Source organism: Balaenoptera physalus, assembly GCF_965194825.1.
Source record: "Balaenoptera physalus genome assembly, chromosome: 9".
In the NCBI taxonomy this organism is placed as follows: Eukaryota; Metazoa; Chordata; class Mammalia; order Artiodactyla; family Balaenopteridae; genus Balaenoptera; species Balaenoptera physalus.
The window spans coordinates 55,998,687-56,070,775 of record NC_138888.1 but is presented as its reverse complement, the minus strand read 5'-3'; positions in this window follow the sequence as shown (position 1 = coordinate 56,070,775).

The window sequence follows — 72,089 nt, the reverse complement described above, 5'->3', positions numbered from 1 at the left end:
CACAGATAGACAAAGCAGTCTCTTCGTCCACACAAACACCCCCGACCCACCCTTAAAACCCACAAACATCCAACTCTCCACTCACACACCATCACAAACACCGTCTCTCCCTCCACACCTATACTTCCATCTCTCCCTAAACACACAATGACCCCATCTGTACACACACACCCCACACAACCATGTCTCTACCTCCACACACACACATATTTGACCCTCCCAACACACCCCAATCTCTGCACACACACCACCCCACACACATGCCAGTCTCCCCACAAGTGCAAACACTGAGCCCAGTCTCTCCACACACATGCACACACACATCTTTCTCTACACATACACCCATACCTCCATCTCTCCATACACCTCAGTGTTCTCACACACACACACACTCTTGTCTCCCACCACACACAAACCCATCCATGTACACACACGCACACACACACACACACACACACATCAGTCTACCCCTCGGCATGCACATCTCTTTGTGTTCCTCAACACACAGATACACACACAAACAGACACACACACTCACACATCCGTTTCCCCTTCCATACACGCACAGAGAAATGTCTCTCCCTCCTCACACGTCCCATGTCTCCACAAGCAGGCACAACCTAGTGTCTACACACACACACACATCCCCTAATGTCCCTATAAACCCTCTTCTCTCCCTCAGCTCCCACATTCTCCAGTCTCTCCACACACACACACACACAGTCTCACATACACACACACACACACACACACAGACACACAGTGATTTCTTTCCGGACACACCCACATTCTCATTGCCTGAAACATACAGATACACCAGTCTCTCAACACACACACAAATCAATGTCTCCACGTGCACACACCCGCACACACATCCCTGTCTATCCCTCCACACCACTCTGAGCTCTACACACACACACACACACACACACAGACACACACACACACACTTTCGACGGTCTCTCCCTCCACTTACATCCCCCCTATACACACATACTCCCTTCTCTACCTTCACACCCTCATAAGCACCCAACTCTACACAAACATAAACCCCAGTCCCTACCTCAGCACACGCACACACACCCAAACACTGCAGTCTCTTTCTCTCCACCATCACTCACACACCCCCCAAAAACACACCCATGTCACCCTCCACATCTCCCTGCCACTACCTTCAATACAACACCCCAATCTCTCCAAACACAGATATTTCCCTCTCTCTACACACGCACCCACAGACACCCCTCCCTCTCTCCTTACACCTCCTGTGTCTCTGTTTACACACATACACACACACACACACCCCTATCTCTTACTCCACACAAGCATCCCCAGGCTTCCCTCCAGAAACACACCCCAGCTCTCCCTCCACACACACACTGTCACTCCAGACACACACAAACCTGTCTCCCCATCCATACACACACGCAAACGCACACACATCTCTCCCTACACACACACCCCATATCTGCACACTTACATAAAAACACAGACACAGCCTAATTTCCACACACAAGTGCACAAACTATTCTCTCCACACACACACACTCAGACCCACACAGCATCTCTCGATACACACACACACACACAAACACACACACACACACACACTTCCCATATCTTGCACCACACACTCAATCTCTCCCTCCACACCTATATGTCAGGCTGTACACACACACACATGTCTGTCCTTGCACAATCCCTGTTTCTCCCTCCATTCTGCCCAGTCTCTCTATATGCTCCCCCTGTTACTCCTTCCACACACACTCCCATCTCTACATACACACACACAAACCCATATCTCCCTACTCACAGACACACACACACACACACACACACCTATCTCTCCCTCCAGACCCCCATCTCTCCCTCCACAAATCAACCACATTTCTACAGATTCTTCCACACACCCTGATCTGCCCCCCTAACACTTTCATCTCTCCACACACACACACACACACACACACACATCTATCTCTCGCTCTCCCTTTCTCTCCCTCCACACCCACAACCCAGTCTCTACACACCCATTCACACACACACACCCATTTGCCCACAATCACAAACACCCACACCCGTGTCTCCCTCCAAAACCCCAATCTCTCCCTACACACACACCCGTTTCACCCTCCATAGACACACAAACGTCTCTCCCTCCACATACCTCCTGTCTCTCCACAAACATGCCCAACCTAGTCTCTCCACACACACTTACAAACCCTTCTCTACTTCCACACACACATCCCCTACTCTCCCTCCAAACCCTCTTCTCTTCCTCAAGTCCCACATACACCCATCTCTACACACACACACACACACACACACACACAGACACATTGCCTGAAACATACACCCCAGTCTCTTAACACACACACACACATCAATGTCTCTACGTACACACACATGCACACACAGCCCTGTATCCCTCCACACCCCTCTGGTCTCTACACACACACACACCTTCCACAGTCTCTCTCTGTACTCACACACCTTCTCTACACACATACACCCGTCTCTCCCTCCACACCCACACAAGCACCACAGCCTCCACAAACACAGTCCCCAGTCTCTCCAACACACATACCCACACCGTGTCTCTCCCTCCACACACACACACCTAAACACCCCAGTCTCTTTCGCCTACTCTCAACTGTTTCCACCTGCCCCCAACACACACACTTTTTTGTTCCCCATCCTCACTCCTCTCCCTCCACAACCAACCCCCAATCTCTCCGCACACAAACACCCCCGTCTCCACACACACACACACACACACACACGTCTATCTCTCCACACACCTCCTGTCTCTACACACACAATATCATCTCTTCCTCCACACACACACGCTACTCTCTCCATACACACAACCGCTGTCTCCCTCCATGCATACCGCAGTCCTTCTTTCCACAGCAGCCCTCCCAGACTCTACACCATACACACATTCAGGCACAAACCCGTGCCTACACACATACACCTGTTTCCACCTGCACCCACACACCACTGTGGCCACACACACCCACACGCTCACTGCAGTCTCTGCAGACACACACACACAGCCATCTCTGCCTCCACACAAACACACCCTAGTCTCCCTCCAGAAACACACCCCTGGCTCTCCCTCCACACACACACTGTCACTCCAGAAACACACAGCCCTATCTCCCCATGCACATTCACACCTCTGTATCTCAACACACACACACACACACACACACCTCTCCCTCCACACACACTGCATCTCTCCATATGTGCACAAAAATAGACACACTCCCTCGTCTCCACACACACTTATACACACACAGCCCGGTCTCTACACACACATGCACATGAACGTCTCTTCTTTCACAACCCCCGTGTCTCCCCCATTCCTGCCCATTCAACATGCTCCCCCGTTTCTCCCTCCACACATCCCCTGTTGCTCCCTCCACACACACTCCCATCTCTATACACACACTCACACACGCAAACCTATCTCTCTCCCCCCACACACCCATTTCTCCATACACACACACAAAGCAGTCTCTCCACCCACACAAGCACCCTGTCTCACCCTTAAAACACACCCACATCCAACTCTCCACACACACACACACACACACACACACTGACACATTACACTGTCTGTCCCTCCACAACCTCCAACTCTCCCTCCACACACACATACACACATCTCTCCGTCCAAACACATGCAATCTCTCCACACACACACACCCTACACACACCCCAGTGTCACCACAAGTGGAAACAAACACACATACAAACCAGTCTCTCCATACATACACTCACTCTCCCCATCTCTAACTCCACACTCACACCCCAGTCTTCTCACACATACATAAACAATTCTCTCCCACCACAGACACCCCCATCCCTACACACACATGCACATCACCTGTCTCTGCATCCGCACACTCCCCAGTCCCTCTACACACACACAGACACACACACACGTCTAACTTATCACTCCACACACAAAAACACACACACCCCTGACTCCCTCCATACCCCTTCTGAATCTCGCTCCAGATCTTCCTGTCTCTCCTACAACTCCCCCGATTCTCCCTCCAAATCCCCAAGCTCTCTCTCCACACACACACCCTAGTCTCTCCACAAAAACACACACAAATCCATCTCTTCCTACACACACACACCTCAGTTTCCCTGCACATACTAACACATAGACAGGCACACCTGTCTTCCACACAACCACACCCACGTCTGTAAGTCCACAGCCAACCCCAGTCATTGCACACCCACACAAACTCGCACACCCCAGTCTCTCCAAACACACCAACCCCAACTCTGCACACACAGACATACAAACTTGTCCTTTCTCCACAGCCACACACCCGTCTCTCTCTCCACAACCCTGTATCTCCACACACACACACACACACACACACACACACACACAGAGTTTACCACCACACCTCCCCTGTCTCTCCCTCCACACTCCCATCATTCCCTCCACACAACCCCATCTCTACACAACAACCCCATCTCTACACACATACCCCCACTATCCCCTTCTCTCCTCCGAACACATACACACACAGTCTCGCTACACACACACCACACACCCATCTCTCCCGCCCAAGCAAACCCAGGCTCGACACACCCATACACACACACAAAGACACATACCCATATCCTCACAATCACACACACCAACACCCGTCTCTCCCTCCACACCCCATTGTCTCCCTACACACACACAAACACACAGAAACGTCTCTCCCTCCACACAGCTCCCTTCTCTCCACACACATGCACACACTATTCTGTATGCACACACACACACACACACACACACACCACAGTCTCAACAAACAGACAACCAATCTCTCCATATACACACACACCCACACACCCACAGACACAAACAGCATCTCTCCCTCTACACATATACACACCCACACACACCCATCATTCTCTTTACCCACCTGACGTCTAGAGACACACACACACACACACACACACACACATCTCTGCCTCCACAGTTACATGCCAGTCTTGCCCCATGCACTCACAAAGCTGTCTCCCTCCACATACATACCCCAGTCTCTACACACACACACATACACACTCACACACCCATCACTCCACACATAAAAACACCATATCTCTCTCTCCCTTCACACCCCCCCAAATCTCCCTCCTCATTCTCCCAACTCTGCATTTTCACTCAAACCCCATTCTCTCAACACATACACATACACACACACCCCACTGGTCTCTCCTCACAGCAACCCACACTGTAGCTCTCCCTCCACACACATCACCACACATCCCCCCATCGCTTGATACACACACACCCGTGTCTTCCTCCAGTCCCTCCATCTCTCGATACACACCCTACTCTCTCCACACATTCACACACACACCCGTACCTCCCTACAAACAACCTATCTCTCCCTACAAACACACACACTCATTACTTCTTCCACATTTAAACTCCAGTCTCTCCCCAGACTTACACCCCTGTCTCCATCCACACTAAAACCCTTGTCTCTCCATATACACCTGCTAACTCTCCTTTCACAACCCCCGGTCTCTCCTTCCACACTCACACACACTCACGCTCTCTAATTCCACACTCACACCCTTTTGTGCTCGTATACACACACACAGAAACACACTTCTCTTCCTCCACAGACACCCCATCCCTACACACACACATACACACAAACACATGTCTCTGAATCCCCATACTCCCCAGTCTCTCTACACATACACACACACAAACCCCAGTCTCTCTAACACACATACTCACAAAGACCCACAGCATGTCTCTCCCTCCACACTCACACATACACACAAACAAGAATCACACACACACCCAAACACCTCAGTCTCTTTCTCTACCTCCCCATCTCTCCACCCCTGCTCCCCAACACACACCCATCGCTTGCTCCACATACCTCAGCTCTCCACAACCACACCCCATTCTCTCCACATACACTCAGAGACACCCCTGTCTCTCCCTCCACTCACTTTCTGTTTCTCCACAAACAAACACACCTACAACCCCCCCTCTCTCCACACATCTCCCATCTCTCCACATACACACAAACACCCATCTCTCCCTCCACATGCAGACCCTTGTCTCTCTGAACACACACACACACACACCCCATCCTTCCCTCCACAACCAATCCCCCAGTCTCTCCGCCAACACCCATACATACACAGTCATCTGTCTCTCCGTCCACACACACACTCCCATCTCTACACAAATACACCTGTTTTTACCTGCACCCACACACCCCTTTCTATACACACACCCATATGCACCCCAGTCTCTCCATGGGTGAACACAAAGAGACACTAACAACCAGTTCTCCGCACAAAAAGGCACACACACTCACACACACACACAAACACACACACACACACCCATACCCATGTGTCAGTCCACACAGACACCCTTAGCACTCCTTCCAGAAACACACCCCTGGCTCTCCCTGCATACACACACCACCATCACTCCACAAACACACACACCCCATCTCTCCACATGCACACGAAATCACACACACAACGTAGTCTCCACAAACACACAGCCCAATGTCTACACACACACGCACACACGCACAACCCGGACTTTCCCTCCCCAGAAACACACACACACGTGTCTCTCCTTTACACTTCCCTGTCTCTTGCTCCACCCCGACACAACACTTTGCACACACACACAAGTCGGATTCTCCCTCCACACCCTCCTCATTCTCTCCCTACACATTCCTCCCCTCTCCCCCTGCACATTGACCCCCCAATCTCTCCTCACACAGACACATAAACTCACACCCGTCACGCCTTCCACACCACTGTTGCTCCCACCACAGTCATACCCCAGTCTCTCTACACACACCCCCGTCTCTCCATGTGTGTACACCTACACCCTCATGTCTCCAGCACACATTCGGACGCACAGTCCCACACCGTATCTTTTCTTCCAACACACACCACCGGACTCCTTCCATCTCTCTCTCCACACCCACACACCAGTCTTACACAAACACACACACACAAACCCATCTCTCCCTCCATGCAAACACACAACTGTGTCTCACCCATACTTTCCTTGTATGTCCGTTCAAACACAAATAGCCCATCTCTACACAGACCACCCCCACAACACCATCTCACTTTCCACAACCTCATCTCTCCAGTACACACACACAAATACACACACATGCCTATCTCTCCCTCCACACACACCCCCGTCTCTACACAAATACACCTGTCTCTCCCTCCACACCCCCTTATCTCTACATACACACACACACAAACACACACACACACATCTCTCCTTCCACAACCCCCCTTTGTCCCTCCAGCACTCTCTGTACATGTTCTCCTTTTCTCGTACCACACACACTCCCATCTCTACACACACACTCACACACACAAACTCATCTGTCCCTCCACACACACATAGCTGTCTCTCCCCCAACACTCACCCTGTCTCTCCCCCCCCACACACCCATGTCTCCCTGTACACACAGATAGACAAAGCGGTCTCTGCCTCCACACAAACACCCCGACCCACCCTTAAAACCCCCACACATCCAAGCCTCCACACACACACCGTCTCTCCGTCTCTCCCTAAACACACAATAACCCCATCTGTACACACACACCCCACACAACCATGTCTCTACCTCCACACACACAGACCCACATTTGACCCTCCCAACCCACTGCAGTCTCTCCACACACACACACCCACACACATGACAGTCTCTCCACAAGTGCAAACACAGAGCCCAGTCTCTCCCCACACACACACACACACTCACCTGTCTCTACACATACACCCATACCTCCATCTCTAACTCCACACTCAAACCTCAGTGTGCTCACACACACACACTCTTGTCTCCCACCACACACAAACCCATCCATGTACACACACGCACACACACACACACACACACACACACCAGTCTAACCCTCGGCATGCACATCTCTTTGTGTTCCTCAACACTCATACAGACACACACACAAACAGACACACACACTCACACATCTGTTTCACCTTCCATACACGCACAGAGAAATGTCTCTCCCTCCACACACGTCCCATCTCTCCAAAAGCAGGCACAACCTAGTGTCTACACACACACACACACATCCCCTACTGTCCCCACAAGCCCTCTTCTCTCCCTCAGCTCCCACATTCTCCAATCTCTACACACACACACACACACACACACACTCACATACACACACACACACATACACACACACATACACACAGACACACAGTGATTCCTTTCTAGCCACATCCACTTTCTCATTGCCTGAAACATACAGGTACCCCATTCTCTGAACACACACACAAATCAATGTCTCCACATGCACACACCCGCACACACACCCCTGTCTATCCCTCCACACCACTCTGGGCTCTACACACACACACACACACATACACACACAGACATTTTCGGCGGTCTCTCCATCCACTAACATCCCCCCTGTACACACATACTCCCTTCTCTACCTCCACACCCACATAAGCACCCCAGTCTACACAAACATAAACCCCAGTCCCTCCCTCAGCACACACACACACCTACCCAAACACTGCAGTCTCTTTTCTCCACCGTCTCTCACACACCCCCCAAAAACACACCCATGTCTCCCTCCCCATCTCCCTGCCCCTACCTTCACTACAACACCCCAGTTTCTCCAAACACAGATATTTCCCTGTCTCTACACACGCACCCACAGGCACCCCTCCTTCTCTCCATACACCTCCTGTGTTTCTGTCTACACACAAACACACTCACACACGTGTCTCTCCCTTTACATTTCCCTGTCTCTTGCTCCACCCCGACACAACACTTTGCACACACACACGTCGGATTCTCCACATACACACAAACACCCATCTCTCCCTCCACATGCAAACCGTTGTCTCTCTGAACACACACACACACACCGCATCCTTCCCTCCACAACCAATCCTCCAGTCTCTCCGCCAACACCCATACATGCACAGTCATCTGTCTCTCCATCCACACACACACTCCCAACTCTACACAAATACACCTGTTTCTACCTGCACCCACACACCCCTTTCTCCACACACACCCATATGCACCCCAGTCTCTCCATGGGTGCACACATAAAGAGACACTAACAACCAGTTTTCCGCACAAAGAGATGCACACACTCACACACACACACAAACACACACACACACCCATCCCCATATGTCAGTCCACACAGACACCCTCAGCACTCCTTCCAGAAACACACCCCTGGCTCTCCCTGCATACACACACCACCATCACTCCACAAACACACACACCCCATCTCTCCACATGCACATGAAAACACACACACAATGTAGTCTCCAGAAACACACAGCCCATTCTCTACACACACACGCACACACGCACAACCCCGACTTCCCCTCCACAGAAACACACACACGTGTCTCTCCCTTTACACTTCGCTGTCTCGCCCTCCACACTGACACAACACTTTGCACACACACACAAGTCGGATTCTCCCGCCACACCTTCCACATTCTCTCTGTGCACATTCCGCCCCTCTCCGCCTGCACACTGACCCCCCAGTCTCTCCTCACACAAACACATAAACTCACACCCATCTCGCCTTCCACACCACTGTTTCTCCAACCACAGTCATACCCCTGTCTCTCTACACACACCACCGTCTCTCCATGTGTGTACAACTACACCCCCAGGTCTCCAGCACACATATAGATGCACAGACCCACACCGTATCTTTTCTTCCAACACACACCGCCGGACTCCTTCCATCTCTCCCTCCACACCCACACACCAGTCTTACACAAACACACACACACAAACCCAGCTCTCCCTCCCTGCAAACACACACCTGTGTCTCACCCATACTCTCCTTGTATGTCCGTTCTAACACAACAAACCCATCTCTACACAGACCCTCCCCACAACAACACCTCACTTTCCACAACCTCATGTCTCCAGTACACACACACAAATACACACACATGCCTATCTCTCCCTCCACACACACCCCCATCTCTACACACATACACCTGTCTCTCCCTCCACACCCCCTTATCTCTACATACACACACACACACACACACACACACACATCTCTCCTTCCGCAACCCCCATTTGTCCCTCCAGCACTCTCTGTACATGTTCCCCTTTTCTCCTACCACACACACTCCCATGTCTACACACACACTCACACACACAAACTCATCTCTCCCTCCACACACACATAGCTGTCTCTACCCCACCACTCACACTGTCACTGCCCCCTCACACACCCATATCTCCCTGTACACACAGATAGACAAAGCAGTCTCTTCGTCCACACAAACACCCCCGACCCACCCTTAAAACCCACAAACATCCAACTCTCCACTCACACACCATCACAAACACCGTCTCTCCCTCCACACCTATACTTCCATCTCTCCCTAAACACACAATGACCCCATCTGTACACACACACCCCACACAACCATGTCTCTACCTCCACACACACACATATTTGACCCTCCCAACACACCCCAATCTCTGCACACACACCACCCCACACACATGCCAGTCTCCCCACAAGTGCAAACACTGAGCCCAGTCTCTCCACACACATGCACACACACATCTTTCTCTACACATACACCCATACCTCCATCTCTCCATACACCTCAGTGTTCTCACACACACACACACTCTTGTCTCCCACCACACACAAACCCATCCATGTACACACACGCACACACACACACACACACACACATCAGTCTACCCCTCGGCATGCACATCTCTTTGTGTTCCTCAACACACAGATACACACACAAACAGACACACACACTCACACATCCGTTTCCCCTTCCATACACGCACAGAGAAATGTCTCTCCCTCCTCACACGTCCCATGTCTCCACAAGCAGGCACAACCTAGTGTCTACACACACACACACATCCCCTAATGTCCCTATAAACCCTCTTCTCTCCCTCAGCTCCCACATTCTCCAGTCTCTCCACACACACACACACACAGTCTCACATACACACACACACACACACACACAGACACACAGTGATTTCTTTCCGGACACACCCACATTCTCATTGCCTGAAACATACAGATACACCAGTCTCTCAACACACACACAAATCAATGTCTCCACGTGCACACACCCGCACACACATCCCTGTCTATCCCTCCACACCACTCTGAGCTCTACACACACACACACACACACACACAGACACACACACACACACTTTCGACGGTCTCTCCCTCCACTTACATCCCCCCTATACACACATACTCCCTTCTCTACCTTCACACCCTCATAAGCACCCAACTCTACACAAACATAAACCCCAGTCCCTACCTCAGCACACGCACACACACCCAAACACTGCAGTCTCTTTCTCTCCACCATCACTCACACACCCCCCAAAAACACACCCATGTCACCCTCCACATCTCCCTGCCACTACCTTCAATACAACACCCCAATCTCTCCAAACACAGATATTTCCCTCTCTCTACACACGCACCCACAGACACCCCTCCCTCTCTCCTTACACCTCCTGTGTCTCTGTTTACACACATACACACACACACACACCCCTATCTCTTACTCCACACAAGCATCCCCAGGCTTCCCTCCAGAAACACACCCCAGCTCTCCCTCCACACACACACTGTCACTCCAGACACACACAAACCTGTCTCCCCATCCATACACACACGCAAACGCACACACACCTCTCCCTACACACACACCCCATATCTGCACACTTACATAAAAACACAGACACAGCCTAATTTCCACACACAAGTGCACAAACTATTCTCTCCACACACACACACTCAGACCCACACAGCATCTCTCGATACACACACACACACACACACACACACACTTCCCATATCTTGCACCACACACTCAATCGATCTCTCCCTCCACACCTATATGTCAGGCTGTACACACACACACATGTCTGTCCTTGCACAATCCCTGTTTCTCCCTCCATTCTGCCCAGTCTCTCTATATGCTCCCCCTGTTACTCCTTCCACACACACTCCCATCTCTACATACACACACACAAACCCATATCTCCCTACTCACAGACACACACACACACACACACACCTATCTCTCCCTCCAGACCCCCATCTCTCCCTCCACAAATCAACCACATTTCTACAGATTCTTCCACACACCCTGATCTGACCCCCTAACACTTTCATCTCTCCACACACACACACACACACACACACACACACACATCTATCTCTCGCTATCCCTTTCTCTCCCTCCACACCCACAACCCAGTCTCTACACACCCATTCACACACCCACACCCATTTGCCCACAATCACAAACACCCACACCCGTGTCTCCCTCCACAACCCCAATCTCTCCCTACACACACACCCGTTTCACCCTCCATAGACACACAAACGTCTCTCCCTCCACATACCTCCTGTCTCTCCACAAACATGCCCAACCTAGTCTCTCCACACACACTTACAAACCCTTCTCTACTTCCACACACACATCCCCTACTCTCCCTCCAAACCCTCTTCTCTCCCTCAAGTCCCACATACACCCATCTCTACACACACACACACACACACACACACACACAGACACATTGCCTGAAACATACACCCCAGTCTCTTAACACACACACACACATCAATGTCTCTACGTGCACACACATGCACACACACCCCTGTATCCCTCCACACCCCTCTGGTCTCTACACACACACACACCTTCCACAGTCTCTCTCTGTACTCACACACCTTCTCTACACACATACACCCGTCTCTCCCTCCACACCCACACAAGCACCACAGCCTCCACAAACACAGTCCCCAGTCTCTCCAACACACATACCCACACCGTGTCTCTCCCTCCACACACACACACCTAAACACCCCAGTCTCTTTCGCCTACTCTCAACTGTTTCCACCTGCCCCCAACACACACACTTTTTTGTTCCCCATCCTCACTCCTCTCCCTCCACAACCAACCCCCAATCTCTCCGCACACAAACACCCCCGTCTCCACACACACACACACACACACACACACGTCTATCTCTCCACACACCTTCTGTCTCTACACACACAATATCATCTCTTCCTCCACACACACACGCTACTCTCTCCATACACACAACCGCTGTCTCCCTCCATGCATACCGCAGTCCTTCTTTCCACAGCAGCCCTCCCAGACTCTACACCATACACACATTCAGGCACAAACCCGTGCCTACACACATACACCTGTTTCCACCTGCACCCACACACCACTGTGGCCACACACACCCACACGCTCACTGCAGTCTCTGCAGACACACACACACAGCCATCTCTGCCTCCACACAAACACACCCTAGTCTCCCTCCAGAAACACACCCCTGGCTCTCCCTCCACACACACACTGTCACTCCAGAAACACACAGCCCTATCTCCCCATGCACATTCACACCTCTGTATCTCAACACACACACACACACACACACACCTCTCCCTCCACACACACTGCATCTCTCCATATGTGCACAAAAATAGACACACTCCCTCGTCTCCACACACACTTATACACACACAGCCCGGTCTCTACACACACATGCACATGAACGTCTCTTCTTTCACAACCCCCGTGTCTCCCCCATTCCTGCCCATTCAACATGCTCTCCCGTTTCTCCCTCCACACATCCCCTGTTGCTCCCTCCACACACACTCCCATCTCTATACACACACTCACACACGCAAACCTATCTCTCTCCCCCCACACACCCATTTCTCCATACACACACACAAAGCAGTCTCTCCACCCACACAAGCACCCTGTCTCACCCTTAAAACACACCCACATCCAACTCTCCACACACACACACGCACACACACACTGACACATTACACTGTCTGTCCCTCCACAACCTCCAACTCTCCCTCCACACACACATACACACATCTCTCCGTCCAAACACATGCAATCTCTCCACACACACACACCCTACACACACCCCAGTGTCACCACAAGTGGAAACAAACACACATACAAACCAGTCTCTCCATACATACACTCACTCTCCCCATCTCTAACTCCACACTCACACCCCAGTCTTCTCACACATACATAAACAATTCTCTCCCACCACAGACACCCCCATCCCTACACACACATGCACATCACCTGTCTCTGCATCCACACACTCCCCAGTCCCTCTACACACACACAGACACACACACACGTCTAACTTATCACTCCACACACAAAAACACACACACCCCTGACTCCCTCCATACCCCTTCTGAATCTCGCTCCAGATCTTCCTGTCTCTCCTACAACTCCCCCGATTCTCCCTCCAAATCCCCAAGCTCTCTCTCCACACACAAACCCTAGTCTCTCCACAAAAACACACACAAATCCATCTCTTCCTACACACACACACCTCAGTTTCCCTGCACATACTAACACATAGACAGGCACACCTGTCTTCCACACAACCACACCCACGTCTGTAAGTCCACAGCCAACCCCAGTCATTGCACACCCACACAAACTCGCACACCCCAGTCTCTCCAAACACACCAACCCCAACTCTGCACACACAGACATACAAACTTGTCCTTTCTCCACAGCCACACACCCATCTCTCTCTCCACAACCCTGTATCTCCACACACACACACACACACACACACACACACACACAGAGTTTTCCACCACACCTCCCCTGCCTCTCCCTCCACACTCCCATCATTCCCTCCACACAACCGCATCTCTACACAACAACCCCATCTCTACACACATACCCCCACTCACCCCTTCTCTCCTCCGAACACATACACACACAGTCTCGCTACACACACACCACACACCCATCTCTCCCGCCCAAGCAAACCCAGGCTCGACACACCCATACACACACACAAAGACACATACCCATATCCTCACAATCACACACACCAACACCCGTCTCTCCCTCCACACCCCATTGTCTCCCTACACACACACAAACACACAGAAACGTCTCTCCCTCCACACAGCTCCCTTCTCTCCACACACATGCACACACTATTCTGTATGCACACACACACACACACACACACACACCACAGTCTCAACAAACAGACAACCAATCTCTCCATATACACACACACCCACACACCCACAGACACAAACAGCATCTCTCCCTCTACACATATACACACCCACACACACCCATCATTCTCTTTACCCACCTGACGTCTAGAGACACACACACACACACACACACACACACATCTCTGCCTCCACAGTTACATGCCAGTCTTGCCCCATGCACTCACAAAGCTGTCTCCCTCCACATACATACCCCAGTCTCTACACACACACACATACACACTCACACACCCATCACTCCACACATAAAAACACCATATCTCTCTCTCCCTTCACACCCCCCCAAATCTCCCTCCTCATTCTCCCAACTCTGCATTTTCACTCAAACCCCATTCTCTCAACACATACACATACACACACACCCCACTGGTCTCTCCTCACAGCAACCCACACTGTAGCTCTCCCTCCACACACATCACCACACATCCCCCCATCACTTGATACACACACACCCGTGTCTTCCTCCAGTCCCTCCATCTCTCGATACACACCCTACTCTCTCCACACATTCACACACACACCCGTACCTCCCTACAAACAACCTATCTCTCCCTACAAACACACACACTCATTACTTCTTCCACATTTAAACTCCAGTCTCTCCCCAGACTTACACCCCTGTCTCCATCCACACTAAAACCCTTGTCTCTCCATATACACCTGCTAACTCTCCTTTCACAACCCCCGGTCTCTCCTTCCACACTCACACACACTCACGCTCTCTAATTCCACACTCACACCCTTTTGTGCTCGTATACACACACACAGAAACACACTTCTCTTCCTCCACAGACACCCCATCCCTACACACACACATACACACAAACACATGTCTCTGAATCCCCATACTCCCCAGTCTCTCTACACATACACACACACAAACCCCAGTCTCTCTAACACACATACTCACAAAGACCCACAGCATGTCTCTCCCTCCACACTCACACATACACACAAACAAGAATCACACACACACCCAAACACCTCAGTCTCTTTCTCTACCTCCCCATCTCTCCACCCCTGCTCCCCAACACACACCCATCGCTTGCTCCACATACCTCAGCTCTCCACAACCACACCCCATTCTCTCCACATACACTCAGAGACACCCCTGTCTCTCCCTCCACTCACTTTCTGTTTCTCCACAAACAAACACACCTACAACCCCCCCTCTCTCCACACATCTCCCATCTCTCCACATACACACAAACACCCATCTCTCCCTCCACATGCAGACCCTTGTCTCTCTGAACACACACACACACACACCCCATCCTTCCCTCCACAACCAATCCCCCAGTCTCTCCGCCAACACCCATACATACACAGTCATCTGTCTCTCCGTCCACACACACACTCCCATCTCTACACAAATACACCTGTTTTTACCTGCACCCACACACCCCTTTCTACACACACACCCATATGCACCCCAGTCTCTCCATGGGTGAACAGAAAGAGACACTAACAACCAGTTCTCCGCACAAAAAGGCACACACACTCACACACACACACAAACACACACACACACACCCATACCCATGTGTCAGTCCACACAGACACCCTTAGCACTCCTTCCAGAAACACACCCCTGGCTCTCCCTGCATACACACACCACCATCACTCCACAAACACACACACCCCATCTCTCCACATGCACACGAAATCACACACACAACGTAGTCTCCACAAACACACAGCCCAATGTCTACACACACACGCACACACGCACAACCCGGACTTCCCCTCCCCAGAAACACACACACACGTGTCTCTCCTTTACACTTCCCTGTCTCTTGCTCCACCCCGACACAACACTTTGCACACACACACAAGTCGGATTCTCCCTCCACACCCTCCTCATTCTCTCCCTACACATTCCTCCCCTCTCCCCCTGCACATTGACCCCCCAATCTCTCCTCACACAGACACATAAACTCACACCCGTCACGCCTTCCACACCACTGTTGCTCCCACCACAGTCATACCCCAGTCTCTCTACACACACCCCCGTCTCTCCATGTGTGTACACCTACACCCTCATGTCTCCAGCACACATTCGGACGCACAGTCCCACACCGTATCTTTTCTTCCAACACACAACGCCGGACTCCTTCCATCTCTCTCTCCACACCCACACACCAGTCTTACACAAACACACACACACAAACCCATCTCTCCCTCCATGCAAACACACAACTGTGTCTCACCCATACTTTCCTTGTATGTCCGTTCAAACACAAATAGCCCATCTCTACACAGACCACCCCCACAACACCATCTCACTTTCCACAACCTCATCTCTCCAGTACACACACACAAATACACACACATGCCTATCTCTCCCTCCACACACACCCCCGTCTCTACACAAATACACCTGTCTCTCCCTCCACACCCCCTTATCTCTACATACACACACACACAAACACACACACACACATCTCTCCTTCCACAACCCCCCTTTGTCCCTCCAGCACTCTCTGTACATGTTCTCCTTTTCTCGTACCACACACACTCCCATCTCTACACACACACTCACACACACAAACTCATCTGTCCCTCCACACACACATAGCTGTCTCTCCCCCAACACTCACCCTGTCTCTCCCCCCCCACACACCCATGTCTCCCTGTACACACAGATAGACAAAGCGGTCTCTGCCTCCACACAAACACCCCGACCCACCCTTAAAACCCCCACACATCCAAGCCTCCACACACACACCGTCTCTCCGTCTCTCCCTAAACACACAATAACCCCATCTGTACACACACACCCCACACAACCATGTCTCTACCTCCACACACACAGACCCACATTTGACCCTCCCAACCCACTGCAGTCTCTCCACACACACACACCCACACACATGACAGTCTCTCCACAAGTGCAAACACAGAGCCCAGTCTCTCCCCACACACACACACACACACTCACCTGTCTCTACACATACACCCATACCTCCATCTCTAACTCCACACTCAAACCTCAGTGTGCTCACACACACACACTCTTGTCTCCCACCACACACAAACCCATCCATGTACACACACGCACACACACACACACACACACACACACCAGTCTAACCCTCGGCATGCACATCTCTTTGTGTTCCTCAACACTCATACAGACACACACACAAACAGACACACACACTCACACATCTGTTTCACCTTCCATACACGCACAGAGAAATGTCTCTCCCTCCACACACGTCCCATCTCTCCAAAAGCAGGCACAACCTAGTGTCTACACACACACACACACATTCCCTACTGTCCCCACAAGCCCTCTTCTCTCCCTCAGCTCCCACATTCTCCAATGTCTACACACACACACACACACACACACACACTCACATACACACACACACACATACACACACACATACACACAGACACACAGTGATTCCTTTCTAGCCACATCCACTTTCTCATTGCCTGAAACATACAGGTACCCCATTCTCTGAACACACACACAAATCAATGTCTCCACATGCACACACCCGCACACACACCCCTGTCTATCCCTCCACACCACTCTGGGCTCTACACACACACACACACACATACACACACAGACATTTTCGGCGGTCTCTCCATCCACTAACATCCCCCCTGTACACACATACTCCCTTCTCTACCTCCACACCCACATAAGCACCCCAGTCTACACAAACATAAACCCCAGTCCCTCCCTCAGCACACACACACACCTACCCAAACACTGCAGTCTCTTTTCTCCACCGTCTCTCACACACCCCCCAAAAACACACCCATGTCTCCCTCCCCATCTCCCTGCCCCTACCTTCACTACAACACCCCAGTTTCTCCAAACACAGATATTTCCCTGTCTCTACACACGCACCCACAGGCACCCCTCCTTCTCTCCATACACCTCCTGTGTTTCTGTCTACACACAAACACACTCACACACGTGTCTCTCCCTTTACATTTCCCTGTCTCTTGCTCCACCCCGACACAACACTTTGCACACACACACGTCGGATTCTCCACATACACACAAACACCCATCTCTCCCTCCACATGCAAACCGTTGTCTCTCTGAACACACACACACACACCGCATCCTTCCCTCCACAACCAATCCTCCAGTCTCTCCGCCAACACCCATACATGCACAGTCATCTGTCTCTCCATCCACACACACACTCCCAACTCTACACAAATACACCTGTTTCTACCTGCACCCACACACCCCTTTCTCCACACACACCCATATGCACCCCAGTCTCTCCATGGGTGCACAGATAAAGAGACACTAACAACCAGTTTTCCGCACAAAGAGATGCACACACTCACACACACACACAAACACACACACACACCCATCCCCATATGTCAGTCCACACAGACACCCTCAGCACTCCTTCCAGAAACACACCCCTGGCTCTCCCTGCATACACACACCACCATCACTCCACAAACACACACACCCCATCTCTCCACATGCACATGAAAACACACACACAATGTAGTCTCCAGAAACACACAGCCCATTCTCTACACACACACGCACACACGCACAACCCCGACTTCCCCTCCACAGAAACACACACACGTGTCTCTCCCTTTACACTTCGCTGTCTCGCCCTCCACACTGACACAACACTTTGCACACACACACAAGTCGGATTCTCCCGCCACACCTTCCACATTCTCTCTGTGCACATTCCGCCCCTCTCCGCCTGCACACTGACCCCCCAGTCTCTCCTCACACAAACACATAAACTCACACCCATCTCGCCTTCCACACCACTGTTTCTCCAACCACAGTCATACCCCTGTCTCTCTACACACACCACCGTCTCTCCATGTGTGTACAACTACACCCCCAGGTCTCCAGCACACATATAGATGCACAGACCCACACCGTATCTTTTCTTCCAACACACACCGCCGGACTCCTTCCATCTCTCCCTCCACACCCACACACCAGTCTTACACAAACACACACACACAAACCAAGCTCTCCCTCCCTGCAAACACACACCTGTGTCTCACCCATACTCTCCTTGTATGTCCGTTCTAACACAACAAACCCATCTCTACACAGACCCTCCCCACAACAACACCTCACTTTCCACAACCTCATGTCTCCAGTACACACACACAAATACACACACATGCCTATCTCTCCCTCCACACACACCCCCATCTCTACACACATACACCTGTCTCTCCCTCCACACCCCCTTATCTCTACATACACACACACACACACACACACACACACATCTCTCCTTCCGCAACCCCCATTTGTCCCTCCAGCACTCTCTGTACATGTTCCCCTTTTCTCCTACCACACACACTCCCATGTCTACACACACACTCACACACACAAACTCATCTCTCCCTCCACACACACATAGCTGTCTCTACCCCACCACTCACACTGTCACTGCCCCCTCACACACCCATATCTCCCTGTACACACAGATAGACAAAGCAGTCTCTTCGTCCACACAAACACCCCCGACCCACCCTTAAAACCCACAAACATCCAACTCTCCACTCACACACCATCACAAACACCGTCTCTCCCTCCACACCTATACTTCCATCTCTCCCTAAACACACAATGACCCCATCTGTACACACACACCCCACACAACCATGTCTCTACCTCCACACACACACATATTTGACCCTCCCAACACACCCCAATCTCTGCACACACACCACCCCACACACATGCCAGTCTCCCCACAAGTGCAAACACTGAGCCCAGTCTCTCCACACACATGCACACACACATCTTTCTCTACACATACACCCATACCTCCATCTCTCCATACACCTCAGTGTTCTCACACACACACACACTCTTGTCTCCCACCACACACAAACCCATCCATGTACACACACGCACACACACACACACACACACACATCAGTCTACCCCTCGGCATGCACATCTCTTTGTGTTCCTCAACACACAGATACACACACAAACAGACACACACACTCACACATCCGTTTCCCCTTCCATACACGCACAGAGAAATGTCTCTCCCTCCTCACACGTCCCATGTCTCCACAAGCAGGCACAACCTAGTGTCTACACACACACACACATCCCCTAATGTCCCTATAAACCCTCTTCTCTCCCTCAGCTCCCACATTCTCCAGTCTCTCCACACACACACACACACAGTCTCACATACACACACACACACACACACACACACACACACATACACACAGACACACAGTGATTTCTTTCCGGACACACCCACGTTCTCATTGCCTGAAACATACAGATACACCAGTCTCTCAACACACACACAAATCAATGTCTCCACGTGCACACACCCGCACACACATCCCTGTCTATCCCTCCACACCACTCTGAGCTCTACACACACACACACACACACACAGACACACACACACACACTTTCGACGGTCTCTCCCTCCACTTACATCCCCCCTATACACACATACTCCCTTCTCTACCTTCACACCCTCATAAGCACCCAACTCTACACAAACATAAACCCCAGTCCCTACCTCAGCACACGCACACACACCCAAACACTGCAGTCTCTTTCTCTCCACCATCACTCACACACCCCCCAAAAACAAACCCATGTCACCCTCCACATCTCCCTGCCACTACCTTCAATACAACACCCCAATCTCTCCAAACACAGATATTTCCCTCTCTCTACACACGCACCCACAGACACCCCTCCCTCTCTCCTTACACCTCCTGTGTCTCTGTTTACACACATACACACACACACACACCCCTATCTCTTACTCCACACAAGCATCCCCAGGCTTCCCTGCAGAAACACACCCCAGCTCTCCCTCCACACACACACTGTCACTCCAGACACACACAAACCTGTCTCCCCATCCATACACACACGCAAACGCACACACATCTCTCCCTACACACACACCCCATATCTGCACACTTACATAAAAACACAGACACAGCCTAATTTCCACACACAAGTGCACAAACTATTCTCTCCACACACACACACTCAGACCCACACAGCATCTCTCGATACACACACACACACACACACACACACACACTCACTTCCCATATCTTGCACCACACACTCAATCGATCTCTCCCTCCACACCTATATGTCAGGCTGTACACACACACACATGTCTGTCCTTGCACAATCCCTGTTTCTCCCTCCATTCTGCCCAGTCTCTCTATATGCTCCCCCTGTTACTCCTTCCACACACACTCCCATCTCTACATACACACACACAAACCCATATCTCCCTACTCACAGACACACACACACACACACACACCTATCTCTCCCTCCAGACCCCCATCTCTCCCTCCACAAATCAACCACATTTCTACAGATTCTTCCACACACACTGATCTGACCCCCTAACACTTTCATCTCTCCACACACACACACACACACACACACACACACACATCTATCTCTCGCTATCCCTTTCTCTCCCTCCACACCCACAACCCAGTCTCTACACACCCATTCACACACCCACACCCATTTGCCCACAATCACAAACACCCACACCCGTGTCTCCCTCCACAACCCCAATCTCTCCCTACACACACACCCGTTTCACCCTCCATAGACACACAAACGTCTCTCCCTCCACATACCTCCTGTCTCTCCACAAACATGCCCAACCTAGTCTCTCCACACACACTTACAAACCCTTCTCTACTTCCACACACACATCCCCTACTCTCCCTCCAAACCCTCTTCTCTCCCTCAAGTCCCACATACACCCATCTCTACACACACACACACACACACACACACACAGACACATTGCCTGAAACATACACCCCAGTCTCTTAACACACACACACACATCAATGTCTCTACGTGCACACACATGCACACACACCCCTGTATCCCTCCACACCCCTCTGGTCTCTACACACACACACACCTTCCACAGTCTCTCTCTGTACTCACACACCTTCTCTACACACATACACCCGTCTCTCCCTCCACACCCACACAAGCACCACAGCCTCCACAAACACAGTCCCCAGTCTCTCCAACACACATACCCACACCGTGTCTCTCCCTCCACACACACACACCTAAACACCCCAGTCTCTTTCGCCTACTCTCAACTGTTTCCACCTGCCCCCAACACACACACTTTTTTGTTCCCCATCCTCACTCCTCTCCCTCCACAACCAACCCCCAATCTCTCCGCACACAAACACCCCCGTCTCCACACACACACACACACACACACACGTCTATCTCTCCACACACCTCCTGTCTCTACACACACAATATCATCTCTTCCTCCACACACACACGCTACTCTCTCCATACACACAACCGCTGTCTCCCTCCATGCATACCGCAGTCCTTCTTTCCACAGCAGCCCTCCCAGACTCTACACCATACACACATTCAGGCACAAACCCGTGCCTACACACATACACCTGTTTCCACCTGCACCCACACACCACTGTGGCCACACACACCCACACGCTCACTGCAGTCTCTGCAGACACACACACACAGCCATCTCTGCCTCCACACAAACACACCCTAGTCTCCCTCCAGAAACACACCCCTGGCTCTCCCTCCACACACACACTGTCACTCCAGAAACACACAGCCCTATCTCCCCATGCACATTCACACCTCTGTATCTCAACACACACACACACACACACACACCTCTCCCTCCACACACACTGCATCTCTCCATATGTGCACAAAAATAGACACACTCCCTCGTCTCCACACACACTTATACACACACAGCCCGGTCTCTACACACACATGCACATGAACGTCTCTTCTTTCACAACCCCCGTGTCTCCCCCATTCCTGCCCATTCAACATGCTCCCCCGTTTCTCCCTCCACACATCCCCTGTTGCTCCCTCCACACACACTCCCATCTCTATACACACACTCACACACGCAAACCTATCTCTCTCCCCCCACACACCCATTTCTCCATACACACACACAAAGCAGTCTCTCCACCCACACAAGCACCCTGTCTCACCCTTAAAACACACCCACATCCAACTCTCCACACACACACACACACACACACACACTGACACATTACACTGTCTGTCCCTCCACAACCTCCAACTCTCCCTCCACACACACATACACACATCTCTCCGTCCAAACACATGCAATCTCTCCACACACACACACCCTACACACACCCCAGTGTCACCACAAGTGGAAACAAACACACATACAAACCAGTCTCTCCATACATACACTCACTCTCCCCATCTCTAACTCCACACTCACACCCCAGTCTTCTCACACATACATAAACAATTCTCTCCCACCACAGACACCCCCATCCCTACACACACATGCACATCACCTGTCTCTGCATCCGCACACTCCCCAGTCCCTCTACACACACACAGACACACACACACGTCTAACTTATCACTCCACACACAAAAACACACACACCCCTGACTCCCTCCATACCCCTTCTGAATCTCGCTCCAGATCTTCCTGTCTCTCCTACAACTCCCCCGATTCTCCCTCCAAATCCCCAAGCTCTCTCTCCACACACACACCCTAGTCTCTCCACAAAAACACACACAAATCCATCTCTTCCTACACACACACACCTCAGTTTCCCTGCACATACTAACACATAGACAGGCACACCTGTCTTCCACACAACCACACCCACGTCTGTAAGTCCACAGCCAACCCCAGTCATTGCACACCCACACAAACTCGCACACCCCAGTCTCTCCAAACACACCAACCCCAACTCTGCACACACAGACATACAAACTTGTCCTTTCTCCACAGCCACACACCCGTCTCTCTCTCCACAACCCTGTATCTCCACACACACACACACACACACACACACACACAGAGTTTTCCACCACACCTCCCCTGCCTCTCCCTCCACACTCCCATCATTCCCTCCACACAACCCCATCTCTACACAACAACCCCATCTCTACACACATACCCCCACTCACCCCTTCTCTCCTCCGAACACATACACACACAGTCTCGCTACACACACACCACACACCCATCTCTCCCGCCCAAGCAAACCCAGGCTCGACACACCCATACACACACACAAAGACACATACCCATATCCTCACAATCACACACACCAACACCCGTCTCTCCCTCCACACCCCATTGTCTCCCTACACACACACAAACACACAGAAACGTCTCTCCCTCCACACAGCTCCCTTCTCTCCACACACATGCACACACTATTCTGTATGCACACACACACACACACACACACACACCACAGTCTCAACAAACAGACAACCAATCTCTCCATATACACACACACCCACACACCCACAGACACAAACAGCATCTCTCCCTCTACACATATACACACCCACACACACCCATCATTCTCTTTACCCACCTGACGTCTAGAGACACACACACACACACACACACACACACATCTCTGCCTCCACAGTTACATGCCAGTCTTGCCCCATGCACTCACAAAGCTGTCTCCCTCCACATACATACCCCAGTCTCTACACACACACACATACACACTCACACACCCATCACTCCACACATAAAAACACCATATCTCTCTCTCCCTTCACACCCCCCCAAATCTCCCTCCTCATTCTCCCAACTCTGCATTTTCACTCAAACCCCATTCTCTCAACACATACACATACACACACACCCCACTGGTCTCTCCTCACAGCAACCCACACTGTAGCTCTCCCTCCACACACATCACCACACATCCCCCCATCGCTTGATACACACACACCCGTGTCTTCCTCCAGTCCCTCCATCTCTCGATACACACCCTACTCTCTCCACACATTCACACACACACCCGTACCTCCCTACAAACAACCTATCTCTCCCTACAAACACACACACTCATTACTTCTTCCACATTTAAACTCCAGTCTCTCCCCAGACTTACACCCCTGTCTCCATCCACACTAAAACCCTTGTCTCTCCATATACACCTGCTAACTCTCCTTTCACAACCCCCGGTCTCTCCTTCCACACTCACACACACTCACGCTCTCTAATTCCACACTCACACCCTTTTGTGCTCGTATACACACACACAGAAACACACTTCTCTTCCTCCACAGACACCCCATCCCTACACACACACATACACACAAACACATGTCTCTGAATCCCCATACTCCCCAGTCTCTCTACACATACACACACACAAACCCCAGTCTCTCTAACACACATACTCACAAAGACCCACAGCATGTCTCTCCCTCCACACTCACACATACACACAAACAAGAATCACACACACACCCAAACACCTCAGTCTCTTTCTCTACCTCCCCATCTCTCCACCCCTGCTCCCCAACACACACCCATCGCTTGCTCCACATACCTCAGCTCTCCACAACCACACCCCATTCTCTCCACATACACTCAGAGACACCCCTGTCTCTCCCTCCACTCACTTTCTGTTTCTCCACAAACAAACACACCTACAACCCCCCCTCTCTCCACACATCTCCCATCTCTCCACATACACACAAACACCCATCTCTCCCTCCACATGCAGACCCTTGTCTCTCTGAACACACACACACACACACCCCATCCTTCCCTCCACAACCAATCCCCCAGTCTCTCCGCCAACACCCATACATACACAGTCATCTGTCTCTCCGTCCACACACACACTCCCATCTCTACACAAATACACCTGTTTTTACCTGCACCCACACACCCCTTTCTATACACACACCCATATGCACCCCAGTCTCTCCATGGGTGAACACAAAGAGACACTAACAACCAGTTCTCCGCACAAAAAGGCACACACACTCACACACACACACAAACACACACACACACACCCATACCCATGTGTCAGTCCACACAGACACCCTTAGCACTCCTTCCAGAAACACACCCCTGGCTCTCCCTGCATACACACACCACCATCACTCCACAAACACACACACCCCATCTCTCCACATGCACACGAAATCACACACACAACGTAGTCTCCACAAACACACAGCCCAATGTCTACACACACACGCACACACGCACAACCCGGACTTTCCCTCCCCAGAAACACACACACACGTGTCTCTCCTTTACACTTCCCTGTCTCTTGCTCCACCCCGACACAACACTTTGCACACACACACAAGTCGGATTCTCCCTCCACACCCTCCTCATTCTCTCCCTACACATTCCTCCCCTCTCCCCCTGCACATTGACCCCCCAATCTCTCCTCACACAGACACATAAACTCACACCCGTCACGCCTTCCACACCACTGTTGCTCCCACCACAGTCATACCCCAGTCTCTCTACACACACCCCCGTCTCTCCATGTGTGTACACCTACACCCTCATGTCTCCAGCACACATTCGGACGCACAGTCCCACACCGTATCTTTTCTTCCAACACACACCACCGGACTCCTTCCATCTCTCTCTCCACACCCACACACCAGTCTTACACAAACACACACACACAAACCCATCTCTCCCTCCATGCAAACACACAACTGTGTCTCACCCATACTTTCCTTGTATGTCCGTTCAAACACAAATAGCCCATCTCTACACAGACCACCCCCACAACACCATCTCACTTTCCACAACCTCATCTCTCCAGTACACACACACAAATACACACACATGCCTATCTCTCCCTCCACACACACCCCCGTCTCTACACAAATACACCTGTCTCTCCCTCCACACCCCCTTATCTCTACATACACACACACACAAACACACACACACACATCTCTCCTTCCACAACCCCCCTTTGTCCCTCCAGCACTCTCTGTACATGTTCTCCTTTTCTCGTACCACACACACTCCCATCTCTACACACACACTCACACACACAAACTCATCTGTCCCTCCACACACACATAGCTGTCTCTCCCCCAACACTCACCCTGTCTCTCCCCCCCCACACACCCATGTCTCCCTGTACACACAGATAGACAAAGCGGTCTCTGCCTCCACACAAACACCCCGACCCACCCTTAAAACCCCCACACATCCAAGCCTCCACACACACACCGTCTCTCCGTCTCTCCCTAAACACACAATAACCCCATCTGTACACACACACCCCACACAACCATGTCTCTACCTCCACACACACAGACCCACATTTGACCCTCCCAACCCACTGCAGTCTCTCCACACACACACACCCACACACATGACAGTCTCTCCACAAGTGCAAACACAGAGCCCAGTCTCTCCCCACACACACACACACACTCACCTGTCTCTACACATACACCCATACCTCCATCTCTAACTCCACACTCAAACCTCAGTGTGCTCACACACACACACTCTTGTCTCCCACCACACACAAACCCATCCATGTACACACACGCACACACACACACACACACACACACACCAGTCTAACCCTCGGCATGCACATCTCTTTGTGTTCCTCAACACTCATACAGACACACACACAAACAGACACACACACTCACACATCTGTTTCACCTTCCATACACGCACAGAGAAATGTCTCTCCCTCCACACACGTCCCATCTCTCCAAAAGCAGGCACAACCTAGTGTCTACACACACACACACACATCCCCTACTGTCCCCACAAGCCCTCTTCTCTCCCTCAGCTCCCACATTCTCCAATCTCTACACACACACACACACACACACACACTCACATACACACACACACACATACACACACACATACACACAGACACACAGTGATTCCTTTCTAGCCACATCCACTTTCTCATTGCCTGAAACATACAGGTACCCCATTCTCTGAACACACACACAAATCAATGTCTCTACATGCACACACCCGCACACACACCCCTGTCTATCCCTCCACACCACTCTGGGCTCTACACACACACACACACACATACACACACAGACATTTTCGGCGGTCTCTCCATCCACTAACATCCCCCCTGTACACACATACTCCCTTCTCTACCTCCACACCCACATAAGCACCCCAGTCTACACAAACATAAACCCCAGTCCCTCCCTCAGCACACACACACACCTACCCAAACACTGCAGTCTCTTTTCTCCACCGTCTCTCACACACCCCCCAAAAACACACCCATGTCTCCCTCCCCATCTCCCTGCCCCTACCTTCACTACAACACCCCAGTTTCTCCAAACACAGATATTTCCCTGTCTCTACACACGCACCCACAGGCACCCCTCCTTCTCTCCATACACCTCCTGTGTTTCTGTCTACACACAAACACACTCACACACGTGTCTCTCCCTTTACATTTCCCTGTCTCTTGCTCCACCCCGACACAACACTTTGCACACACACACGTCGGATTCTCCACATACACACAAACACCCATCTCTCCCTCCACATGCAAACCGTTGTCTCTCTGAACACACACACACACACCGCATCCTTCCCTCCACAACCAATCCTCCAGTCTCTCCGCCAACACCCATACATGCACAGTCATCTGTCTCTCCATCCACACACACACTCCCAACTCTACACAAATACACCTGTTTCTACCTGCACCCACACACCCCTTTCTCCACACACACCCATATGCACCCCAGTCTCTCCATGGGTGCACACATAAAGAGACACTAACAACCAGTTTTCCGCACAAAGAGATGCACACACTCACACACACACACAAACACACACACACACCCATCCCCATATGTCAGTCCACACAGACACCCTCAGCACTCCTTCCAGAAACACACCCCTGGCTCTCCCTGCATACACACACCACCATCACTCCACAAACACACACACCCCATCTCTCCACATGCACATGAAAACACACACACAATGTAGTCTCCAGAAACACACAGCCCATTCTCTACACACACACGCACACACGCACAACCCCGACTTCCCCTCCACAGAAACACACACACGTGTCTCTCCCTTTACACTTCGCTGTCTCGCCCTCCACACTGACACAACACTTTGCACACACACACAAGTCGGATTCTCCCGCCACACCTTCCACATTCTCTCTGTGCACATTCCGCCCCTCTCCGCCTGCACACTGACCCCCCAGTCTCTCCTCACACAAACACATAAACTCACACCCATCTCGCCTTCCACACCACTGTTTCTCCAACCACAGTCATACCCCTGTCTCTCTACACACACCACCGTCTCTCCATGTGTGTACAACTACACCCCCAGGTCTCCAGCACACATATAGATGCACAGACCCACACCGTATCTTTTCTTCCAACACACACCGCCGGACTCCTTCCATCTCTCCCTCCACACCCACACACCAGTCTTACACAAACACACACACACAAACCCAGCTCTCCCTCCCTGCAAACACACACCTGTGTCTCACCCATACTCTCCTTGTATGTCCGTTCTAACACAACAAACCCATCTCTACACAGACCCTCCCCACAACAACACCTCACTTTCCACAACCTCATGTCTCCAGTACACACACACAAATACACACACATGCCTATCTCTCCCTCCACACACACCCCCATCTCTACACACATACACCTGTCTCTCCCTCCACACCCCCTTATCTCTACATACACACACACACACACACACACACACACACATCTCTCCTTCCGCAACCCCCATTTGTCCCTCCAGCACTCTCTGTACATGTTCCCCTTTTCTCCTACCACACACACTCCCATGTCTACACACACACTCACACACACAAACTCATCTCTCCCTCCACACACACATAGCTGTCTCTACCCCACCACTCACACTGTCACTGCCCCCTCACACACCCATATCTCCCTGTACACACAGATAGACAAAGCAGTCTCTTCGTCCACACAAACACCCCCGACCCACCCTTAAAACCCACAAACATCCAACTCTCCACTCACACACCATCACAAACACCGTCTCTCCCTCCACACCTATACTTCCATCTCTCCCTAAACACACAATGACCCCATCTGTACACACACACCCCACACAACCATGTCTCTACCTCCACACACACACATATTTGACCCTCCCAACACACCCCAATCTCTGCACACACACCACCCCACACACATGCCAGTCTCCCCACAAGTGCAAACACTGAGCCCAGTCTCTCCACACACATGCACACACACATCTTTCTCTACACATACACCCATACCTCCATCTCTCCATACACCTCAGTGTTCTCACACACACACACACTCTTGTCTCCCACCACACACAAACCCATCCATGTACACACACGCACACACACACACACACACACACATCAGTCTACCCCTCGGCATGCACATCTCTTTGTGTTCCTCAACACACAGATACACACACAAACAGACACACACACTCACACATCCGTTTCCCCTTCCATACACGCACAGAGAAATGTCTCTCCCTCCTCACACGTCCCATGTCTCCACAAGCAGGCACAACCTAGTGTCTACACACACACACACATCCCCTAATGTCCCTATAAACCCTCTTCTCTCCCTCAGCTCCCACATTCTCCAGTCTCTCCACACACACACACACACAGTCTCACATACACACACACACACACACACACAGACACACAGTGATTTCTTTCCGGACACACCCACATTCTCATTGCCTGAAACATACAGATACACCAGTCTCTCAACACACACACAAATCAATGTCTCCACGTGCACACACCCGCACACACATCCCTGTCTATCCCTCCACACCACTCTGAGCTCTACACACACACACACACACACACACAGACACACACACACACACTTTCGACGGTCTCTCCCTCCACTTACATCCCCCCTATACACACATACTCCCTTCTCTACCTTCACACCCTCATAAGCACCCAACTCTACACAAACATAAACCCCAGTCCCTACCTCAGCACACGCACACACACCCAAACACTGCAGTCTCTTTCTCTCCACCATCACTCACACACCCCCCAAAAACACACCCATGTCACCCTCCACATCTCCCTGCCACTACCTTCAATACAACACCCCAATCTCTCCAAACACAGATATTTCCCTCTCTCTACACACGCACCCACAGACACCCCTCCCTCTCTCCTTACACCTCCTGTGTCTCTGTTTACACACATACACACACACACACACCCCTATCTCTTACTCCACACAAGCATCCCCAGGCTTCCCTCCAGAAACACACCCCAGCTCTCCCTCCACACACACACTGTCACTCCAGACACACACAAACCTGTCTCCCCATCCATACACACACGCAAACGCACACACATATCTCCCTACACACACACCCCATATCTGCACACTTACATAAAAACACAGACACAGCCTAATTTCCACACACAAGTGCACAAACTATTCTCTCCACACACACACACTCAGACCCACACAGCATCTCTCGATACACACACACACACACACACACACACACACTTCCCATATCTTGCACCACACACTCAATCGATCTCTCCCTCCACACCTATATGTCAGGCTGTACACACACACACATGTCTGTCCTTGCACAATCCCTGTTTCTCCCTCCATTCTGCCCAGTCTCTCTATATGCTCCCCCTGTTACTCCTTCCACACACACTCCCATCTCTACATACACACACACAAACCCATATCTCCCTACTCACAGACACACACACACACACACACACCTATCTCTCCCTCCAGACCCCCATCTCTCCCTCCACAAATCAACCACATTTCTACAGATTCTTCCACACACCCTGATCTGACCCCCTAACACTTTCATCTCTCCACACACACACACACACACACACACACACACACACACATCTATCTCTCGCTATCCCTTTCTCTCCCTCCACACCCACAACCCAGTCTCTACACACCCATTCACACACCCACACCCATTTGCCCACAATCACAAACACCCACACCCGTGTCTCCCTCCACAACCCCAATCTCTCCCTACACACACACCCGTTTCACCCTCCATAGACACACAAACGTCTCTCCCTCCACATACCTCCTGTCTCTCCACAAACATGCCCAACCTAGTCTCTCCACACACACTTACAAACCCTTCTCTACTTCCACACACACATCCCCTACTCTCCCTCCAAACCCTCTTCTCTCCCTCAAGTCCCACATACACCCATCTCTACACACACACACACACACACACACACACACAGACACATTGCCTGAAACATACACCCCAGTCTCTTAACACACACACACACATCAATGTCTCTACGTGCACACACATGCACACACACCCCTGTATCCCTCCACACCCCTCTGGTCTCTACACACACACACACCTTCCACAGTCTCTCTCTGTACTCACACACCTTCTCTACACACATACACCCGTCTCTCCCTCCACACCCACACAAGCACCACAGCCTCCACAAACACAGTCCCCAGTCTCTCCAACACACATACCCACACCGTGTCTCTCCCTCCACACACACACACCTAAACACCCCAGTCTCTTTCGCCTACTCTCAACTGTTTCCACCTGCCCCCAACACACACACTTTTTTGTTCCCCATCCTCACTCCTCTCCCTCCACAACCAACCCCCAATCTCTCCGCACACAAACACCCCCGTCTCCACACACACACACACACACACACACACGTCTATCTCTCCACACACCTTCTGTCTCTACACACACAATATCATCTCTTCCTCCACACACACACGCTACTCTCTCCATACACACAACCGCTGTCTCCCTCCATGCATACCGCAGTCCTTCTTTCCACAGCAGCCCTCCCAGACTCTACACCATACACACATTCAGGCACAAACCCGTGCCTACACACATACACCTGTTTCCACCTGCACCCACACACCACTGTGGCCACACACACCCACACGCTCACTGCAGTCTCTGCAGACACACACACACAGCCATCTCTGCCTCCACACAAACACACCCTAGTCTCCCTCCAGAAACACACCCCTGGCTCTCCCTCCACACACACACTGTCACTCCAGAAACACACAGCCCTATCTCCCCATGCACATTCACACCTCTGTATCTCAACACACACACACACACACACACACCTCTCCCTCCACACACACTGCATCTCTCCATATGTGCACAAAAATAGACACACTCCCTCGTCTCCACACACACTTATACACACACAGCCCGGTCTCTACACACACATGCACATGAACGTCTCTTCTTTCACAACCCCCGTGTCTCCCCCATTCCTGCCCATTCAACATGCTCTCCCGTTTCTCCCTCCACACATCCCCTGTTGCTCCCTCCACACACACTCCCATCTCTATACACACACTCACACACGCAAACCTATCTCTCTCCCCCCACACACCCATTTCTCCATACACACACACAAAGCAGTCTCTCCACCCACACAAGCACCCTGTCTCACCCTTAAAACACACCCACATCCAACTCTCCACACACACACACGCACACACACACTGACACATTACACTGTCTGTCCCTCCACAACCTCCAACTCTCCCTCCACACACACATACACACATCTCTCCGTCCAAACACATGCAATCTCTCCACACACACACACCCTACACACACCCCAGTGTCACCACAAGTGGAAACAAACACACATACAAACCAGTCTCTCCATACATACACTCACTCTCCCCATCTCTAACTCCACACTCACACCCCAGTCTTCTCACACATACATAAACAATTCTCTCCCACCACAGACACCCCCATCCCTACACACACATGCACATCACCTGTCTCTGCATCCGCACACTCCCCAGTCCCTCTGCACACACACAGACACACACACACGTCTAACTTATCACTCCACACACAAAAACACACACACCCCTGACTCCCTCCATACCCCTTCTGAATCTCGCTCCAGATCTTCCTGTCTCTCCTACAACTCCCCCGATTCTCCCTCCAAATCCCCAAGCTCTCTCTCCACACACAAACCCTAGTCTCTCCACAAAAACACACACAAATCCATCTCTTCCTACACACACACACCTCAGTTTCCCTGCACATACTAACACATAGACAGGCACACCTGTCTTCCACACAACCACACCCACGTCTGTAAGTCCACAGCCAACCCCAGTCATTGCACACCCACACAAACTCGCACACCCCAGTCTCTCCAAACACACCAACCCCAACTCTGCACACACAGACATACAAACTTGTCCTTTCTCCACAGCCACACACCCATCTCTCTCTCCACAACCCTGTATCTCCACACACACACACACACACACACACACACACACACAGAGTTTTCCACCACACCTCCCCTGCCTCTCCCTCCACACTCCCATCATTCCCTCCACACAACCGCATCTCTACACAACAACCCCATCTCTACACACATACCCCCACTCACCCCTTCTCTCCTCCGAACACATACACACACAGTCTCGCTACACACACACCACACACCCATCTCTCCCGCCCAAGCAAACCCAGGCTCGACACACCCATACACACACACAAAGACACATACCCATATCCTCACAATCACACACACCAACACCCGTCTCTCCCTCCACACCCCATTGTCTCCCTACACACACACAAACACACAGAAACGTCTCTCCCTCCACACAGCTCCCTTCTCTCCACACACATGCACACACTATTCTGTATGCACACACACACACACACACACACACACCACAGTCTCAACAAACAGACAACCAATCTCTCCATATACACACACACCCACACACCCACAGACACAAACAGCATCTCTCCCTCTACACATATACACACCCACACACACCCATCATTCTCTTTACCCACCTGACGTCTAGAGACACACACACACACACACACACACACACATCTCTGCCTCCACAGTTACATGCCAGTCTTGCCCCATGCACTCACAAAGCTGTCTCCCTCCACATACATACCCCAGTCTCTACACACACACACATACACACTCACACACCCATCACTCCACACATAAAAACACCATATCTCTCTCTCCCTTCACACCCCCCCAAATCTCCCTCCTCATTCTCCCAACTCTGCATTTTCACTCAAACCCCATTCTCTCAACACATACACATACACACACACCCCACTGGTCTCTCCTCACAGCAACCCACACTGTAGCTCTCCCTCCACACACATCACCACACATCCCCCCATCACTTGATACACACACACCCGTGTCTTCCTCCAGTCCCTCCATCTCTCGATACACACCCTACTCTCTCCACACATTCACACACACACCCGTACCTCCCTACAAACAACCTATCTCTCCCTACAAACACACACACTCATTACTTCTTCCACATTTAAACTCCAGTCTCTCCCCAGACTTACACCCCTGTCTCCATCCACACTAAAACCCTTGTCTCTCCATATACACCTGCTAACTCTCCTTTCACAACCCCCGGTCTCTCCTTCCACACTCACACACACTCACGCTCTCTAATTCCACACTCACACCCTTTTGTGCTCGTATACACACACACAGAAACACACTTCTCTTCCTCCACAGACACCCCATCCCTACACACACACATACACACAAACACATGTCTCTGAATCCCCATACTCCCCAGTCTCTCTACACATACACACACACAAACCCCAGTCTCTCTAACACACATACTCACAAAGACCCACAGCATGTCTCTCCCTCCACACTCACACATACACACAAACAAGAATCACACACACACCCAAACACCTCAGTCTCTTTCTCTACCTCCCCATCTCTCCACCCCTGCTCCCCAACACACACCCATCGCTTGCTCCACATACCTCAGCTCTCCACAACCACACCCCATTCTCTCCACATACACTCAGAGACACCCCTGTCTCTCCCTCCACTCACTTTCTGTTTCTCCACAAACAAACACACCTACAACCCCCCCTCTCTCCACACATCTCCCATCTCTCCACATACACACAAACACCCATCTCTCCCTCCACATGCAGACCCTTGTCTCTCTGAACACACACACACACACACCCCATCCTTCCCTCCACAACCAATCCCCCAGTCTCTCCGCCAACACCCATACATACACAGTCATCTGTCTCTCCGTCCACACACACACTCCCATCTCTACACAAATACACCTGTTTTTACCTGCACCCACACACCCCTTTCTACACACACACCCATATGCACCCCAGTCTCTCCATGGGTGAACAGAAAGAGACACTAACAACCAGTTCTCCGCACAAAAAGGCACACACACTCACACACACACACAAACACACACACACACACCCATACCCATGTGTCAGTCCACACAGACACCCTTAGCACTCCTTCCAGAAACACACCCCTGGCTCTCCCTGCATACACACACCACCATCACTCCACAAACACACACACCCCATCTCTCCACATGCACACGAAATCACACACACAACGTAGTCTCCACAAACACACAGCCCAATGTCTACACACACACGCACACACGCACAACCCGGACTTCCCCTCCCCAGAAACACACACACACGTGTCTCTCCTTTACACTTCCCTGTCTCTTGCTCCACCCCGACACAACACTTTGCACACACACACAAGTCGGATTCTCCCTCCACACCCTCCTCATTCTCTCCCTACACATTCCTCCCCTCTCCCCCTGCACATTGACCCCCCAATCTCTCCTCACACAGACACATAAACTCACACCCGTCACGCCTTCCACACCACTGTTGCTCCCACCACAGTCATACCCCAGTCTCTCTACACACACCCCCGTCTCTCCATGTGTGTACACCTACACCCTCATGTCTCCAGCACACATTCGGACGCACAGTCCCACACCGTATCTTTTCTTCCAACACACAACGCCGGACTCCTTCCATCTCTCTCTCCACACCCACACACCAGTCTTACACAAACACACACACACAAACCCATCTCTCCCTCCATGCAAACACACAACTGTGTCTCACCCATACTTTCCTTGTATGTCCGTTCAAACACAAATAGCCCATCTCTACACAGACCACCCCCACAACACCATCTCACTTTCCACAACCTCATCTCTCCAGTACACACACACAAATACACACACATGCCTATCTCTCCCTCCACACACACCCCCGTCTCTACACAAATACACCTGTCTCTCCCTCCACACCCCCTTATCTCTACATACACACACACACAAACACACACACACACATCTCTCCTTCCACAACCCCCCTTTGTCCCTCCAGCACTCTCTGTACATGTTCTCCTTTTCTCGTACCACACACACTCCCATCTCTACACACACACTCACACACACAAACTCATCTGTCCCTCCACACACACATAGCTGTCTCTCCCCCAACACTCACCCTGTCTCTCCCCCCCCACACACCCATGTCTCCCTGTACACACAGATAGACAAAGCGGTCTCTGCCTCCACACAAACACCCCGACCCACCCTTAAAACCCCCACACATCCAAGCCTCCACACACACACCGTCTCTCCGTCTCTCCCTAAACACACAATAACCCCATCTGTACACACACACCCCACACAACCATGTCTCTACCTCCACACACACAGACCCACATTTGACCCTCCCAACCCACTGCAGTCTCTCCACACACACACACCCACACACATGACAGTCTCTCCACAAGTGCAAACACAGAGCCCAGTCTCTCCCCACACACACACACACACTCACCTGTCTCTACACATACACCCATACCTCCATCTCTAACTCCACACTCAAACCTCAGTGTGCTCACACACACACACTCTTGTCTCCCACCACACACAAACCCATCCATGTACACACACGCACACACACACACACACACACACACACCAGTCTAACCCTCGGCATGCACATCTCTTTGTGTTCCTCAACACTCATACAGACACACACACAAACAGACACACACACTCACACATCTGTTTCACCTTCCATACACGCACAGAGAAATGTCTCTCCCTCCACACACGTCCCATCTCTCCAAAAGCAGGCACAACCTAGTGTCTACACACACACACACACATTCCCTACTGTCCCCACAAGCCCTCTTCTCTCCCTCAGCTCCCACATTCTCCAATGTCTACACACACACACACACACACACACACACTCACATACACACACACACACATACACACACACATACACACAGACACACAGTGATTCCTTTCTAGCCACATCCACTTTCTCATTGCCTGAAACATACAGGTACCCCATTCTCTGAACACACACACAAATCAATGTCTCCACATGCACACACCCGCACACACACCCCTGTCTATCCCTCCACACCACTCTGGGCTCTACACACACACACACACACATACACACACAGACATTTTCGGCGGTCTCTCCATCCACTAACATCCCCCCTGTACACACATACTCCCTTCTCTACCTCCACACCCACATAAGCACCCCAGTCTACACAAACATAAACCCCAGTCCCTCCCTCAGCACACACACACACCTACCCAAACACTGCAGTCTCTTTTCTCCACCGTCTCTCACACACCCCCCAAAAACACACCCATGTCTCCCTCCCCATCTCCCTGCCCCTACCTTCACTACAACACCCCAGTTTCTCCAAACACAGATATTTCCCTGTCTCTACACACGCACCCACAGGCACCCCTCCTTCTCTCCATACACCTCCTGTGTTTCTGTCTACACACAAACACACTCACACACGTGTCTCTCCCTTTACATTTCCCTGTCTCTTGCTCCACCCCGACACAACACTTTGCACACACACACGTCGGATTCTCCACATACACACAAACACCCATCTCTCCCTCCACATGCAAACCGTTGTCTCTCTGAACACACACACACACACCGCATCCTTCCCTCCACAACCAATCCTCCAGTCTCTCCGCCAACACCCATACATGCACAGTCATCTGTCTCTCCATCCACACACACACTCCCAACTCTACACAAATACACCTGTTTCTACCTGCACCCACACACCCCTTTCTCCACACACACCCATATGCACCCCAGTCTCTCCATGGGTGCACACATAAAGAGACACTAACAACCAGTTTTCCGCACAAAGAGATGCACACACTCACACACACACACAAACACACACACACACCCATCCCCATATGTCAGTCCACACAGACACCCTCAGCACTCCTTCCAGAAACACACCCCTGGCTCTCCCTGCATACACACACCACCATCACTCCACAAACACACACACCCCATCTCTCCACATGCACATGAAAACACACACACAATGTAGTCTCCAGAAACACACAGCCCATTCTCTACACACACACGCACACACGCACAACCCCGACTTCCCCTCCACAGAAACACACACACGTGTCTCTCCCTTTACACTTCGCTGTCTCGCCCTCCACACTGACACAACACTTTGCACACACACACAAGTCGGATTCTCCCGCCACACCTTCCACATTCTCTCTGTGCACATTCCGCCCCTCTCCGCCTGCACACTGACCCCCCAGTCTCTCCTCACACAAACACATAAACTCACACCCATCTCGCCTTCCACACCACTGTTTCTCCAACCACAGTCATACCCCTGTCTCTCTACACACACCACCGTCTCTCCATGTGTGTACAACTACACCCCCAGGTCTCCAGCACACATATAGATGCACAGACCCACACCGTATCTTTTCTTCCAACACACACCGCCGGACTCCTTCCATCTCTCCCTCCACACCCACACACCAGTCTTACACAAACACACACACACAAACCAAGCTCTCCCTCCCTGCAAACACACACCTGTGTCTCACCCATACTCTCCTTGTATGTCCGTTCTAACACAACAAACCCATCTCTACACAGACCCTCCCCACAACAACACCTCACTTTCCACAACCTCATGTCTCCAGTACACACACACAAATACACACACATGCCTATCTCTCCCTCCACACACACCCCCATCTCTACACACATACACCTGTCTCTCCCTCCACACCCCCTTATCTCTACATACACACACACACACACACACACACACACATCTCTCCTTCCGCAACCCCCATTTGTCCCTCCAGCACTCTCTGTACATGTTCCCCTTTTCTCCTACCACACACACTCCCATGTCTACACACACACTCACACACACAAACTCATCTCTCCCTCCACACACACATAGCTGTCTCTACCCCACCACTCACACTGTCACTGCCCCCTCACACACCCATATCTCCCTGTACACACAGATAGACAAAGCAGTCTCTTCGTCCACACAAACACCCCCGACCCACCCTTAAAACCCACAAACATCCAACTCTCCACTCACACACCATCACAAACACCGTCTCTCCCTCCACACCTATACTTCCATCTCTCCCTAAACACACAATGACCCCATCTGTACACACACACCCCACACAACCATGTCTCTACCTCCACACACACACATATTTGACCCTCCCAACACACCCCAATCTCTGCACACACACCACCCCACACACATGCCAGTCTCCCCACAAGTGCAAACACTGAGCCCAGTCTCTCCACACACATGCACACACACATCTTTCTCTACACATACACCCATACCTCCATCTCTCCATACACCTCAGTGTTCTCACACACACACACACTCTTGTCTCCCACCACACACAAACCCATCCATGTACACACACGCACACACACACACACACACACACATCAGTCTACCCCTCGGCATGCACATCTCTTTGTGTTCCTCAACACACAGATACACACACAAACAGACACACACACTCACACATCCGTTTCCCCTTCCATACACGCACAGAGAAATGTCTCTCCCTCCTCACACGTCCCATGTCTCCACAAGCAGGCACAACCTAGTGTCTACACACACACACACATCCCCTAATGTCCCTATAAACCCTCTTCTCTCCCTCAGCTCCCACATTCTCCAGTCTCTCCACACACACACACACACAGTCTCACATACACACACACACACACACACACACACACACATACACACAGACACACAGTGATTTCTTTCCGGACACACCCACGTTCTCATTGCCTGAAACATACAGATACACCAGTCTCTCAACACACACACAAATCAATGTCTCCACGTGCACACACCCGCACACACATCCCTGTCTATCCCTCCACACCACTCTGAGCTCTACACACACACACACACACACACAGACACACACACACACACTTTCGACGGTCTCTCCCTCCACTTACATCCCCCCTATACACACATACTCCCTTCTCTACCTTCACACCCTCATAAGCACCCAACTCTACACAAACATAAACCCCAGTCCCTACCTCAGCACACGCACACACACCCAAACACTGCAGTCTCTTTCTCTCCACCATCACTCACACACCCCCCAAAAACAAACCCATGTCACCCTCCACATCTCCCTGCCACTACCTTCAATACAACACCCCAATCTCTCCAAACACAGATATTTCCCTCTCTCTACACACGCACCCACAGACACCCCTCCCTCTCTCCTTACACCTCCTGTGTCTCTGTTTACACACATACACACACACACACACCCCTATCTCTTACTCCACACAAGCATCCCCAGGCTTCCCTGCAGAAACACACCCCAGCTCTCCCTCCACACACACACTGTCACTCCAGACACACACAAACCTGTCTCCCCATCCATACACACACGCAAACGCACACACATCTCTCCCTACACACACACCCCATATCTGCACACTTACATAAAAACACAGACACAGCCTAATTTCCACACACAAGTGCACAAACTATTCTCTCCACACACACACACTCAGACCCACACAGCATCTCTCGATACACACACACACACACACACACACACACACTCACTTCCCATATCTTGCACCACACACTCAATCGATCTCTCCCTCCACACCTATATGTCAGGCTGTACACACACACACATGTCTGTCCTTGCACAATCCCTGTTTCTCCCTCCATTCTGCCCAGTCTCTCTATATGCTCCCCCTGTTACTCCTTCCACACACACTCCCATCTCTACATACACACACACAAACCCATATCTCCCTACTCACAGACACACACACACACACACACACCTATCTCTCCCTCCAGACCCCCATCTCTCCCTCCACAAATCAACCACATTTCTACAGATTCTTCCACACACACTGATCTGACCCCCTAACACTTTCATCTCTCCACACACACACACACACACACACACACACACACACACACATCTATCTCTCGCTATCCCTTTCTCTCCCTCCACACCCACAACCCAGTCTCTACACACCCATTCACACACCCACACCCATTTGCCCACAATCACAAACACCCACACCCGTGTCTCCCTCCACAACCCCAATCTCTCCCTACACACACACCCGTTTCACCCTCCATAGACACACAAACGTCTCTCCCTCCACATACCTCCTGTCTCTCCACAAACATGCCCAACCTAGTCTCTCCACACACACTTACAAACCCTTCTCTACTTCCACACACACATCCCCTACTCTCCCTCCAAACCCTCTTCTCTCCCTCAAGTCCCACATACACCCATCTCTACACACACACACACACACACACACACACAGACACATTGCCTGAAACATACACCCCAGTCTCTTAACACACACACACACATCAATGTCTCTACGTGCACACACATGCACACACACCCCTGTATCCCTCCACACCCCTCTGGTCTCTACACACACACACACCTTCCACAGTCTCTCTCTGTACTCACACACCTTCTCTACACACATACACCCGTCTCTCCCTCCACACCCACACAAGCACCACAGCCTCCACAAACACAGTCCCCAGTCTCTCCAACACACATACCCACACCGTGTCTCTCCCTCCACACACACACACCTAAACACCCCAGTCTCTTTCGCCTACTCTCAACTGTTTCCACCTGCCCCCAACACACACACTTTTTTGTTCCCCATCCTCACTCCTCTCCCTCCACAACCAACCCCCAATCTCTCCGCACACAAACACCCCCGTCTCCACACACACACACACACACACACACGTCTATCTCTCCACACACCTCCTGTCTCTACACACACAATATCATCTCTTCCTCCACACACACACGCTACTCTCTCCATACACACAACCGCTGTCTCCCTCCATGCATACCGCAGTCCTTCTTTCCACAGCAGCCCTCCCAGACTCTACACCATACACACATTCAGGCACAAACCCGTGCCTACACACATACACCTGTTTCCACCTGCACCCACACACCACTGTGGCCACACACACCCACACGCTCACTGCAGTCTCTGCAGACACACACACACAGCCATCTCTGCCTCCACACAAACACACCCTAGTCTCCCTCCAGAAACACACCCCTGGCTCTCCCTCCACACACACACTGTCACTCCAGAAACACACAGCCCTATCTCCCCATGCACATTCACACCTCTGTATCTCAACACACACACACACACACACACACCTCTCCCTCCACACACACTGCATCTCTCCATATGTGCACAAAAATAGACACACTCCCTCGTCTCCACACACACTTATACACACACAGCCCGGTCTCTACACACACATGCACATGAACGTCTCTTCTTTCACAACCCCCGTGTCTCCCCCATTCCTGCCCATTCAACATGCTCCCCCGTTTCTCCCTCCACACATCCCCTGTTGCTCCCTCCACACACACTCCCATCTCTATACACACACTCACACACGCAAACCTATCTCTCTCCCCCCACACACCCATTTCTCCATACACACACACAAAGCAGTCTCTCCACCCACACAAGCACCCTGTCTCACCCTTAAAACACACCCACATCCAACTCTCCACACACACACACACACACACACACACACTGACACATTACACTGTCTGTCCCTCCACAACCTCCAACTCTCCCTCCACACACACATACACACATCTCTCCGTCCAAACACATGCAATCTCTCCACACACACACACCCTACACACACCCCAGTGTCACCACAAGTGGAAACAAACACACATACAAACCAGTCTCTCCATACATACACTCACTCTCCCCATCTCTAACTCCACACTCACACCCCAGTCTTCTCACACATACATAAACAATTCTCTCCCACCACAGACACCCCCATCCCTACACACACATGCACATCACCTGTCTCTGCATCCGCACACTCCCCAGTCCCTCTACACACACACAGACACACACACACGTCTAACTTATCACTCCACACACAAAAACACACACACCCCTGACTCCCTCCATACCCCTTCTGAATCTCGCTCCAGATCTTCCTGTCTCTCCTACAACTCCCCCGATTCTCCCTCCAAATCCCCAAGCTCTCTCTCCACACACACACCCTAGTCTCTCCACAAAAACACACACAAATCCATCTCTTCCTACACACACACACCTCAGTTTCCCTGCACATACTAACACATAGACAGGCACACCTGTCTTCCACACAACCACACCCACGTCTGTAAGTCCACAGCCAACCCCAGTCATTGCACACCCACACAAACTCGCACACCCCAGTCTCTCCAAACACACCAACCCCAACTCTGCACACACAGACATACAAACTTGTCCTTTCTCCACAGCCACACACCCGTCTCTCTCTCCACAACCCTGTATCTCCACACACACACACACACACACACACACACACACACAGAGTTTTCCACCACACCTCCCCTGCCTCTCCCTCCACACTCCCATCATTCCCTCCACACAACCCCATCTCTACACAACAACCCCATCTCTACACACATACCCCCACTCACCCCTTCTCTCCTCCGAACACATACACACACAGTCTCGCTACACACACACCACACACCCATCTCTCCCGCCCAAGCAAACCCAGGCTCGACACACCCATACACACACACAAAGACACATACCCATATCCTCACAATCACACACACCAACACCCGTCTCTCCCTCCACACCCCATTGTCTCCCTACACACACACAAACACACAGAAACGTCTCTCCCTCCACACAGCTCCCTTCTCTCCACACACATGCACACACTATTCTGTATGCACACACACACACACACACACACACACCACAGTCTCAACAAACAGACAACCAATCTCTCCATATACACACACACCCACACACCCACAGACACAAACAGCATCTCTCCCTCTACACATATACACACCCACACACACCCATCATTCTCTTTACCCACCTGACGTCTAGAGACACACACACACACACACACACACACACACATCTCTGCCTCCACAGTTACATGCCAGTCTTGCCCCATGCACTCACAAAGCTGTCTCCCTCCACATACATACCCCAGTCTCTACACACACACACATACACACTCACACACCCATCACTCCACACATAAAAACACCATATCTCTCTCTCCCTTCACACCCCCCCAAATCTCCCTCCTCATTCTCCCAACTCTGCATTTTCACTCAAACCCCATTCTCTCAACACATACACATACACACACACCCCACTGGTCTCTCCTCACAGCAACCCACACTGTAGCTCTCCCTCCACACACATCACCACACATCCCCCCATCGCTTGATACACACACACCCGTGTCTTCCTCCAGTCCCTCCATCTCTCGATACACACCCTACTCTCTCCACACATTCACACACACACCCGTACCTCCCTACAAACAACCTATCTCTCCCTACAAACACACACACTCATTACTTCTTCCACATTTAAACTCCAGTCTCTCCCCAGACTTACACCCCTGTCTCCATCCACACTAAAACCCTTGTCTCTCCATATACACCTGCTAACTCTCCTTTCACAACCCCCGGTCTCTCCTTCCACACTCACACACACTCACGCTCTCTAATTCCACACTCACACCCTTTTGTGCTCGTATACACACACACAGAAACACACTTCTCTTCCTCCACAGACACCCCATCCCTACACACACACATACACACAAACACATGTCTCTGAATCCCCATACTCCCCAGTCTCTCTACACATACACACACACAAACCCCAGTCTCTCTAACACACATACTCACAAAGACCCACAGCATGTCTCTCCCTCCACACTCACACATACACACAAACAAGAATCACACACACACCCAAACACCTCAGTCTCTTTCTCTACCTCCCCATCTCTCCACCCCTGCTCCCCAACACACACCCATCGCTTGCTCCACATACCTCAGCTCTCCACAACCACACCCCATTCTCTCCACATACACTCAGAGACACCCCTGTCTCTCCCTCCACTCACTTTCTGTTTCTCCACAAACAAACACACCTACAACCCCCCCTCTCTCCACACATCTCCCATCTCTCCACATACACACAAACACCCATCTCTCCCTCCACATGCAGACCCTTGTCTCTCTGAACACACACACACACACACCCCATCCTTCCCTCCACAACCAATCCCCCAGTCTCTCCGCCAACACCCATACATACACAGTCATCTGTCTCTCCGTCCACACACACACTCCCATCTCTACACAAATACACCTGTTTTTACCTGCACCCACACACCCCTTTCTACACACACACCCATATGCACCCCAGTCTCTCCATGGGTGAACACAAAGAGACACTAACAACCAGTTCTCCGCACAAAAAGGCACACACACTCACACACACACACAAACACACACACACACACCCATACCCATGTGTCAGTCCACACAGACACCCTTAGCACTCCTTCCAGAAACACACCCCTGGCTCTCCCTGCATACACACACCACCATCACTCCACAAACACACACACCCCATCTCTCCACATGCACACGAAATCACACACACAACGTAGTCTCCACAAACACACAGCCCAATGTCTACACACACACGCACACACGCACAACCCGGACTTCCCCTCCCCAGAAACACACACACACGTGTCTCTCCTTTACACTTCCCTGTCTCTTGCTCCACCCCGACACAACACTTTGCACACACACACAAGTCGGATTCTCCCTCCACACCCTCCTCATTCTCTCCCTACACATTCCTCCCCTCTCCCCCTGCACATTGACCCCCCAATCTCTCCTCACACAGACACATAAACTCACACCCGTCACGCCTTCCACACCACTGTTGCTCCCACCACAGTCATACCCCAGTCTCTCTACACACACCCCCGTCTCTCCATGTGTGTACACCTACACCCTCATGTCTCCAGCACACATTCGGACGCACAGTCCCACACCGTATCTTTTCTTCCAACACACAACGCCGGACTCCTTCCATCTCTCTCTCCACACCCACACACCAGTCTTACACAAACACACACACACAAACCCATCTCTCCCTCCATGCAAACACACAACTGTGTCTCACCCATACTTTCCTTGTATGTCCGTTCAAACACAAATAGCCCATCTCTACACAGACCACCCCCACAACACCATCTCACTTTCCACAACCTCATCTCTCCAGTACACACACACAAATACACACACATGCCTATCTCTCCCTCCACACACACCCCCGTCTCTACACAAATACACCTGTCTCTCCCTCCACACCCCCTTATCTCTACATACACACACACACAAACACACACACACACATCTCTCCTTCCACAACCCCCCTTTGTCCCTCCAGCACTCTCTGTACATGTTCTCCTTTTCTCGTACCACACACACTCCCATCTCTACACACACACTCACACACACAAACTCATCTGTCCCTCCACACACACATAGCTGTCTCTCCCCCAACACTCACCCTGTCTCTCCCCCCCCACACACCCATGTCTCCCTGTACACACAGATAGACAAAGCGGTCTCTGCCTCCACACAAACACCCCGACCCACCCTTAAAACCCCCACACATCCAAGCCTCCACACACACACCGTCTCTCCGTCTCTCCCTAAACACACAATAACCCCATCTGTACACACACACCCCACACAACCATGTCTCTACCTCCACACACACAGACCCACATTTGACCCTCCCAACCCACTGCAGTCTCTCCACACACACACACCCACACACATGACAGTCTCTCCACAAGTGCAAACACAGAGCCCAGTCTCTCCCCACACACACACACACACTCACCTGTCTCTACACATACACCCATACCTCCATCTCTAACTCCACACTCAAACCTCAGTGTGCTCACACACACACACTCTTGTCTCCCACCACACACAAACCCATCCATGTACACACACGCACACACACACACACACACACACACACCAGTCTAACCCTCGGCATGCACATCTCTTTGTGTTCCTCAACACTCATACAGACACACACACAAACAGACACACACACTCACACATCTGTTTCACCTTCCATACACGCACAGAGAAATGTCTCTCCCTCCACACACGTCCCATCTCTCCAAAAGCAGGCACAACCTAGTGTCTACACACACACACACACATCCCCTACTGTCCCCACAAGCCCTCTTCTCTCCCTCAGCTCCCACATTCTCCAATCTCTACACACACACACACACACACACACACACTCACATACACACACACACACATACACACACACATACACACAGACACACAGTGATTCCTTTCTAGCCACATCCACTTTCTCATTGCCTGAAACATACAGGTACCCCATTCTCTGAACACACACACAAATCAATGTCTCCACATGCACACACCCGCACACACACCCCTGTCTATCCCTCCACACCACTCTGGGCTCTACACACACACACACACACATACACACACAGACATTTTCGGCGGTCTCTCCATCCACTAACATCCCCCCTGTACACACATACTCCCTTCTCTACCTCCACACCCACATAAGCACCCCAGTCTACACAAACATAAACCCCAGTCCCTCCCTCAGCACACACACACACCTACCCAAACACTGCAGTCTCTTTTCTCCACCGTCTCTCACACACCCCCCAAAAACACACCCATGTCTCCCTCCCCATCTCCCTGCCCCTACCTTCACTACAACACCCCAGTTTCTCCAAACACAGATATTTCCCTGTCTCTACACACGCACCCACAGGCACCCCTCCTTCTCTCCATACACCTCCTGTGTTTCTGTCTACACACAAACACACTCACACACGTGTCTCTCCCTTTACATTTCCCTGTCTCTTGCTCCACCCCGACACAACACTTTGCACACACACACGTCGGATTCTCCACATACACACAAACACCCATCTCTCCCTCCACATGCAAACCGTTGTCTCTCTGAACACACACACACACACCGCATCCTTCCCTCCACAACCAATCCTCCAGTCTCTCCGCCAACACCCATACATGCACAGTCATCTGTCTCTCCATCCACACACACACTCCCAACTCTACACAAATACACCTGTTTCTACCTGCACCCACACACCCCTTTCTCCACACACACCCATATGCACCCCAGTCTCTCCATGGGTGCACACATAAAGAGACACTAACAACCAGTTTTCCGCACAAAGAGATGCACACACTCACACACACACACAAACACACACACACACCCATCCCCATATGTCAGTCCACACAGACACCCTCAGCACTCCTTCCAGAAACACACCCCTGGCTCTCCCTGCATACACACACCACCATCACTCCACAAACACACACACCCCATCTCTCCACATGCACATGAAAACACACACACAATGTAGTCTCCAGAAACACACAGCCCATTCTCTACACACACACGCACACACGCACAACCCCGACTTCCCCTCCACAGAAACACACACACGTGTCTCTCCCTTTACACTTCGCTGTCTCGCCCTCCACACTGACACAACACTTTGCACACACACACAAGTCGGATTCTCCCGCCACACCTTCCACATTCTCTCTGTGCACATTCCGCCCCTCTCCGCCTGCACACTGACCCCCCAGTCTCTCCTCACACAAACACATAAACTCACACCCATCTCGCCTTCCACACCACTGTTTCTCCAACCACAGTCATACCCCTGTCTCTCTACACACACCACCGTCTCTCCATGTGTGTACAACTACACCCCCAGGTCTCCAGCACACATATAGATGCACAGACCCACACCGTATCTTTTCTTCCAACACACACCGCCGGACTCCTTCCATCTCTCCCTCCACACCCACACACCAGTCTTACACAAACACACACACACAAACCCAGCTCTCCCTCCCTGCAAACACACACCTGTGTCTCACCCATACTCCCCTTGTATGTCCGTTCTAACACAACAAACCCATCTCTACACAGACCCTCCCCACAACAACACCTCACTTTCCACAACCTCATGTCTCCAGTACACACACACAAATACACACACATGCCTATCTCTCCCTCCACACACACTCCCATCTCTACACACATACACCTGTCTCTACCTCCACACCCCCTTATCTCTACATACACACACACACAAACACACACACACACATCTCTCCTTCCACAACCCCCCTTTGTCCCTCCAGCACTCTCTGTACGTGTTCTCCTTTTCTCGTACCACACACACTCCCATCTCTACACACACACTCACACACACAAACTCATCTGTCCCTCCACACACACATAGCTGTCTCTCCCCCAACACTCACCCTGTCTCTCCCCCCCCACACACCCATGTCTCCCTGTACACACAGATAGACAAAGCGGTCTCTGCCTCCACACAAACACCCCGACCCACCCTTAAAACCCCCACACATCCAAGCCTCCACACACACACCGTCTCTCCGTCTCTCCCTAAACACACAATAACCCCATCTGTACACACACACCCCACACAACCATGTCTCTACCTCCACACACACAGACCCACATTTGACCCTCCCAACCCACTGCAGTCTCTCCACACACACACACCCACACACATGACAGTCTCTCCACAAGTGCAAACACAGAGCCCAGTCTCTCCACACACACACACACACTCACCTGTCTCTACACATACACCCATACCTCCATCTCTAACTCCACACTCAAACCTCAGTGTGCTCACACACACACACTCTTGTCTCCCACCACACACAAACCCATCCATGTACACACACGCACACACACACACACACACACACACACCAGTCTAACCCTCGGCATGCACATCTCTTTGTGTTCCTCAACACTCATACAGACACACACACAAACAGACACACACACTCACACATCTGTTTCACCTTCCATACACGCACAGAGAAATGTCTCTCCCTCCACACACGTCCCATCTCTCCAAAAGCAGGCACAACCTAGTGTCTACACACACACACACACATCCCCTACTGTCCCCACAAGCCCTCTTCTCTCCCTCAGCTCCCACATTCTCCAATCTCTACACACACACACACACACACACATACACACACACATACACACAGACACACAGTGATTCCTTTCTAGCCACATCCACTTTCTCATTGCCTGAAACATACAGGTACCCCATTCTCTGAACACACACACAAATCAATGTCTCCACATGCACACACCCGCACACACACCCCTGTCTATCCCTCCACACCACTCTGGGCTCTACACACACACACACACACATACACACACAGACATTTTCGGCGGTCTCTCCATCCACTAACATCCCCCCTGTACACACATACTCCCTTCTCTACCTCCACACCCACATAAGCACCCCAGTCTACACAAACATAAACCCCAGTCCCTCCCTCAGCACACACACACACCTACCCAAACACTGCAGTCTCTTTTCTCCACCGTCTCTCACACACCCCCCAAAAACACACCCATGTCTCCCTCCCCATCTCCCTGCCCCTACCTTCACTACAACACCCCAGTTTCTCCAAACACAGATATTTCCCTGTCTCTACACACGCACCCACAGGCACCCCTCCTTCTCTCCATACACCTCCTGTGTTTCTGTCTACACACAAACACACTCACACACGTGTCTCTCCCTTTACATTTCCCTGTCTCTTGCTCCACCCCGACACAACACTTTGCACACACACACGTCGGATTCTCCACATACACACAAACACCCATCTCTCCCTCCACATGCAAACCGTTGTCTCTCTGAACACACACACACACACCGCATCCTTCCCTCCACAACCAATCCTCCAGTCTCTCCGCCAACACCCATACATGCACAGTCATCTGTCTCTCCATCCACACACACACTCCCAACTCTACACAAATACACCTGTTTCTACCTGCACCCACACACCCCTTTCTCCACACACACCCATATGCACCCCAGTCTCTCCATGGGTGCACACATAAAGAGACACTAACAACCAGTTTTCCGCACAAAGAGATGCACACACTCACACACACACACAAACACACACACACACCCATCCCCATATGTCAGTCCACACAGACACCCTCAGCACTCCTTCCAGAAACACACCCCTGGCTCTCCCTGCATACACACACCACCATCACTCCACAAACACACACACCCCATCTCTCCACATGCACATGAAAACACACACACAATGTAGTCTCCAGAAACACACAGCCCATTCTCTACACACACACGCACACACGCACAACCCCGACTTCCCCTCCACAGAAACACACACACGTGTCTCTCCCTTTACACTTCGCTGTCTCGCCCTCCACACTGACACAACACTTTGCACACACACACAAGTCGGATTCTCCCGCCACACCTTCCACATTCTCTCTGTGCACATTCCGCCCCTCTCCGCCTGCACACTGACCCCCCAGTCTCTCCTCACACAAACACATAAACTCACACCCATCTCGCCTTCCACACCACTGTTTCTCCAACCACAGTCATACCCCTGTCTCTCTACACACACCACCGTCTCTCCATGTGTGTACAACTACACCCCCAGGTCTCCAGCACACATATAGATGCACAGACCCACACCGTATCTTTTCTTCCAACACACACCGCCGGACTCCTTCCATCTCTCCCTCCACACCCACACACCAGTCTTACACAAACACACACACACAAACCCAGCTCTCCCTCGCTGCAAACACACACCTGTGTCTCACCCATACTCTCCTTGTATGTCCGTTCTAACACAACAAACCCATCTCTACACAGACCCTCCCCACAACAACACCTCACTTTCCACAACCTCATGTCTCCAGTACACACACACAAATACACACACATGCCTATCTCTCCCTCCACACACACCCCCATCTCTACACACATACACCTGTCTCTCCCTCCACACCCCCTTATCTCTACATACACACACACACACACACACACACACACACATCTCTCCTTCCGCAACCCCCATTTGTCCCTCCAGCACTCTCTGTACATGTTCCCCTTTTCTCCTACCACACACACTCCCATGTCTACACACACACTCACACACACAAACTCATCTCTCCCTCCACACACACATAGCTGTCTCTACCCCACCACTCACACTGTCACTGCCCCCTCACACACCCATATCTCCCTGTACACACAGATAGACAAAGCAGTCTCTTCGTCCACACAAACACCCCCGACCCACCCTTAAAACCCACAAACATCCAACTCTCCACTCACACACCATCACAAACACCGTCTCTCCCTCCACACCTATACTTCCATCTCTCCCTAAACACACAATGACCCCATCTGTACACACACACCCCACAAAACCATGTCTCTACCTCCACACACACACATATTTGACCCTCCCAACACACCCCAATCTCTGCACACACACCACCCCACACACATGCCAGTCTCCCCACAAGTGCAAACACTGAGCCCAGTCTCTCCACACACATGCACACACACATCTTTCTCTACACATACACCCATACCTCCATCTCTCCATACACCTCAGTGTTCTCACACACACACACACTCTTGTCTCCCACCACACACAAACCCATCCATGTACACACACGCACACACACACACACACACACACATCAGTCTACCCCTCGGCATGCACATCTCTTTGTGTTCCTCAACACACAGATACACACACAAACAGACACACACACTCACACATCCGTTTCCCCTTCCATACACGCACAGAGAAATGTCTCTCCCTCCTCACACGTCCCATGTCTCCACAAGCAGGCACAACCTAGTGTCTACACACACACACACATCCCCTAATGTCCCTATAAACCCTCTTCTCTCCCTCAGCTCCCACATTCTCCAGTCTCTCCACACACACACACACACAGTCTCACATACACACACACACACACACACACACACACATACACACAGACACACAGTGATTTCTTTCCGGACACACCCACATTCTCATTGCCTGAAACATACAGATACACCAGTCTCTCAACACACACACAAATCAATGTCTCCACGTGCACACACCCGCACACACATCCCTGTCTATCCCTCCACACCACTCTGAGCTCTACACACACACACACACACACACAGACACACACACACACACTTTCGACGGTCTCTCCCTCCACTTACATCCCCCCTATACACACATACTCCCTTCTCTACCTTCACACCCTCATAAGCACCCAAGTCTACACAAACATAAACCCCAGTCCCTACCTCAGCACACGCACACACACCCAAACACTGCAGTCTCTTTCTCTCCACCATCACTCACACACCCCCCAAAAACAAACCCATGTCACCCTCCACATCTCCCTGCCACTACCTTCAATACAACACCCCAATCTCTCCAAACACAGATATTTCCCTCTCTCTACACACGCACCCACAGACACCCCTCCCTCTCTCCTTACACCTCCTGTGTCTCTGTTTACACACATACACACACACACACACCCCTATCTCTTACTCCACACAAGCATCCCCAGGCTTCCCTGCAGAAACACACCCCAGCTCTCCCTCCACACACACACTGTCACTCCAGACACACACAAACCTGTCTCCCCATCCATACACACACGCAAACGCACACACATCTCTCCCTACACACACACCCCATATCTGCACACTTACATAAAAACACAGACACAGCCTAATTTCCACACACAAGTGCACAAACTATTCTCTCCACACACACACACTCAGACCCACACAGCATCTCTCGATACACACACACACACACACACACACACACTCACTTCCCATATCTTGCACCACACACTCAATCGATCTCTCCCTCCACACCTATATGTCAGGCTGTACACACACACACATGTCTGTCCTTGCACAATCCCTGTTTCTCCCTCCATTCTGCCCAGTCTCTCTATATGCTCCCCCTGTTACTCCTTCCACACACACTCCCATCTCTACATACACACACACAAACCCATATCTCCCTACTCACAGACACACACACACACACACACACCTATCTCTCCCTCCAGACCCCCATCTCTCCCTCCACAAATCAACCACATTTCTACAGATTCTTCCACACACCCTGATCTGACCCCCTAACACTTTCATCTCTCCACACACACACACACACACACACACACACACACACACACACACACATCTATCTCTCGCTATCCCTTTCTCTCCCTCCACACCCACAACCCAGTCTCTACACACCCATTCACACACCCACACCCATTTGCCCACAATCACAAACACCCACACCCGTGTCTCCCTCCACAACCCCAATCTCTCCCTACACACACACCCGTTTCACCCTCCATAGACACACAAACGTCTCTCCCTCCACATACCTCCTGTCTCTCCACAAACATGCCCAACCTAGTCTCTCCACACACACTTACAAACCCTTCTCTACTTCCACACACACATCCCCTACTCTCCCTCCAAACCCTCTTCTCTCCCTCAAGTCCCACATACACCCATCTCTACACACACACACACACACACACACACACACACAGACACATTGCCTGAAACATACACCCCAGTCTCTTAACACACACACACACATCAATGTCTCTACGTGCACACACATGCACACACACCCCTGTATCCCTCCACACCCCTCTGGTCTCTACACACACACACACCTTCCACAGTCTCTCTCTGTACTCACACACCTTCTCTACACACATACACCCGTCTCTCCCTCCACACCCACACAAGCACCACAGCCTCCACAAACACAGTCCCCAGTCTCTCCAACACACATACCCACACCGTGTCTCTCCCTCCACACACACACACCTAAACACCCCAGTCTCTTTCGCCTACTCTCAACTGTTTCCACCTGCCCCCAACACACACACTTTTTTGTTCCCCATCCTCACTCCTCTCCCTCCACAACCAACCCCCAATCTCTCCGCACACAAACACCCCCGTCTCCACACACACACACACACACACACACGTCTATCTCTCCACACACCTCCTGTCTCTACACACACAATATCATCTCTTCCTCCACACACACACGCTACTCTCTCCATACACACAACCGCTGTCTCCCTCCATGCATACCGCAGTCCTTCTTTCCACAGCAGCCCTCCCAGACTCTACACCATACACACATTCAGGCACAAACCCGTGCCTACACACATACACCTGTTTCCACCTGCACCCACACACCACTGTGGCCACACACACCCACACGCTCACTGCAGTCTCTGCAGACACACACACACAGCCATCTCTGCCTCCACACAAACACACCCTAGTCTCCCTCCAGAAACACACCCCTGGCTCTCCCTCCACACACACACTGTCACTCCAGAAACACACAGCCCTATCTCCCCATGCACATTCACACCTCTGTATCTCAACACACACACACACACACACACACACCTCTCCCTCCACACACACTGCATCTCTCCATATGTGCACAAAAATAGACACACTCCCTCGTCTCCACACACACTTATACACACACAGCCCGGTCTCTACACACACATGCACATGAACGTCTCTTCTTTCACAACCCCCGTGTCTCCCCCATTCCTGCCCATTCAACATGCTCCCCCGTTTCTCCCTCCACACATCCCCTGTTGCTCCCTCCACACACACTCCCATCTCTATACACACACTCACACACGCAAACCTATCTCTCTCCCCCCACACACCCATTTCTCCATACACACACACAAAGCAGTCTCTCCACCCACACAAGCACCCTGTCTCACCCTTAAAACACACCCACATCCAACTCTCCACACACACACACACACACACACACACTGACACATTACACTGTCTGTCCCTCCACAACCTCCAACTCTCCCTCCACACACACATACACACATCTCTCCGTCCAAACACATGCAATCTCTCCACACACACACACCCTACACACACCCCAGTGTCACCACAAGTGGAAACAAACACACATACAAACCAGTCGTCTCCATACATACACTCACTCTCCCCATCTCTAACTCCACACTCACACCCCAGTCTTCTCACACATACATAAACAATTCTCTCCCACCACAGACACCCCCATCCCTACACACACATGCACATCACCTGTCTCTGCATCCGCACACTCCCCAGTCCCTCTACACACACACAGACACACACACACGTCTAACTTATCACTCCACACACAAAAACACACACACCCCTGACTCCCTCCATACCCCTTCTGAATCTCGCTCCAGATCTTCCTGTCTCTCCTACAACTCCCCCGATTCTCCCTCCAAATCCCCAAGCTCTCTCTCCACACACACACCCTAGTCTCTCCACAAAAACACACACAAATCCATCTCTTCCTACACACACACACCTCAGTTTCCCTGCACATACTAACACATAGACAGGCACACCTGTCTTCCACACAACCACACCCACGTCTGTAAGTCCACAGCCAACCCCAGTCATTGCACACCCACACAAACTCGCACACCCCAGTCTCTCCAAACACACCAACCCCAACTCTGCACACACAGACATACAAACTTGTCCTTTCTCCACAGCCACACACCCGTCTCTCTCTCCACAACCCTGTATCTCCACACACACACACACACACACACACACACACACACAGAGTTTTCCACCACACCTCCCCTGCCTCTCCCTCCACACTCCCATCATTCCCTCCACACAACCCCATCTCTACACAACAACCCCATCTCTACACACATACCCCCACTCACCCCTTCTCTCCTCCGAACACATACACACACAGTCTCGCTACACACACACCACACACCCATCTCTCCCGCCCAAGCAAACCCAGGCTCGACACACCCATACACACACACAAAGACACATACCCATATCCTCACAATCACACACACCAACACCCGTCTCTCCCTCCACACCCCATTGTCTCCCTACACACACACAAACACACAGAAACGTCTCTCCCTCCACACAGCTCCCTTCTCTCCACACACATGCACACACTATTCTGTATGCACACACACACACACACACACACACACCACAGTCTCAACAAACAGACAACCAATCTCTCCATATACACACACACCCACACACCCACAGACACAAACAGCATCTCTCCCTCTACACATATACACACCCACACACACCCATCATTCTCTTTACCCACCTGACGTCTAGAGACACACACACACACACACACACACACACATCTCTGCCTCCACAGTTACATGCCAGTCTTGCCCCATGCACTCACAAAGCTGTCTCCCTCCACATACATACCCCAGTCTCTACACACACACACATACACACTCACACACCCATCACTCCACACATAAAAACACCATATCTCTCTCTCCCTTCACACCCCCCCAAATCTCCCTCCTCATTCTCCCAACTCTGCATTTTCACTCAAACCCCATTCTCTCAACACATACACATACACACACACCCCACTGGTCTCTCCTCACAGCAACCCACACTGTAGCTCTCCCTCCACACACATCACCACACATCCCCCCATCGCTTGATACACACACACCCGTGTCTTCCTCCAGTCCCTCCATCTCTCGATACACACCCTACTCTCTCCACACATTCACACACACACCCGTACCTCCCTACAAACAACCTATCTCTCCCTACAAACACACACACTCATTACTTCTTCCACATTTAAACTCCAGTCTCTCCCCAGACTTACACCCCTGTCTCCATCCACACTAAAACCCTTGTCTCTCCATATACACCTGCTAACTCTCCTTTCACAACCCCCGGTCTCTCCTTCCACACTCACACACACTCACGCTCTCTAATTCCACACTCACACCCTTTTGTGCTCGTATACACACACACAGAAACACACTTCTCTTCCTCCACAGACACCCCATCCCTACACACACACATACACACAAACACATGTCTCTGAATCCCCATACTCCCCAGTCTCTCTACACATACACACACACAAACCCCAGTCTCTCTAACACACATACTCACAAAGACCCACAGCATGTCTCTCCCTCCACACTCACACATACACACAAACAAGAATCACACACACACCCAAACACCTCAGTCTCTTTCTCTACCTCCCCATCTCTCCACCCCTGCTCCCCAACACACACCCATCGCTTGCTCCACATACCTCAGCTCTCCACAACCACACCCCATTCTCTCCACATACACTCAGAGACACCCCTGTCTCTCCCTCCACTCACTTTCTGTTTCTCCACAAACAAACACACCTACAACCCCCCCTCTCTCCACACATCTCCCATCTCTCCACATACACACAAACACCCATCTCTCCCTCCACATGCAGACCCTTGTCTCTCTGAACACACACACACACACACCCCATCCTTCCCTCCACAACCAATCCCCCAGTCTCTCCGCCAACACCCATACATACACAGTCATCTGTCTCTCCGTCCACACACACACTCCCATCTCTACACAAATACACCTGTTTTTACCTGCACCCACACACCCCTTTCTACACACACACCCATATGCACCCCAGTCTCTCCATGGGTGAACACAAAGAGACACTAACAACCAGTTCTCCGCACAAAAAGGCACACACACTCACACACACACACAAACACACACACACACACCCATACCCATGTGTCAGTCCACACAGACACCCTTAGCACTCCTTCCAGAAACACACCCCTGGCTCTCCCTGCATACACACACCACCATCACTCCACAAACACACACACCCCATCTCTCCACATGCACACGAAATCACACACACAACGTAGTCTCCACAAACACACAGCCCAATGTCTACACACACACGCACACACGCACAACCCGGACTTCCCCTCCCCAGAAACACACACACACGTGTCTCTCCTTTACACTTCCCTGTCTCTTGCTCCACCCCGACACAACACTTTGCACACACACACAAGTCGGATTCTCCCTCCACACCCTCCTCATTCTCTCCCTACACATTCCTCCCCTCTCCCCCTGCACATTGACCCCCCAATCTCTCCTCACACAGACACATAAACTCACACCCGTCACGCCTTCCACACCACTGTTGCTCCCACCACAGTCATACCCCAGTCTCTCTACACACACCCCCGTCTCTCCATGTGTGTACACCTACACCCTCATGTCTCCAGCACACATTCGGACGCACAGTCCCACACCGTATCTTTTCTTCCAACACACAACGCCGGACTCCTTCCATCTCTCTCTCCACACCCACACACCAGTCTTACACAAACACACACACACAAACCCATCTCTCCCTCCATGCAAACACACAACTGTGTCTCACCCATACTTTCCTTGTATGTCCGTTCAAACACAAATAGCCCATCTCTACACAGACCACCCCCACAACACCATCTCACTTTCCACAACCTCATCTCTCCAGTACACACACACAAATACACACACATGCCTATCTCTCCCTCCACACACACCCCCGTCTCTACACAAATACACCTGTCTCTCCCTCCACACCCCCTTATCTCTACATACACACACACACAAACACACACACACACATCTCTCCTTCCACAACCCCCCTTTGTCCCTCCAGCACTCTCTGTACATGTTCTCCTTTTCTCGTACCACACACACTCCCATCTCTACACACACACTCACACACACAAACTCATCTGTCCCTCCACACACACATAGCTGTCTCTCCCCCAACACTCACCCTGTCTCTCCCCCCCCACACACCCATGTCTCCCTGTACACACAGATAGACAAAGCGGTCTCTGCCTCCACACAAACACCCCGACCCACCCTTAAAACCCCCACACATCCAAGCCTCCACACACACACCGTCTCTCCGTCTCTCCCTAAACACACAATAACCCCATCTGTACACACACACCCCACACAACCATGTCTCTACCTCCACACACACAGACCCACATTTGACCCTCCCAACCCACTGCAGTCTCTCCACACACACACACCCACACACATGACAGTCTCTCCACAAGTGCAAACACAGAGCCCAGTCTCTCCCCACACACACACACACACTCACCTGTCTCTACACATACACCCATACCTCCATCTCTAACTCCACACTCAAACCTCAGTGTGCTCACACACACACACTCTTGTCTCCCACCACACACAAACCCATCCATGTACACACACGCACACACACACACACACACACACACACCAGTCTAACCCTCGGCATGCACATCTCTTTGTGTTCCTCAACACTCATACAGACACACACACAAACAGACACACACACTCACACATCTGTTTCACCTTCCATACACGCACAGAGAAATGTCTCTCCCTCCACACACGTCCCATCTCTCCAAAAGCAGGCACAACCTAGTGTCTACACACACACACACACATCCCCTACTGTCCCCACAAGCCCTCTTCTCTCCCTCAGCTCCCACATTCTCCAATCTCTACACACACACACACACACACACTCACATACACACACACACACATACACACACACATACACACAGACACACAGTGATTCCTTTCTAGCCACATCCACTTTCTCATTGCCTGAAACATACAGGTACCCCATTCTCTGAACACACACACAAATCAATGTCTCCACATGCACACACCCGCACACACACCCCTGTCTATCCCTCCACACCACTCTGGGCTCTACACACACACACACACACATACACACACAGACATTTTCGGCGGTCTCTCCATCCACTAACATCCCCCCTGTACACACATACTCCCTTCTCTACCTCCACACCCACATAAGCACCCCAGTCTACACAAACATAAACCCCAGTCCCTCCCTCAGCACACACACACACCTACCCAAACACTGCAGTCTCTTTTCTCCACCGTCTCTCACACACCCCCCAAAAACACACCCATGTCTCCCTCCCCATCTCCCTGCCCCTACCTTCACTACAACACCCCAGTTTCTCCAAACACAGATATTTCCCTGTCTCTACACACGCACCCACAGGCACCCCTCCTTCTCTCCATACACCTCCTGTGTTTCTGTCTACACACAAACACACTCACACACGTGTCTCTCCCTTTACATTTCCCTGTCTCTTGCTCCACCCCGACACAACACTTTGCACACACACACGTCGGATTCTCCACATACACACAAACACCCATCTCTCCCTCCACATGCAAACCGTTGTCTCTCTGAACACACACACACACACCGCATCCTTCCCTCCACAACCAATCCTCCAGTCTCTCCGCCAACACCCATACATGCACAGTCATCTGTCTCTCCATCCACACACACACTCCCAACTCTACACAAATACACCTGTTTCTACCTGCACCCACACACCCCTTTCTCCACACACACCCATATGCACCCCAGTCTCTCCATGGGTGCACACATAAAGAGACACTAACAACCAGTTTTCCGCACAAAGAGATGCACACACTCACACACACACACAAACACACACACACACCCATCCCCATATGTCAGTCCACACAGACACCCTCAGCACTCCTTCCAGAAACACACCCCTGGCTCTCCCTGCATACACACACCACCATCACTCCACAAACACACACACCCCATCTCTCCACATGCACATGAAAACACACACACAATGTAGTCTCCAGAAACACACAGCCCATTCTCTACACACACACGCACACACGCACAACCCCGACTTCCCCTCCACAGAAACACACACACGTGTCTCTCCCTTTACACTTCGCTGTCTCGCCCTCCACACTGACACAACACTTTGCACACACACACAAGTCGGATTCTCCCGCCACACCTTCCACATTCTCTCTGTGCACATTCCGCCCCTCTCCGCCTGCACACTGACCCCCCAGTCTCTCCTCACACAAACACATAAACTCACACCCATCTCGCCTTCCACACCACTGTTTCTCCAACCACAGTCATACCCCTGTCTCTCTACACACACCACCGTCTCTCCATGTGTGTACAACTACACCCCCAGGTCTCCAGCACACATATAGATGCACAGACCCACACCGTATCTTTTCTTCCAACACACACCGCCGGACTCCTTCCATCTCTCCCTCCACACCCACACACCAGTCTTACACAAACACACACACACAAACCCAGCTCTCCCTCCCTGCAAACACACACCTGTGTCTCACCCATACTCTCCTTGTATGTCCGTTCTAACACAACAAACCCATCTCTACACAGACCCTCCCCACAACAACACCTCACTTTCCACAACCTCATGTCTCCAGTACACACACACAAATACACACACATGCCTATCTCTCCCTCCACACACACCCCCATCTCTACACACATACACCTGTCTCTCCCTCCACACCCCCTTATCTCTACATACACACACACACACACACACACACACACACACACATCTCTCCTTCCGCAACCCCCATTTGTCCCTCCAGCACTCTCTGTACATGTTCCCCTTTTCTCCTACCACACACACTCCCATGTCTACACACACACTCACACACACAAACTCATCTCTCCCTCCACACACACATAGCTGTCTCTACCCCACCACTCACACTGTCACTGCCCCCTCACACACCCATATCTCCCTGTACACACAGATAGACAAAGCAGTCTCTTCGTCCACACAAACACCCCCGACCCACCCTTAAAACCCACAAACATCCAACTCTCCACTCACACACCATCACAAACACCGTCTCTCCCTCCACACCTATACTTCCATCTCTCCCTAAACACACAATGACCCCATCTGTACACACACACCCCACACAACCATGTCTCTACCTCCACACACACACATATTTGACCCTCCCAACACACCCCAATCTCTGCACACACACCACCCCACACACATGCCAGTCTCCCCACAAGTGCAAACACTGAGCCCAGTCTCTCCACACACATGCACACACACATCTTTCTCTACACATACACCCATACCTCCATCTCTCCATACACCTCAGTGTTCTCACACACACACACTCTTGTCTCCCACCACACACAAACCCATCCATGTACACACACGCACACACACACACACACACACATCAGTCTACCCCTCGGCATGCACATCTCTTTGTGTTCCTCAACACACAGATACACACACAAACAGACACACACACTCACACATCCGTTTCCCCTTCCATACACGCACAGAGAAATGTCTCTCCCTCCTCACACGTCCCATGTCTCCACAAGCAGGCACAACCTAGTGTCTACACACACACACACATCCCCTAATGTCCCTATAAACCCTCTTCTCTCCCTCAGCTCCCACATTCTCCAGTCTCTCCACACACACACACACACAGTCTCACATACACACACACACACACACACACACACACATACACACAGACACACAGTGCTTTCTTTCCGGACACACCCACATTCTCATTGCCTGAAACATACAGATACACCAGTCTCTCAACACACACACAAATCAATGTCTCCACGTGCACACACCCGCACACACATCCCTGTCTATCCCTCCACACCACTCTGAGCTCTACACACACACACAGACACACACACACACACTTTCGACGGTCTCTCCCTCCACTTACATCCCCCCTATACACACATACTCCTTTCTCTACCTTCACACCCTCATAAGCACCCCAGTCTACACAAACATAAACCCCAGTCCCTACCTCAGCACACACACACACACACAGCCAAACACTGCAGTCTCTTTCTCTCCACCATCACTCACACACCCCCCAAAAACACACCCATGTCTCCCTCCACATCTCCCTGCCACTACCTTCAATACAACACCCCAATCTCTCCAAACACAGATATTTCCCTCTCTCTACACACGCACCCACAGACACCCCTCCCTCTCTCCTTACACCTCCTGTGTCTCTGTTTACACACATACACACACACACACACCCCTATCTCTTACTCCACACAAGCATCCCCAGGCTTCCCTCCAGAAACACACCCCAGCTCTCCCTCCACACACACACTGTCACTCCAGACACACACAAACCTGTCTCCCCATCCATACACACACGCAAACGCACACACATCTCTCCCTACACACACACCCCATATCTGCACACTTACATAAAAACACAGACACAGCCTAATTTCCACACACAAGTGCACAAACTATTCTCTCCACACACACACACTCAGACCCACACAGCATCTCTCGATACACACACACACACACAAACACACACACACACACACACTTCCCATATCTTGCACCACACACTCAATCAATCTCTCCCTCCACACCTATATGTCAGGCTGTACACACACACACATGTCTGTCCTTGCACAATCCCTGTTTCTCCCTCCATTCTGCCCAGTCTCTCTATATGCTCCCCCTGTTACTCCTTCCACACACACTCCCATCTCTACATACACACACACAAACCCATATCTCCCTACTCACAGACACACACACACACACACACACACCTATCTCTCCCTCCAGACCCCCATCTCTCCCTCCACAAATCAACCACATTTCTACAGATTCTTCCACACACCCTGATCTGCCCCCCTAACACTTTCATCTCTCCACACACACACACACACACACACACATCTATCTCTCGCTCTCCCTTTCTCTCCCTCCACACCCACAACCCAGTCTCTACACACCCATTCACACACACACACCCATTTGCCCACAATCACAAACACCCACACCCGTGTCTCCCTCCAAAACCCCAATCTCTCCCTACACACACACCCGTTTCACCCTCCATAGACACACAAACGTCTCTCCCTCCACATACCTCCTGTCTCTCCACAAACATGCCCAACCTAGTCTCTCCACACACACTTACAAACCCTTCTCTACTTCCACACACACATCCCCTACTCTCCCTCCAAACCCTCTTCTCTCCCTCAAGTCCCACATACACCCATCTCTACACACACACACACACACACACACACAGACACATTGCCTGAAACATACACCCCAGTCTCTTAACACACACACACACATCAATGTCTCTACGTGCACACACATGCACACACACCCCTGTATCCCTCCACACCCCTCTGGTCTCTACACACACACACACCTTCCACAGTCTCTCTCTACTCACACACCTTCTCTACACACATACACCCGTCTCTCCCTCCACACCCACACAAGCACCACAGCCTCCACAAACACAGTCCCCAGTCTCTCCAACACACATACCCACACCGTGTCTCTCCCTCCACACACACACACCTAAGCACCCCAGTCTCTTTCGCCTACTCTCAACTGTTTCCACCTGCCCCCAACACACACACTTTTTTGTTCCCCATCCTCACTCCTCTCCCTCCACAACCAACCCCCAATCTCTCCGCACACAAACACCCCCGTCTCCACACACACACACACACACACACACGTCTATCTCTCCACACACCTCCTGTCTCTACACACACAATATCATCTCTTCCTCCACACACACACGCTACTCTCTCCATACACACAACCGCTGTCTCCCTCCATGCATACCGCAGTCCTTCTTTCCACAGCAGCCCTCCCAGACTCTACACCATACACACATTCAGGCACAAACCCGTGCCTACACACATACACCTGTTTCCACCTGCACCCACACACCACTGTGGCCACACACACCCACACGCTCACTGCAGTCTCTGCAGACACACACACACAGCCATCTCTGCCTCCACACAAACACACCCTAGTCTCCCTCCAGAAACACACCCCTGGCTCTCCCTCCACACACACACTGTCACTCCAGAAACACACAGCCCTATCTCCCCATGCACATTCACACCTCTGTATCTCAACACACACACACACACACACACACCTCTCCCTCCACACACACTGCATCTCTCCATATGTGCACAAAAATAGACACACTCCCTCGTCTCCACACACACTTATACACACACAGCCCGGTCTCTACACACACATGCACATGAACGTCTCTTCTTTCACAACCCCCGTGTCTCCCCCATTCCTGCCCATTCAACATGCTCCCCCGTTTCTCCCTCCACACATCCCCTGTTGCTCCCTCCACACACACTCCCATCTCTATACACACACTCACACACGCAAACCTATCTCTCTCCCCCCACACACCCATTTCTCCATACACACACACAAAGCAGTCTCTCCACCCACACAAGCACCCTGTCTCACCCTTAAAACACACCCACATCCAACTCTCCACACACACACACACACACACACACACTGACACATTACACTGTCTGTCCCTCCACAACCTCCAACTCTCCCTCCACACACACATACACACATCTCTCCGTCCAAACACATGCAATCTCTCCACACACACACACCCTACACACACCCCAGTGTCACCACAAGTGGAAACAAACACACATACAAACCAGTCGTCTCCATACATACACTCACTCTCCCCATCTCTAACTCCACACTCACACCCCAGTCTTCTCACACATACATAAACAATTCTCTCCCACCACAGACACCCCCATCCCTACACACACATGCACATCACCTGTCTCTGCATCCGCACACTCCCCAGTCCCTCTACACACACACAGACACACACACACGTCTAACTTATCACTCCACACACAAAAACACACACACCCCTGACTCCCTCCATACCCCTTCTGAATCTCGCTCCAGATCTTCCTGTCTCTCCTACAACTCCCCCGATTCTCCCTCCAAATCCCCAAGCTCTCTCTCCACACACACACCCTAGTCTCTCCACAAAAACACACACAAATCCATCTCTTCCTACACACACACACCTCAGTTTCCCTGCACATACTAACACATAGACAGGCACACCTGTCTTCCACACAACCACACCCACGTCTGTAAGTCCACAGCCAACCCCAGTCATTGCACACCCACACAAACTCGCACACCCCAGTCTCTCCAAACACACCAACCCCAACTCTGCACACACAGACATACAAACTTGTCCTTTCTCCACAGCCACACACCCGTCTCTCTCTCCACAACCCTGTATCTCCACACACACACACACACACACACACACACACACAGAGTTTTCCACCACACCTCCCCTGCCTCTCCCTCCACACTCCCATCATTCCCTCCACACAACCCCATCTCTACACAACAACCCCATCTCTACACACATACCCCCACTCACCCCTTCTCTCCTCCGAACACATACACACACAGTCTCGCTACACACACACCACACACCCATCTCTCCCGCCCAAGCAAACCCAGGCTCGACACACCCATACACACACACAAAGACACATACCCATATCCTCACAATCACACACACCAACACCCGTCTCTCCCTCCACACCCCATTGTCTCCCTACACACACACAAACACACAGAAACGTCTCTCCCTCCACACAGCTCCCTTCTCTCCACACACATGCACACACTATTCTGTATGCACACACACACACACACACACACACACCACAGTCTCAACAAACAGACAACCAATCTCTCCATATACACACACACCCACACACCCACAGACACAAACAGCATCTCTCCCTCTACACATATACACACCCACACACACCCATCATTCTCTTTACCCACCTGACGTCTAGAGACACACACACACACACACACACACACACACATCTCTGCCTCCACAGTTACATGCCAGTCTTGCCCCATGCACTCACAAAGCTGTCTCCCTCCACATACATACCCCAGTCTCTACACACACACACATACACACTCACACACCCATCACTCCACACATAAAAACACCATATCTCTCTCTCCCTTCACACCCCCCCAAATCTCCCTCCTCATTCTCCCAACTCTGCATTTTCACTCAAACCCCATTCTCTCAACACATACACATACACACACACCCCACTGGTCTCTCCTCACAGTAACCCACACTGTAGCTCTCCCTCCACACACATCACCACACATCCCCCCATCGCTTGCTACACACACACCCGTGTCTTCCTCCAGTCCCTCCATCTCTCGATACACACCCTACTCTCTCCACACATTCACACACACACCCGTACCTCCCTACAAACAACCTATCTCTCCCTACAAACACACACACTCATTACTTCTTCCACATTTAAACTCCAGTCTCTCCCCAGACTTACACCCCTGTCTCCATCCACACTAAAACCCTTGTCTCTCCATATACACCTGCTAACTCTCCTTTCACAACCCCCGGTCTCTCCTTCCACACTCACACACACTCACGCTCTCTAATTCCACACTCACACCCTTTTGTGCTCGTATACACACACACAGAAACACACTTCTCTTCCTCCACAGACACCCCATCCCTACACACACACATACACACAAACACATGTCTCTGAATCCCCATACTCCCCAGTCTCTCTACACATACACACACACAAACCCCAGTCTCTCTAACACACATACTCACAAAGACCCACAGCATGTCTCTCCCTCCACACTCACACATACACACAAACAAGAATCACACACACACCCAAACACCTCAGTCTCTTTCTCTACCTCCCCATCTCTCCACCCCTGCTCCCCAACACACACCCATCGCTTGCTCCACATACCTCAGCTCTCCACAACCACACCCCATTCTCTCCACATACACTCAGAGACACCCCTGTCTCTCCCTCCACTCACTTTCTGTTTCTCCACAAACAAACACACCTACAACCCCCCCTCTCTCCACACATCTCCCATCTCTCCACATACACACAAACACCCATCTCTCCCTCCACATGCAGACCCTTGTCTCTCTGAACACACACACACACACACCCCATCCTTCCCTCCACAACCAATCCCCCAGTCTCTCCGCCAACACCCATACATACACAGTCATCTGTCTCTCCGTCCACACACACACTCCCATCTCTACACAAATACACCTGTTTTTACCTGCACCCACACACCCCTTTCTACACACACACCCATATGCACCCCAGTCTCTCCATGGGTGAACACAAAGAGACACTAACAACCAGTTCTCCGCACAAAAAGGCACACACACTCACACACACACACAAACACACACACACACACCCATACCCATGTGTCAGTCCACACAGACACCCTTAGCACTCCTTCCAGAAACACACCCCTGGCTCTCCCTGCATACACACACCACCATCACTCCACAAACACACACACCCCATCTCTCCACATGCACACGAAATCACACACACAACGTAGTCTCCACAAACACACAGCCCAATGTCTACACACACACGCACACACGCACAACCCGGACTTCCCCTCCCCAGAAACACACACACACGTGTCTCTCCTTTACACTTCCCTGTCTCTTGCTCCACCCCGACACAACACTTTGCACACACACACAAGTCGGATTCTCCCTCCACACCCTCCTCATTCTCTCCCTACACATTCCTCCCCTCTCCCCCTGCACATTGACCCCCCAATCTCTCCTCACACAGACACATAAACTCACACCCGTCACGCCTTCCACACCACTGTTGCTCCAACCACAGTCATACCCCAGTCTCTCTACACACACCCCCGTCTCTCCATGTGTGTACACCTACACCCTCATGTCTCCAGCACACATTCGGACGCACAGTCCCACACCGTATCTTTTCTTCCAACACACACCACCGGACTCCTTCCATCTCTCTCTCCACACCCACACACCAGTCTTACACAAACACACACACACAAACCCATCTCTCCCTCCATGCAAACACACAACTGTGTCTCACCCATACTTTCCTTGTATGTCCGTTCAAACACAAATAGCCCATCTCTACACAGACCACCCCCACAACACCATCTCACTTTCCACAACCTCATCTCTCCAGTACACACACACAAATACACACACATGCCTATCTCTCCCTCCACACACACCCCCGTCTCTACACAAATACACCTGTCTCTCCCTCCACACCCCCTTATCTCTACATACA